Source organism: Equus caballus, chromosome 15 (genome assembly GCF_041296265.1).
Source record: "Equus caballus isolate H_3958 breed thoroughbred chromosome 15, TB-T2T, whole genome shotgun sequence".
In the NCBI taxonomy this organism is placed as follows: domain Eukaryota; kingdom Metazoa; phylum Chordata; class Mammalia; order Perissodactyla; family Equidae; genus Equus; species Equus caballus.
Window position 1 is genome coordinate 77,628,967 of NC_091698.1, and position 72,089 is coordinate 77,701,055.

The window sequence follows — 72,089 nt, forward strand, 5'->3', positions numbered from 1 at the left end:
ATCGCTTTGCTCTTCTTCGAGGCTATCTTAGCTGTTCTTGGTCTTTATCTTTCAGTGCAAAGTTTAGGATCACTTTTAAGATTCATGAAATCAATAGAATTTCATAGAAAAGATATTACTAAGATAGCATGTCTTCCTATCCAAGATTATTGTGTACCTATCCACTTATTTAAATTTTTCAGTATCTTGAAATAGTTTTAAATCATTTGATGATTAACTTTGATGTACATTATATACCTTACTGCTATGGTGAATATATTTTAACTAAATTTTCTGTGTCTGTTAGTGTGCAAGAATGCAATTTGTGTATATTCATCTTATATCTAGTATAATTGCTAAAGTGTAGCTTTAACTTGCATAGTTATTAAATAATTTTGTGTCTTTGTATAAGTAATCATATATATTTGAATAACACGATGTATTTCTTCCTTAAATTATATGAATTTTAATTTAATTTTCTTCTTTGTTATATAAGACCTCTAGTAAAATATGGAGCAAAGTTTTGATAATCGGCTTCCTTGTACCATCTCTGATTTAAAGAGAATTCATTTAACATTTTTAAATTAAGCCTATTGTTTTCTGTAAGTTTTTATAGATAGCTTTTATTTAAATACGTAAGGTTATTTTCTATTTCTAGCGTGGATTTTTTACTGCAAATATTTGTTGGAATTAGCAAAATATTTTTCTTCTATTGAAATAAACATATTTTACTTAGCTTATTATATTAGTATATTTCCTAATAATAAACCAAACTAGCTTCTCTCATATAAGTCCATTTTGGTTAGTTCATTTTATACTTTGCTGAGTTTGGTTGTATTTTGTTTATATTTTCACACGTATATTCCCTTAGATTGATATGTAGTTATATTAATGTCACTGCTGTATTTTGTTTTGCTTTGATATCAAGGATATAGTAACCTCATATATAAGTTGCAGAGTGTTCCCTCTTTTCTATCCTCTGAAATATTAGAATAAAATCAGAACTATCATTTTCAGATTTGTTTGTTGGCTCATGATGTCAACTTATCTGAGCCTGGTATTTTCTTTGTGAGAACATTTTGAACTACTGGTTCAATTTCCTGACTGGTTAAAGGATCAGTTCTGAGAATTTTTATTCTTCTAGGAATAAGCCATTTTACCATATTACTATCTTATTCTTAAAAATTTCCTCTACACTTACTCTAATAATATCCTTTCCTTGGTATATCAGCCAACTATCTGCTGAAAAGTGGTTTACACTGAATCTCTTATATGAGGGGAGATGCAGAAATGTTTTTTCATTAGAATGGCTGTTTACTCTGTATATGGATTGACCTTTCCTGGTGAACCATAATATGGCACTATTACTCTCCTTGGTTTTAACGAGCCTGATATAAACATTGTTTCTGACCACGGAATTTCTTTCCTAGTAAAAGAAGTAATGCAGTGGGCTCAAGTCTATGTAATTCACAGATCTTACCACACACTCCATCGTCCAGAAATAGCTTGATTTCTAAGCCAATACAATGATATACTAAAAATAAAATGACAATTCTAGGTGGGAGAAAAACCATGTGAGTTTGTTGTTCAGTTGTAAAGGAGGTGGTCTATCATCTGAACTCTTTCTCCTAGGAAAGGTCTAGAAATCAGGAGAGGAAGTTGGAATCAAGGAGATAAAGTTAGAAACTAATAACCCATTCTCAAATTCTTATTTCCCATCATCAAGATTTTGATTTGTACCGGCTTGGACTTCTATTAGGGGACTCAAACAATGGCTCCATTGGCTTGGAAATTAAGATGCCACTTGGCCATTGAATCCTCATGTCACTGACTTTACAGGCAGTAGAGAGGATTACAGTGTTGCCTGCAGACATTAATTCTGATTATTAAATGGAAATAGAGCTGCTGCTGGCGTGGTAGCATAGAACACCAGGGATCCTCTGAGACACCTCCTACTACTTCTAGATACACTGGAAACAGTTTATGAACATTGCAGGTATGTGCACTAAGGGCTCATTTGTTTTTCCCCCAAGAATGTAGTTTTGGGTCACAACACAGAGTAAAAAAAAAAATCCTAACCAGTGTAAATATGGGCTGAAGGGAAATGGAACTTGAATTGGGTAGTAAAGAAAGGAAATAAGATCTGTAATAGCTTCCTATATTTTGTTATTCTATCTGTAATAAGAACGTATGCATATATCACTATATCTCTAGCCCAATTTCCTCTGTTTTTCTCTCCTATATTTTATAAGGTGTGTTGATGATAATTAACCTTTAAGTTGTTCTTTAAGTTACAGGATATCAAGTTAGGATTGTGATGGGACCAGAAGAGAAATTACCACCACCCAAAACCTATTCAACAACTTCAGGGACATTGAGCCCCACTTTGTCCCCAATACAATGTATTGTGGAATTGCAAATAATTCTGAAATGTGTTATTAAATTAAAAAAATTCGAGTATTTTTGAAAGCTCATTTTTCTCAATCATATGTGTAAATATATTTTCATAAGAAACTAAAGCAATATATACTTAATTGTTAGCAGGGTTAGAATTTGACAGGATTTATGCTAATTTTTTTATAGTTTACAGTCTTTTCTAATTGGTCTGTAAGAAACATGAATTATTCATATAATAAAATACAATAAAGAGAAAAATTAACATAATAATATAACTATAGAATTAAATTTTGCAGCCATTGATTATGCTATCTTAGCATTTGAAATAAGCATAAAATATTAATAAGGAAAATAGGTTTATATTGGTATTTCTATCATAAATTTAAAGTGTTTTAAATTACGCCAATTTAATAAACTAGAAAGATATATATAAAAATGTTAAAAGTTAACTTTAGTTTTGAGCAATGCAAATGCACTGGATTTGTGTGTGTGTGTGCTTTTGTGTGTTTTACAGATATCTGATGGAGATTATATGTTACTTTGTAATAGCAGAACAAATTATTACTATTAATAGGGTTTTCTTAGAAATAAGTTCTTACATTGGGTTGTATGAGTAAGGTATTGAATTCAAACTAGATATCTTTATTGGTAATAATGCCTCCTTAGCTATACATATTTGTAAAATGAGCAAACACTATTGCTTGTTCCTTTCTTATGACAAGAATTATTAAAATGTATATGAAACATATTCTGCACAGCATGAGCTCCAAATTAATTATAATTATGGTCATATTTCTGTCATTATATTAATTATAGTGAGAGACTTAAGTATTAGTGTGTTTTACTATTCCACGTACAATTGGAAGTAATAAGTAACACATTTCAGTTTTGCTTCTTTGCAGCACTAATTGGTCTATTTGGCTTGCCTATTATAGCAACTATTTTCACAAATATTCCTAGCGATTTCCAAACATTGTTACGTTTTTAGAAATGAATAATTTGTGGCCATCTACACTTCAAATTGAAGTATAATTTCAATCTTTTAATATTGATGACTATTGTGACACATTTTGTTTAGTACTTATTTTCAATTTAATTTCATGAATATTTTATAGAAGAAAGTTTAACACATACTAAACTAGAATATATTAGCAATATCTTAAGACACAAGATTTGGTAAAAGATTGCTGACAAAAGTATAATAATTTATACATCTTGAATATGAAGTATGTGTATGTACCTTTCTATCTATCTGTCTACCCATTGAACTATCCGTTCATCTTTCTGTCTATATTCAAAATCATTTTCTTCAATGGTTTTCAATAAAACACTTTACAGTTTCAAAATATATTGACGTCTGGCAACCATATTTGTTTAACTATCTAATTCTAGGGTAAATTGGTAACTGAGTGTTAGTAATGTCATATTGTCTTTCGTCATTGGGAGCTAGGGAAGGTTAAAGTCCATTTAATTCTTTCTAATATTTGAAGAAACTCTTATTTGGAAACATAAAATAAAAATGCTCCATTCGTCATTATATTCAGCTAGGCAAGGAACAATGAAATAGGTCTGTGTCACTTTAGCCTTGATGTTACAGAGAACTTCTAAGTAGCTTTAAAATATATTAAGATCACTGTGAACAAATGCTCTCTCTTCATAGATTTTAAAAAGCGAGATCTAACTGATGATGATGAATCTAACTGACTAACTGATGAATACTTTGGGGTAGAAAGGGAGCAATCTGTGCAACAGGGGATTCGGAATTTTTCACTTTTTTCTATGTGAACAATCAAGCAGTTGATCACAGTAAATTCCAACTCTATTGGCTCAAACCCGAAAGGCTGTGTTATCTCAAATAACAGAAAGCCTATGCAGAGGATAAGTTTCCATTTTGATGTAACTGGGCTGTGGCCACGATCTGCAGCAATTCTCTTGGCTCTGCGCTCCTGCCATGTATTGGCTTCGTCTTTAAACTGGAAACAGAACAAGTCCAACAGGAAAACAAGAACCATCTCTGCTTTGTGTACTTTTAATTGAATACGTAATATTATTGCATCACTTTGCAAGACACATAGTGTCAGTCTGAATGCTGGTAATGCTTCTGTTGGTAACGCTAAGTGTTCTCTCTCTTGCTAGTGCTCAGTGTAATCACCTATATGATGATCATCAAACGGTTACAGTGTAAAACAATATTTTTACTTTGTGATAAGTATTCAGTTAGCACCTACATTGAGAACCTACATTTTCTACCCCAACAGCCTTTAGGATCCACTGATGATTCTTACTTGTTTCAGTTATTACATTGGTGATTGAAAAACAGTGATTTCTAATTCTACCATTTCTTCTATATTTGATAGCTAAGTATTGTTTTGTAAAAAAATGATTTACGCCCTGTTACCTTGCTTTTCTCTCTCACATCCTTTCTCTTTCCCGCTTTCTTTTTCTTTCTTTATCTCTTTCTCCCTCTCATCTTTTTCTTTTCTCTTTTTAAAAAATGATGTTATACCATGGACCCATAAATCTTTTCGTTGTAGTTAACATGTCATAATTCTTTAGTGTTTTACTTGAAGTTCAAATTGTCCCAAATTTGGCCAATGGAAAGCCTTCAAGTTTCTTTGTATAACATTGACATAACCTGTTTATTCTTAAACGCTTTTAGGCTTACCATGTACTTTTCCTACTGTAGAACTGAGATCAGCCATTTGTCAGTGTCCTTTTTTGGGGAAATGTCACTTGGAAATCAAGATCACAGCACTCTGGGCACTCACTGTTAACTGAGGCGTCATTGTCTCTAAGTGCTTTCTATGGGTTGAACTCAGACTGATTTTTTCCATTCAAATCCAGCATCATAGGACTTTTATTTTTCTCTATTGCATATTGATCTTCTTTCTCTTTTATAGGCAGATTAATATGCATGGCTACAAAAATGTTTGCATGGCAAAATATCCTTCTGCTTATGATATTTTGAGCTAGTAGAGGTTAATCATTTGGCTAAAATTCTAGAAAAGGACTTGTTGGGACAAAGAGAAATGCACACATAGTTTTGTTCAATATTGCCAAGTTCCTCTCCGTAAACCTATAAGGTTTTATTATATTGCACCCTCACCAGGAATGTATGAGACTTCCTGTTTACCAACCCTCACCAACAGACTCTTATCAAGTTTATGAATTTCTGCCACTCTAACAGGTGAGAAATGGTACCACAGTACATTTTAAGTTGCATTTAAAGAAGATTAGTTTTTTATCTGTAATATAAATTGGATAATTTTATTCCAGTTTACTGCTTATCTTTTGTCTTTGCTTATCGTGCATTTTGCCATGAAACTTTTTTGTAACCAAATTTATTAATCTAGGCTTTTCTGGATCCTGAAGTCATACTTTGAAAGACTTTCTCCAAATCCAGTTTATAAAGGAATTCACTTAAGCTTTTCTTCAGAATTTGTATGGTTTCCTTTTTTTTAACATTTACATTTTTGATCTATTTGAAGTTTATTCTAGTGCATAATATAAAGTATGGATCCATTTTACCTTTTCACGAAGAGCTGTTCCAAAGGATCAGTATCTGTACCTGTAAATGCACAGGCAGAACAAATTTAAGTCAAGCAATAACTATAAAAATATTTGCAGTTGGTTCATTCATTTGGTTGTATCATGCTGTTAATTAGAACTAAATTACGATCTAGTAATGTGTATTGAGGAAGTTTGTTGTTCAAAGTTTATACCTCTAACTTACCCAACTTTTTCCTTTATATCTTTGACTATAAGTAACAGTATATAGATTTTTCCATCTTGGTGAATTCCCCATCCCTTCCTCCAAAGCCAGAACTGCTCTGTTATCTAGGTGGGCAGACTGTTGTGGTAAATAGCTCAGCTGGCCAGAGTAAGATTCTGAGTGCCCTAAGTATGCTAGAACTTTGAAAATAAGCAAGTACAAACTTAAATAAGCAAATACTATAAAAATTCTGTATAGTGCATGCATTAAAATTATTATTCTACAGACACAACCAAATATTCCAATGTTTGCAATTTATAAAAGAATAGACACAGAAAGAGAAATAATCTTTTCTCAATGTGAATAAAAAGAGGAAATAAATAATCCTTTATGCCTTTCTTCTTCAAAGATATATATATACACACACATATGTATATGAATTTTAGAGTTATTATGAAGGATTTCTCTGATCTAAAAAGGATAATTTCTATTTATTTAGCAATTCAGTTTGTTCTTTTGGTTTTTCTTAGTATTATTAAACTTCTATCACAACTGAATAAGATTTCTTTCTGAAACAATCTGTGTTTGTTATCGAGTATTTATTGTTTTAAATTGTTTTCTAAGGAAATTAGTAATAACAAATAATTCAGGAACTGAATAAACTTTATATTTTACAATTTTAAAAAGTAACCAATGCATATTGAAATAAAATTAACATCACTTTTCGGTTTAAGCATCTTCTTGGCTTTTATAAAAGAATGGAATTATGGTCAAATTGTTATATCATCTTTATTATTTTTGAGCAGTTATATTATTATAAATACATAACACTTTTTTCAAATTTCTTTACCTAGACAATGATATTCACTCATATTCCATTCAAGCACTTTTGATATTTTCAAGTTGCTCTGCTTCCTAACGTTAACAACTGTTCTCAGGCATGGTACACAAAACAAAAATTAAAAGGTTAAGGAAGTAGCTTATTTTTGCAGCTTTAGCATTATGAAGTAATATGGCTTTAAATATTAAACTGCCAATCCTTGAGTCTCAGTATTATAATCTGCAAAATGGTTATCTTACATATCTACCTTAATAAAGTTGCTTTAATGAATAAGTGAAGTATTAATCATGAAACTTCTGTTACTGTTATGTGATATTGGATTTATTTTTTTATTGTTCATGCTCTTACTATATTTAATAATTCTAAATTTGATATGTTTTCCAGATTCACGTGGATATTGTGTGCTTTGTGTAAAGCAGTCAGTTGAGGGAAGTAGGAGCTCATTAGCTGGTGTCCTTAGGATCTGCTTAATACTTAGGACAACCTCACCTTATAATTTTAGACTGTGTCAATATTGTGTAAATTGTTTCAGTTAGTAGCTGAAACTGTCACTCTGTATTTAATCTCTTTCCTTCCAGGTGAAACCATTTCCTCTCTGCACTTGCAGACTTGATCCCATTCACATATCCTGAGATGAGATCTTGCTTAGTAATGGAATATGTTTATGGAAGGCCCCTGAATGAAGAAGCCTTTACCTAATAATGATGTTCACTGCCCAAATTGCTTATGCTTTCACCTGGCTTACCTATGTACTTTAATGACCTTTCCCCTAATTGCACCCACCTGAGTCTTCTACCATGGATTGGGTTGGTAGTTTCCACCAGGAAAAGGCTTGGCAGCTGAGTTGATAAGTAATCCTCTGAGTGTGTTGGGTTGAAGTGTGGAACATGAGCTTCGGAAAAACAGCAAGTCTTCTCTGCCCCTCCCTGACCTTCCCTCACCACCACTGTGAGTAAGAATCTTTTTCAATCTGAATCTAGCAGCTCAAGTCAGACAGATGGCCACAGTGTGTGGATCTCCCAGATAATCCAAATATAAGTAATTAGGAGTGCACTATATTTTAATAACTTAGATTATAAGTAAAATAATTTAAAATAATGTTTATATTTTGGGGGCTAGGAGAAGAATTTGGTAGTATCAAATACACGTTTATTTATGAGCATGAACAACAAAATTTTACTTGAGAATTTGCATAAACTGAAACATTACAATTTATACCCTTAGATACTGGTACCATTATATATGCAGATTTTTCTTTTCAGATATTAAAGTAATATAATATAATTACAGCCTTATGAGGATTTAAGTGCTTTACTATTGCCCTAAGATTAAACCTCACATTTTTCGTATTATGTTGGGAAAAAAATTACATAGTTATTTTCTAGTAGGGCATTTCCATTTTTATTTATAAATATTATTAGCCTACTATATGGTGCAAATAAAGGACAATTACTCCCTCAACTTTTGCATATATAAGAATCAAAATAATTATTTTTATTTTAGAGCTTGTTTATTTTATGATCCTAAAGGTTTTGCTAAATAGTGAAAGCTATTTTCTATCTACTTGATATTGATAAATAAGTGGCAAGCAATAGTATATATTGGAGTATATGAGGAAGCCATTTGGTGTGAAACTAATTCAGCCTGACTATGTTTTTCCCAAAGAGGCTGACGTCACCGTTGAAGATGCATTGTATATCTGCTTTAAGGATTTGCTATGTCCCAAAGACAAGAATGATGCCCTTTAAGATAAAGATGTAACCTCCCTCACATGGGCATTTCCTTAAGGATAAGCATCTCTTCCTAGGCTAGGGATTGATGGCTGACCTGCCGTGAGACCCAGCTTGAGAACACAGACCTGCCACCTGCTGTGTTTATCAATTGCTTTGTGAATCACTGTGCCAGCTAGGTAATCTTGTGACTGTTGTAAAGGGGACATTCCAACCATTTCTGATACATACTCTTTGATGGCATACAGCCACTCTGTGCACCCCACTTCTTTGGAGTGCTCCATTCCTTTGTGAAAGGAGTCTCCCAGGCTATGTAGTCCTCATATCTGGCCCATAATAAACTCACCCCAATTTTGATTTATAGATTTGTTGTGGATTATTCGCATTGACAACATCTTGAAAGTAATTTTGCAAAGTGCTAAAAGGAATCACACAAGGTATTAGCTCTACTACATTCTGCATTCTTAAATAGACCAATGACCTAGAATGCTAAAAATTTTCCTGTACTCAACACAAGTTAACTAGCAACAATGCCATTTTACTTAATTTTCATACTTATCTTTTTTCCCTTTTCTTTGTTTCAAATTATGAAATCATATCTACACTCTTCAGCCTAGAGTCAGTCATTTCTTCTTTGATGTCCCAAACTTTATTTTCAAATTAGTCCCCACACTCAAACTCATGTTGTGAATCTGCTTTTAGCTATGCGATGTTTTAAGATCTCCTTTCTCTAAAATATTAACTCCACCCTTTAGCATTCCACCATTAATTCCTCTGTTGTTGTTGTTACTACACTTCTTAACATCCTACCGAGCCATTCTCCTATAAAACGCAGTATAGGCAATGCTAGTAAACCCTCCTGGAAAGGGTCATACTGTAAATTCTTATTAGCAAACATTTTTTGCCATTTAATGCTTTAATAGAGATCAGTAGACGTAGCAGGTAGCCCTTCAGGAGAGGAGGCTTTAGGAAACTGATAGTTCCTACTTATTATTATAACATTCTAGAGTACAGAGCTTGCGTTATGCTCTGCTCTGTACCTTCACATACTACGTAATATCATGAAGCAGAGGAGAGTGTCAAGAGCAAGTGTGCTAAAGACAACTACCTTGGTTTGTATCTTAGCCCTAGTAATTTCTAGCTTATTATCTAGGTGAATTACTTAACCTTTCTCTGAATCAGTTACCTCACCTGTGAAAGGGAATAATAGTGCCTAATTCACATGGCTGTGGTGAGAATTAAATTAGTTAATATATGTAAAATGTTTAGAACAGTGCCTGGCATGTATTAACATTCACTTATATTTTGCTATTATGATTTGCACATAAAAGGTGCTAAGTAAGCATTAGGCATCAGTAATTGGCTATACTGTGATGACGCTTATATTGTTTTCACCTTTATTGAAAACTTTTAGCAACTGCAGAAACAGAGAATGAATTTCCTGCAATTAGTATAAAGAAGACTGAAATAAGAGAATGGCTTCCTTGACAGGATTCATGAGAGATGTGAACAGCACAGGACACAGAGAGGGTCCATACAAGAGAGGAAAGACAAGTAAAAAGAGGCACCAGTAGAAGTCTCCTTAGGTGCAGCTACCCAAGAATTTCTATAAGACTTTAGTACAAACAGATTTCTGCTTAAATCCTATTTGGGAGAAGAGAGTGATAAACAAATAAACAGTATAAAATGCTGTGAAGTTATTGAAATTTCGTATTGAAACTCACTGATTTTTATCTGTAGCTTATCTTTGTAATTATAATTAATCACAGAGATTACATTGTTCAGTATATATATGTATATCTATTCTGTTTAGCTATACTTTATGGATTGGTTTCATTCATTCTAAATTTAATTTGTAAGGTATTTTTATTGTCTTTAGTGAAAGCATTTTTTAGCGTGATTGGATCTGAGACCACTGACTGAGCACGTGCATCTCATTCCTGCTCCATATCTCCAGGAAAGACAGAAAAAAAATTACATGACAGCTCTGGAACACAAGAAGATGTACACTGCATAGACCCAAAGTCTGAGGATATCTTGAAAGATAAAAGGGACTAGTGACCAACATTTCCACAGGGGAGGGTTTGTGTGAAAGGTGACAGCAGCTACTTGCTTAGAAGCAGCAGATGAAAGAGCCAGGGAGATTTCTCAGGCAGCCGTCAGGGTTATGGCCTGGGTACCTGTAAGAGGAACGACCTGACAGGTTACTGTCTCTCAAATCAGCAGGCAGCAGACAGGTGGATGCCCAGGAGGAGACAGAAAGAATGAGCACCTCATCCCACACCCGGAAGATTAGCTACAAATGCATCTTTCATCCCATCCCCATGATCACTGGAGATGCGCGGCAACACACTGAAACAGTATTTATGGAAAGCTCTAAAACAAAGATGAACATACAAAAAAGAATCCCCAAACATTTGAGAAAATCCAATATTTGGCCCAATAAGAGAGGCACCAAAGTCAAGAAATATTTTTTAAAGCAAAAGTTTAATTTGAAATAAAATAATATGTAATCTCCTCAATTGGAAGATAAACTTCAAGTTCATGTAGTGAGAAGATGCTGTGATATGTGCACACATATGGATATTTTTCCCCCAGATTTCTGCTTCCCCCAGATTCTCCCAGAGACCTCATTCCCTTTGTTCCATTAGGTTTTTTTTTTATTGTTAGACTATACAGAAGAAGTTTTTTGAACCACTCCATGTAACTAGTATTTCTCTGCAATGCCTCCAACACACACACAAACCTGGATGACCTTCTATCCTCTTCATCTGCTACTTCCTCACCCAGCTTTATTTTTCATTCATAGAACTTATGACCACTTGATCTATTATAGGTGTAATTTTTTTGTTTATTTTCTGTTTTCCTCTACAAGAGTATAATCTCCACGAGGGCAAAGAAGTTGTCTATTTTGTCTTTCTTCAGGACCTCAGTGCTAGCAAAATTCCTGGAATGCAGTAGGCACCTAATAAATAGTTGTTAAAATATTAACACATTTTTGCAAAACAAGTCATACAAAGGGAAGAGGATGTCCTTTAAACTTGGCTGTCGATGTTCTACGTCACTTACATACATCAACTAGAATTGAACATTTTATCCAAAATTGTGAGATTCAAATATTCTTTGGAGATTTAAAATTATTAATGAATATTTCAAATACTAGATGTTTCTGATAAACAGGTAAAAAATAAGTGCTTCCATTATTCAACTGCTCTTAGGAATGAAGAGTGGTTTTACGGAATGATTTTACGTGAGTAGAGGACGGAGGATTGGCCTGGATGTACTTCTTACAAGTCTGTCTTTCTGGTCATAGTGTGAGTTCCATGAAGGTTAGTGGCTAGGGTTCATTCTCCTTCACATTCCAACCTCCTGGCTTAGTGTCCAGCCTGGGAAAGGCCATCAATAAATGTTTGCTGAATTAATGGTCGAATGAATGAGTAATTTTACTTTCTAAAAAGTGAAAATTCAGGTTAAGTCATTCTCTCTTTTTTGCCTTCACACTTTTTTGCTTCTTACTTGTTTATATATTCCAAGCTCTAACTACTTAGGCATTCAGACTTTTTAGCATATATATTATCTCTTTGAGCAGAAATTAGCTGGAGGGTAAAATGTCTCTGCTTTTGCATGATATTTGTTATCTGCTTTCTAAATATCGTCAATGAGCTTGCAGCTAAGGGAGACAAACAAGTTATCAAATACCTGCAATACTATTTTGTACTGAGTGATGGAAATCTGCATCGGATTCTAAGGAAGGCAAAGGAGCAGCAGAAATGCTTTAGGAAGGTGTTGATGCTGACTAGATATTTGTAAAGCTGAAAAATAGTGAAAGAAAAGTCCAGTGAGCAGGAGCAGCCAGGCTTCCTTAGGGTTTCTGGGAACAGGGTGTAGTATTCAGAGTCACAGGCAGGACAAAAGAAGGGGTCGTAGAAACAAACTGAGTTAGATGACTGGAGCGTTTTAGTTATTCAGTTATAAATAGACCCAACACACATTTATGAAGAGTCTATTATATTCTAGACTCTGGCTATAAAGCTGTGAAGACAAATCATGGCCCTTATGGGTGTATACTCTAGTGCTAAAGACAGGCCTTAAAAAAGAGAAAACAGGAGTTGGCCTGGTGGCATAGTGGTTAAGTTCACATCCTCCACTTTGGGGACCCAGGGTTAATGAATTTGGATCCTGGGTGCAGACCTAGCTCCACTCATCAAGCCATGCTGTGGCAGCATCCCATATAAAATAGAGGAAGGTTGGCACAGATGTTGACTCAGCAACAATCTTCCTCAAGCAAAAAGAGGAAGATTGGCAACAGATGTTAGCTCAGGGCCAATCTTCCTCACCAAAAAAAAAAAAAAAAGAAAGAAAGAAAAGAAAAAATGTAGAGTGTGGTAAAAAGTAAGCACTAAGAGAAAAATAAAGCAAGTGAGAAGAATAGGAAATACCAAAGAACAGTCAGGGAAAATAACATTTATATAAGGTCATAAAGAAGAGAGAAATGAGCCATGTGCATATAATTGAATGTGTTGGTGGTGGGAGAGGAAACATTCCAGGCATAAGGAACACTGAATGCAAAGACATAGAGGCAGGAGTGTGCATGGACAATGTGGTGGGAGAGACAGTGTAGACTGGGTCAGAGAGACAATGATGCCCCACAGCTCAGGGGGACTTGTAGTGTGTAATGATAACATGGTTTTCACAACGTCTGAGAGGGATCACAGTGAAGGGTGTTGAGGAGGGGGACAATGTGACTTACATTTTGACCGGGTTATATGCTTGTCCAGAGGGGAAGGAGGAGCTCCAAGAAAGTCCTGTGTCCTGAAGCCAACTGAAGCAAATGCTGTAAAGAAGGTGGTGTGGTCAGTTGTGCTTAAAGTTTTCATCAGGTCATGTAAGCGTCACCTGAAAACTGATCACTAGATAAAGCAAGAGTGATGACATTGCTAAATCCACTAAAACTGCAGATTTTTTCATGGAAACTTGGGGCAAATGTTTAAATGGAGAAGGCATAAGACAGAAAAAAAGGGAAATCTTCACAAACTTGCTGTGAACAGTAGTAGGGATGTAATCTTGAAGGGATCAGGGGCCACAAAACAATTATTTGCAGGAAAATATAATGGTTTGTTTTAACTCTTTTTCAGATGTCTTACAAGCCAAGTGGCTTGCAGGTTGGAAGGGGTGATGCACGGCGCAGAGCCCCAGAGAGAGGCTTTCCCAATGACAGTCATGCAAGAGGTAAGTATACGGATCAGGATGCTTTGAAAGTGCAAACTAATTTGCCCAGAGAACATTTCAAGTCAATTTTTATATCGTGTCCCTTTTAAAAATTAAAAAAATTAAATTTTTATTGGCTGTTTTAACTCTGGCCGGCTTGTTGTATATGAGATGATGCTCACCAGCGAGGTGAGCTAGGTTTCTTATAGTGGAGATGATTGGCTGATGGTGCCTTGTTTCAGGACCTGGTCTCCTTCCTGAGCAATGGCAGATATTTATAGGCTGATGCATTGAGGTTAAGGGTTCAGATAGAGATTGTTAAATTGCATCTTTCTTTGTGCAAAGCTAATAAACTCACACAGGAATGGTGGCAGTGCCCTTGGCCTCATTAGCACTGTTTTCTAGCTTTCCCATGTATTCTTCTCTTTAGAATAAATACATCCAGGGTTGCCAACTGCTTTTAGTGCTTTTATTCCTTCCAATGTTTTATCTTTCATCTCCTTTCAATCAAATCTTATGTTTTTCTATTTTTTTTAAAAAAAACAGAACTTCACAAAGCAGTTGCCAAAAGGGTTCAGAAAACCCTGACCAAGCGCCCCAGGCAGACTTGTCATAGTGTGAAAAATTACTGGTCAGCCTGAGCCTTTGCTCTGCCCTGAAAACTTCCCTTTGCTGAAAAACTACAAGAGTTTCCCTTGATTCTTGTCTTCTGAGTTTTCCCATGAATGGTAGAACATTTTCCTCTTAAACTAGAGTTTGAGTAAACAGTTTGTGGGCCCATTATGAAAATGGGCAATCCTTTATGAAATAGTTTAAGGGTAAACAGATTTTCAGAATAAATAAGTTTTGTGCGAGAGTTTTGCTTCACAGATTTGAGGCTTAAGTCTGTACAATAAGCTTTCTTATATGACAGGAGGCAGAGACCCAAATATTTTCAGGGATCAGGCAGATATATAAATGAATGAAACTGTATGGTATGTGTCAATAAGGATTGGTGGAGGTGGAAAAAACAGAGAGTACTCTGCCCAATGGCCTAGGAGGTGGGGGTAGAAACAGGGAGCTAGAATGAAGGAATAGAAACATTATACTTGAGAATGCATAGAGAGGAAGCTGGCCTTTCATTGTTGGAGCTAAGAGTAGAATACAACACAGGAATGATAGGAGCATAAAATGGGGAATGTAGCACACAAGGTAGAACCAGGTCAGTAGCCACAGCTGGGAAATAAGAGTTTAGGAGACGGTCGGCAGGATAATTCACTTGGCATGGGATTCATCTTTATAAAACGTTTGGGAGTCTGAGCCCCACCTCCTATGGACATACTTGTGCCTTTCTTATAGATCAGAAGTTGACAAACATTTTTGTAAAGAGACAGATAGTAAATATTTAGGCTATGTGGATTGTACAGTCTCTGTCAAAGCTACTCAATTTTACCATAGTCATGTGCAGAAGCAACTAGTAAAAAATGTGTATACAAATGAGTGTGGCTATGTTCCAATGAAGTCTTAGTTGTCAAAATGGGTGGTGAATCGGATTTGGCTAGGGGCTATAGTTGGTCAACCCCTGTTATAGATGATGAAGTTGCTACTATTTCAAGAGATGCTGACAATCACTTGATGCTTAATTTAGAGTAGTTTTTCTCTCTGTTTAAAACCACTATTTCTGCATGCTTAATTGGATATTTCTGGACAATTCTTAAGGTAGTTCACAACTACAAATAAATCTTCAAATTTTCTAGTATTTTTTGTCATATATATCTATTTATTCACCCAACACATATTTATTGGGTTCCTATTTTTCACCAAGCCTAATATTTGGCACTAGAAATATAGGAACAAACAAGACAGATACAGTTGCTGATGTCAAGGATGTTTACAGTTTATTAACATTGGGACTTACTCGGTGAACATGAAAGATGGCATTTTGGGTCGATTTTGTTAGAAAGTGTGGAAATTCTCTGGAAACTTTCTCCCTGGCACTCAGGAAAGAACATATGTTGAGCAAAATAAAGAACTGAAAGAAAGGAGTCTGAGTGGAGAGCATCTCTGTCTGCATTCCTCCCACTGACTCTTGCGAGGTGTAACTGTGGGGTCAGCCCCTGCGCAACAGGAAATGATCATTTTTGTCACCTGCTCTTCAGCTGGTGCTGGTACAGCACAGAGGAGGGAGGGACTCTTTCCATCAAGAACATTTTCACTTTCTTTTTGGTTGTTTCATTCTCATAGAAAATTCCATTAGGATAGAATGGGGAGAGATATGCTAAAATGTGATTAAAATAAGGATTTTTTCTTGGGATGTGATGGCCAAATCTTCTTTTTTTAAAGCCGTGATAATGGTTTCTCGTCATGGTCTGAAAGCAAAGAATAAACTGGTTAAAATGCTTGATAGATCCCACACTATCAGTACAAGTGCTTAGCAAAAGAGCTGAGGGCTAAAGCGCCCCGTAAAGCAGTCGATAGTAAAAGCGGTGATAGTTCTAGTCAAATAAAATAGGATGGTAGCCAAAGTGAAGATTTACTGCAACTTCTCAAACAATATAATAACAAAAAGAGTGGGATGGATTTTTTTTCTCTATATGATGGTTCAGCAGCCCACAATTCTTCCTTCTGTTATTTTCAAAAATAAATCTTTCACAGTTCTTAAACGTGCCACTTCCTCATTGTAACTCTGCAGCATTATAGTTCGAGATAATCAAGAACCCTGAAGGCAAATACTTTTCAAAGTTTTTAGATCAAGCATGAAAAAATAATCCTTGTGAATGTCATTTATGCTATATTTCTATCATGCTATCAATTATTTATGTACAGCCTCTGATCTTGATGCATTCTGCACTGACAAAATAGTTGTACAACGGGTGTGCGTGGAGGATGAGGGAAGACGTATAATGGGCTGGAAATAGAGTGGTGGCATGAAGAAAGAGAAAACTGGAAATATTTTAAAAAGTACAATGAAAGCTTAGAATAACTCAATTCAGTAGGTAATTTTTATACTGTAATTTTTACATTTAGATCTAAAAAGATTGTTAAAGACATAGATGAAAGAAATCTTCCTTTCCAGTTGGTTTGCTATCTGACAACTGAGGACACGGCCTGGGTGATTTAATATGACGCTTAAAGTGGAATAAGATAAAATCTGATTACTTAACTTTGTTTAATGAAACATCAATTTAGTTATTTGATCATTGCTAATCTGTTTTCTTTTCAGCTTCTTTAAATGATTATTTAACTATGTGATGAGATTTTTCAATCTGCTCCATCGTATGGCAGTTTCATAACCCTGTTTTAAGCTACTTGCATGGGTAAATATGATTGTGCATTTTTATATATAACATATATTTCTCCTAGTATGTTTAAGGCAATGTATATTAGTATATCAATTAATATTATATAATATGTAGTATAATTAATTAATATTAAGGTTTTATATATATTGCCTTAACATAGTAGGAGTTTAACAATTTACTTTTTGAAACAACAAATCAAAAGAGATGAAAATTTAAACTCTGATTTAACATGAATGCAAGTAGCATTTTGGAGTAGATCATTGTCATTGTCATTGTCATTCCATTACCTTTCCTGAGAAAAGGCTATATTTCATGTTAGCAACAGTTCAACCACAGAATTTTTCATGAGACTTGAACAGTGGAAATTTATCTGTGTTAAATATTATGAAGTTCCACTTTGGATGAGTTCCTAATGTATAAGGGTTAGCCTTCAGCCTTTTTGTAACCTTGTTTGATGACCTCACATATACTTTTAAGGTAGGATTTGCTGATTCATTTTGTTGCTAATAATATGACACTCTCAGGCAGTAAAAGTGTATGTAGCTGATTGTAAGAGGTTTTGATGACATGTGTGTACTTTTTTTCTGATAAGCAAGATTTGAAGGAACACCATGATCTTTATCATATAACTAATTCTAAATGCAGTTTTTAAAACAGTTTCATTTTTTTCACTTCAATGCTGTGAATATATTCTAGATTTCATCACCAGAAATACATATGGAGATGACTAATAGGTCAAGTATCCAAATTCCTAATTAGTTTCCCTTCTGCAAATATTTTTTGGACACCTATTTTCCTTGAAGTATTATGCCTGACATTTTAGTGAACATCTGAGGTGTTATTTGTTTCTTGTGGAAGAAACGCAGCAAATGAATGAATAGTGACATTATAGGGTAAAAAATAAATGCTCTGGAAGAGGAATAATTCAGTGCTATGGAAATTCACAAGAGTAAGCACTTATAATTTTCTTAGGTGGGAGATAGATCAAAAGTGTATTATAAGGAGTGTGGCATTTGAGAATGATCTTGAAAATGAATAAGATTTTAAAAAACAAACAATAGGCAAGAGACTCCTAGCGGCAGGGAATACCATAACTAAGGAAGGGACAGAAAAGCGTGGGCTGTGTTCAGAAAATGCATATGACATGTAACTTATTGGTGATGTACAAGTGGGAGGGCAGAGGAAGATAAGGCTTAAGATGTAGGCAGGGGCCACTGTGGATATACCTTGATCTATGAGTCTACACTTAATCCTTTATCAATTAAAGCAAGAAGGAATTTTAGTATTTGTTTTAGTAGTGGATTGGCATAATTAGAGCTATGACTTTGCAGAAGTGCTTTGCCTGGTGTGTTTAGGAAACGTTTAGGGCATCTTTGGAAAGGAGAGGTTGGAAAGCTCACTTCACAGAGGGTATTTGAGGAACTAAGCTGGCTTCAAGGTGGGTAGCATTTAATATTGTGAATTCATCACTGTCTGGTGTCTGGATCTTTGTCTTGTAATCTTAGGGAAAATAGGTGTTTCAAAGTGTCAAAGTTGATTTTTTAAATATGCAATCAAGAACATGTCACTCCCCTTCAATGGACATTTATTGCTTTTAGGGGGGAAAATCAAAATATCTCACATGGCTGATAAAGTACTAAATAGTTAGGCTTCTATTAATTTTCAGACCCTCATCTCAGAATATATAGCTCCTTTCTGTTTCTATTTTAGTCACATCAGGGTTTGAGTTTCTCAAATGTGCCAGGGGACCCTCCTTGGAACAACTTCTCCCCTCAATCCATTTTCCTTGGTGAGTTTCTACTCTTCTGAGACTTCAGCTCCATAATGACTTTGTCAATGAAGACTTCTCCCAACTCTGTGTCGTTTCCCTATTAAGAATTCTCTTAGGTCTCTGTGCTTCTCATTGGTGATGCTCATTCTGGTCATAATTATACATTTAATTTTCCAGCTTTTGATTGATATTTCCCTTTCAATAGACTGTACACTCCACATGGCATTTTCAGCCACCACTGTGCCTGAAGTAGAGTTTTCAAATATATTTGTTGAATAACGAAAAAAAAAAGAATGAATTTTCTGTTTATTCTAGACAAAATAAAATATGGCTATAAAAATGTAGATTAAAAGGTAATCAAGTCAACTGGCCATTTATATTGAATTGACCAGAGCATTCTCTCATCTATTAAAGCCACATGAAAAGGATGTGTAGCATTGCATTGTATGAACATACCATAATTTATTTCTCAATGCTATTCTTGACAAAACATTGGGTTGTTTCCCATTTTTGTATTACAAACAATGCTATTTTATCATTCTTGGACCTGTCTATAGGCATACATTTTTACAATAACTTATTCAGCAAACTTGCTAAATACAAGTATTTAATACTGTCTATTTATTATTTTTACATATAAACTCATTTTCTGCAAATAATGGAAGTTTTATCCTTATAATAAATTTTATTATCTATTTATGTAAATCCTTCCTTTCTGTTCTTCTTCTTCAACATTTTCTAACCAATTGTTGGTCTTTTGTATTCCCATACAAATTTTAGAGACATCTTGTGAGTTTCTATGAAAATACAGCTGAGTTATTGATTGTAATTTCATTGAATCTATAGACAGGCTATAGACTTGGCAGTTATGTAGGGCATCAAGTAAATTTAGATTAGGTAAACAGAAGAGCATTTGAAAAAAATCTATAATTAGCATACTTGGAGAGATTTGCAAATATATTCTAGTCATTAAAAAGAACAAAATGCCATGAAAAGTGAATAGTGAAAAAGAAATAATTGGGAGTTAAAATATAGTTTTTTGGAAAGAATTAATAGAAGTCTGGAAAGTTAAGACTGTTTCTCAGAACTATAGAGCAAGAAGTCTCAGATAATAACATACAGGAAAAGATAAGATCTATAGAAAATGAGTTCAGAAAGTTTAACACGTCAGGTCTAGGAACTTTGCAAGGAAAATAACCAAAAGTATGAGGGCAGGGAAATTATATAGATTAAAAAAAAATAGAAATAATTTCCCTTAGTTGAATACCAGAAGACAACGTATATTTTGTTCTTGTTTGTTTGTTTGTTTGTTTAAGCAATCTGGTTTCTCCAAAATTAACAACATCAAATTGGCAATGAACTTCTCATTAATAACATTGGATGTTAGAAGACAAAGGAAGAACGCCTTGAATATTCTGTGAGAAACAAATTCCAATGTCAAATTCTGTTCACTGTCAACTTACCAATAATATATGAGGACATATTATATGAGGATATACTACACACATTTTGAACCATGCTGCAAATCAGAAAAATTGCTTTGTATATTGACGTTTATGAGGAAGTTACTTGAGGAGATGTTTCTCCAAAATTATAAAATATATAAAAATCAAGAAAGAAGAAAGACAGACCATATGGAACAGATAATTCAACTCAAGAGAGCAAAGATCAAAAGTCTTAGGAGGAAATCTATCTTACAAACCTAGATAACAAGTTCAGATTGTTGTAGGAAAACCGAGGGTCCTGGAAAAAAAATTATTAACAAATAAGACACGTAAAACAAAATCAAAACAAAGTGATCAATAGATATAATATAAATGAAACTTGGAATACAAGTTGAGGATATGTAAAGATATAAAAACATAAGACAAAGGGAGGTAATTCAAAATTCCAGGAATTATATAATTCTTACAAGAAAATCATAGGAAGCAGACTAAATATGATATAAATTTAGATAATTGTTTTGGTATAAGAGAAGAGAATCTATTTGATCCGACATGGACTATTCCCTTTGAGAGGCCTAGGAGTTATGACATTGAAGTCAGAGTGCTTCACACAGAGTGCTGAAGGCAGAGTGAAGTCAGAGTGAAAACACAGTGGTGGAAAACTGTCTAATCTGGCATTGGACAATGCTTCTCCGAGTTCAGAATGAAAATGTTACTTATGGATTTCCAGTTTTAAAACTCAACCAGTGAACCGAATACTAAAGGTGATTGTTGGATCAGGGGATGCCATTTGCCTCACAATTTTATTATCTTCTATTATTTGCTAATTAATTACTTACTAATAGAACCTATTTTGCTAGAAAAATAGGCTGCCCACCACAGACTACAATTGCCTGAATGTGGCCATCTGACCAAGAAGTAAGATGAAAGTCAAAATGATGCGATGAATCTTCAGGAAGTCTCCTTGAAAAGAAAAGGCTCACAGCTCTTTCTCCTTCTGACTCCTTTTTGGTTTCTGCCTGCCATGCTTCCCTATAGCCAGAGCTATATTAGTTACCTCGGGCCATGTTTGGTCCTGAATATGGCATCTGTGCACCAGAATGGTGGAGCAGAATAATAGAAAAGCCCGAGACCTTGGTTGAGAAGGGATCTGGCATTGATCCCAGGACTACCTACCTCTAGACTTCTTTTACAAAGAAAAGCAGTTGGGCCAGCCCCGTGGCCTAGTGATTAAGTTTGGGACAATGTGCTTTGGCAGCCCAGGCCTGGTTCCAGGCACGGATCTGTACCATTCTTTAGCAGCCATGCTGTAGTGGCAACCCACATACAAAAGGAAGATTGGCACAGATGTTAGCTCAGGGTAAATCTTCCTTAAGCAAAAAAAAGAGGAAGATTGGCAACAGATGTTAGCTCAGGGTGAATCTTCCTCAGGAAAAAAAAAAGAGAAAAAAAAGAAAAACAGATACACCATATTTTCTTTAACACAATATAATTTCTCTCTTTTGTATGTGGCTGAAACCAATCTAACTGATAGATTTGTGCTTAAATGACAAGAATAATTTATTAATAATTATCACAATGTTGGTAATAGTGAGATGGAAGAATTAGAAAATGAGGGGATTTAGGAAAATGAGAGTAGTACCAATAATAGCCTTATCTTTAGAGTAGAAAGTAAAGATTAAAAAGACAATGAACGGAGAAATAGAGATTTAGCAATATTATCTAAAGTTATAAGTGTTGGAGAGCATATGAAGCAAAACATTAATATATCAATAAGACACTGAAAGAAAGGAATGGGTAGGAAAAATATAGTGTAAATAAGCTAACTTTTTTTTACTTTTATTGTAGGGAGTAAATGACATACGAAAAGACATGTTGAGAATTTTATGTTTTGTCTTTCTGAAGAACCCAAAATTGCAAATATAAATAACTAGAGGAATATTGCAATATATGTTGAATGAAAAATTAAATGGATTAATAACTGAAATAAGGGAAGAAGTTAGAAGATCTTTTTATTTCTAAGTAAGGCCAGAAATAATATTGCAGTCAACTTTTCTCCAGTCCTCAGAATTTATCCTCATCAAACGTTAAACACACTTTTCCTTACTTTTATGTATTGGCTGTTTATTCCTACACAAACAGTACCAGAATGTTTCTGAGAAATTTTTAATCTCAAACAGGCATGTTTGATCATTATAGTCTGTCTCTATGATAGTGCTATTTGATAACATATAAATTATTTGATCATTTACCTACCTACATGAGTGTTTTGTTTCTCTGATTTTCTTCTATACATATATGCAGGTATAACCAAGGATATATATTGAAGAATTTGGTAGAACTCACATTGAGCTAGAAATATTGTCTGCTCTGTGTACCTGTATTGAAATCTCATTCTAAGTTCTGTTTCACACAAATCTTTCAACCTGATTGTAGTCTTTAAATATTTAGTGTTTAATATAAATATTTAAGCATTTAATATAGGTAGCTGACCTCTGAAAAACTGATGCTGAAGCAATCTCTCCGTATCTTTCTTTTTTTCTTTGTAGTTTGCCGAAAGCTTTTCAACACATAAACTATTTCCATGGCAAAGATTATTATGCAATGCATGAGATGCATGTAAAATCAAATGTGAGCTGAATAAATGGATAGAATACTAGACTTAGAGAGGTATAACGAATCGATATTTACATTTTCCCAATATTAAATAAAATTCCTTGTGTGAGTAATAATGTTTACTCTTCTATTAAACTGTAAAATCCTCGAAGGTACACTCAGTGAGCTACTTGTTATATCACTTGATCCTTGTATAGTGTCTGAACATACACTATCATGAGTGCAGTAAATACTTAATGAAAACTGAATGTGTGGTAAACATGAATCTTGAGACACAAATTCTATATGCTAGTAATATAAAACTTATTTCCTGATAATGACAATCAAACCTAATAATCATTTCGGTCTCTCATTCTGCCTGGAAAAAATGAAATCTCAATCAACTCAAGGTCGTTTCTACTCTTTGCTCAAGGTGAATCTGAGTTACAGTGGAGCTTTCAAAACATCAAGTAATTTGGTGAAAATGAGATCCATCTGGTCTTCTCTGTCATGATATGTTCATGCTGGAATCCATATTGACATTTGCAATCCAATCTTGCATTCATTTATGGGCCTGTGTCCCCTTTTAAAGCCTTCTTTACAATTGCAAGTCATTCCTGTGTCCCATATTAGCATATAGGAATCCTGTCATCTACTCATTGCAGATTACTGGGTCAGAAAGGAAATACTTTGAGGTTGCCTAGTGTCTCTCCACCCAGACAGAACCACCGTATTCACCACACGCTTCTCCCTGTCATGTACTAAGAGAAACGAGTTCTAGGTTCTTAGTGCTTTTCCCAGAATTATTCAGAACAGCTCGGATTAATCACATATTCTTTCAAGTCTTCTGTCTCATGCCCAGGACCTTTGAATTTTTTCGTTATTTGGCTGTCTTATATCTTTCCTAGGACAAGAAGAGTAGAATATTGGATGGCTTAAATTGGGGAGTAATGGGAAGCTTATAGATAACAGGCTAATAGCAAACAAATGATTGAATTCAAATAGTGCTTTTTTTCTGTAATGCTTTCCCATACAATGCATTAGATTTACACACCAACCTGTGAGATATCAGTTGTAAGTATTTTACTTTCATAGATCAATAAATTGGCTCGAAGAAGTTAATTGACTTTCCTAGATCTAATCTGTTATTGATCCATTTATTGACTTTTCAGTGTCAATCATTTTAATTTCTAAAAGGTTTATTACTCTATTGGTTTTATATATATGTAAATAATTCCTCACTTTATTTATTTCTACGTTGAATAAATGTTTTTATTTTATATTCTGTGCCTAAGGGAATTCATTTTTGTTTATATTTCCTGCTTAGTCTCACTTGTGATTTGTTTCTTTGCTCTTTTTCCCCCCCATCGTTAAACTCATTATTTGGGGTTTCAAATGAGGCATAATTTGAGGTTCCTGTTGAAGGTGTGTTATTCCATAAACGTTTGCATTATTTTTCTACCGGGTACCCAAGAACACAAGAAATTGTTCTTCTTGAAGCCAAATTCTTGGCTTGACCTTTTTTAGACCACCTAAGTAGTATGAATTTGGGACGAGAAACTGCATGAGAAAGATTTCTTTCTCTTTCTATTCAAGAGCAAAACGCAGGGGTCTTGTTCAGAGCATTTTCTTTTTGTTTGTTTGTTTATTTCCTCTTCTAAGAATATATTGTATGTGGGTGTGAAGATTGATGGGGATTTTTGCTTCACCCATAAACTGAGAGATTAGGCCATTATGATCCCAGTTCTATGAGGATCATTTTCTACTAGATTCCTCTATATCTTATGTCCCGTGGGCTGCAAAGCCATGAAAATCACAGTTAATGTTGCTTGGAATTGAAAAATGCCCACAGGGCAAACACAGCTTCACTGCTCTGCTGATGCGTCTGGAGTCTAACTTTCACTTAGTATTTGGCCTCTGAGGATTGTTTCCTTGCTTGCCAGTTCGATGATGTGTTTAAAAGTATAGTTAAAAATACTTCCAGCATTTTTAATTGTTTTAATCAAGAGAGACATTCAACATATCCAATCTTCTAAACTACCTGAGACAAAAATCGAATCCTCTATTGTTGGAATACTAATTTATTTTCTATTGCAGATGCTACTAAATCTTTGTGCACATCTTTAAAAAGATTTATAAGAATAATTCAGCAAGTGAAATTCATTGGTCAAATAGCACGTATATATTTAAGACCCTTGATTTTATACCAACATATTGACCATCAACAAGGTTTAATGCTATACAGAGCCAGCAAAACAGGATAGGAGACTAGATATAATTATTATTCCACCAATAAATTCCACATATCTACTAATATGATATTAGTAGCAGAAATCTAATTTTAACTAACTTAATAAATTAAAAAAAAATTCTAGGTGAAAAAGAGAGAATACTGGCTTGCATAACCAAACCATGAAAAGGTGATATACTGGGCTGGATGGTGGTCCCTAAATAGACATGCCCATGTCTTGACCCTTGGAACCTTTGAATGTTACTTGGAAAAAGGGCTATTTTCAGATGTGATTGAGTTAAGGATCTTGAGAGGAAGAGTTTATCCAGGATTTTCTGGGTGGGCCCTAAATGCAATCACATGTAACATTATAAAAGATAGTGAGAGATATCTTTTTTGGAGGGGGTGAGGAAGATTGACCCTGAGCTAACACATGTTGCCAATCTTCCTCTTTTTGCTTGAGGAAGTTTATTGTCTAGCTAATGTCTATGAAATCTTCTTGTATTTTGTACGTGGGATGTCACCACAGCATGGCTTGATGAGCAGTATGTAGGTCCGTGCCTGGGATCCTAACACGTGAACCCCAGGCCGCCGAAGTGGAATGTGTGAAACTTAACCACTACGCCACCAGGCTTGCCCAGAGGGATATCTTTATATAAGAGATAGAAAGATCAAGAAACAAAGAAGGAGGCAGACACACAGAAGAGGAGGAGGCAATGTGACCACAGAGGCAGAGATTGGAATAATGTGGGCACTGGTTAAGGAAGGCCAACGGCCATCAGAAGCTGGAAGAGGCAAGGGAACAGATTTTCCTGTAGAGCCTCCGGAGAGTGTGACTTCGTTGACATTTGTGTTTGGACTTCTGGGTTCCAGACTGTGAGAGACTAAATTTGTCTTGTTTTAAGCCACCAGTTTGTGGCAGCTCTGGGAAACTAACACTGGAGGTTTTAAGAAAAATCTGTATTTCTCTCTATTTTTCTGTCTTTTTTCCTTATCCTTTCTCAATTCTATAGGTGAACTTCATTCCATAGGTCAGTATGTTTGTATGCTACCTGACAAAAGATCTAGTAAAAAAGATGGACATTCAAACTTGAGTGTTTAAACCCGAGGGAAAAGCTCTTTTTTCACCAATTTTGGTTCCCGGTCCTTGAACAAGTCACCATTACCATGGGGTGAGACACCAGGATGAGTTCAACATGAATTACATAACTATTCTTTTGAATAAAGAAGAAGCATTTATGACTATCAGACACTAATAATACTGCCTGAATAGTTCACAAAAGAAGGAAGAAGATTTCTGAACAGGTACAATTAAATAAATTAATAAATGTCCGCTCCAGCTCATCGCTTTATTCTGCACAATACACACAAACACACACACACACACAATAATAACTTCAATACCTGGAAAATGTTGGACTTTCCTTTCAGGAACACCCTTTTTGTAACACCTGCATCTCTTTCAATGAGAAAACACCAAAAGTTCTATAGCCAATGGATAAGTCTGGCCCAATGTCTGGCCTCTGTTGTAGATGATGAGGATGACAAAGGTGGCTTGTTTTAAGAGCTGCCGTAGTTTCATCTCATTGACAACAATGACAAACCTACTGTGCCAGACTCTCAATGTGCTTCAGTGAGTGTCCACAGAACTCTCCTAAACAAATATGCAAACTTGAATTATTTTCTGCAGTTGTCTTCTATGTCATGTTAAATTTTTAGTCTTAGTGAAAAGAGTGATGTCAAATTTTTAGATCTAATTGTTTCAAATAATGTTCTTGTGATTGATCAATTGATATTGTCTAAATAGTTTATTTTCCTCAGAGGGAGATTATGATGTGGTTCTTCCAGCCTCTACCAAACATACATGGAGTTATTTTACATTGCTGAATATGAAAAAAAAAAAAAAAAACCCCTGTAAAGTACCGTAAGAAAGATGGACTATAGGTAAATAATTTCTGGAATTTAAGTCAAATAAAATCCCAAGAGATCTAGGTATAATGCACAAATACATAGTTGAGGATAAGAACTCTGTCAATCATTACTCTTAATTATGTTAAGTGTCATACCTGGCATTCTCTAGTCATGCTGTGGAGAGTATGCAACATTAGAGAGGTAATAATAATTTCAATATATATAACCTATTGTACTTGGAAGCAGAAACAAAGAAAAATATGTAAAGCATAAAGATAGGATGGTTTACACTCTTTACCGTCAAATAAAATTTTGTCTCAGACTTTGCTGTCCAGCAGCAAATTTTACATTCCAGAGGTGAACTAGTCAAAAATGGGTAAATCTCATACTTCACATAAACTACAGTGACGATTTCAGAGATCTAGAAAAAAGTCATATAACATTTTGAGATACACTTAGCAGATGAGAAAAATGATATACTACAGGCATCAATTGAACTGCAAGTTGTGTGTGAAGCAGCATAAAACATTAGCTTGGAATTCAATGTGCCAAAAATATGAAATTAAATATAATAATGAATAAATTTGAGAGCCATTCCATCTCAAAGGCAATCCCCATATTTTTCAACAAGAGAAATGATAGAGCAGCGTGTGACTTCTTTAGAAAGATGTAACAAGATTCTTGAATTCCCAGATCTGATAGGTCTGCCAATCATGTAGAGAAAAAAATCCATGCAAAGCTGATAAGTTATTGCAGGAAATGATTTTTCAAAGTAAAAAATTAGCTCTAAGCTACATTAAACAAATTCATATTTCCAGAAAAATGACCACAAAAGGCAAAAGAAAACAAACTACCCCGGGGAGAGGATAGGATGATGAAAACTGTTTTCTTATCACCTTGATTTTAGATATGCTCAAAAGTAAGTATATAATGATGTGGCATATAGAATCCTACAAAAGTGGGCACCTATATTTTCAGGCCCTTGTCTTTAGAACGTATGTTTTTGTTCAGTGGAATTTACTGCCTAATTTCATGGGAACATGTAGACGGTCAAAAGATTTTGTTTGCCAGCATCCTTCACCCATGGTCTGTGCTGGATTGAGTGACTCTGTGTACACAATGTCAGACAGTTAGATTTAAGCTAAGAATATTCACTCCATTTGTTAAACATTTTCAAGTATCAAAATTTTGGGGTTTCAGTAAACCAAATATTCAATTAGTAGAATGACTCACTTTTCACCTGGCTCTATTCTTTCGCATTGTATAAATTACTAATTGGCAAACTATGGCCTATGGGCGAGCTATGGTCCATGGATCAAATCTGGCCTGCTTCTTCTTTTCGTAAATAAAGTTTTATTGGAACACAGCCATGTCCATTCATTTAGGCATTATCTGAGGCTGCTTTCTTACTATGATAGCAGAATTAGGTCCTTGCACCAGAAACCATATGGCCCACAAAGCTGAAATATTTACTATAGGGCTCTTTACAGAAACAGTTTACAATCCTATGTTCTATATATAGTAAATTGCAGTATTTCGTTGAGGTCTTGTAAGAAATAAAGTAATGCTGAAAGTTGGGTCCTATGTTAAAATTGGAAATTCCTCTGGCCACTGGAACATAGGCAAATAATAGCATTCAAACAGTCATAGAAGACAGTTCAGGAATTGATGTGTTGGTAACGAAGAAAAGTAAATTTTTATTCAGGAAAACACTTCAAATTAGATACTATTGAAAACCCAGAGAAGTGCAAGGAGCTCAGACTAGGTGTGGTCTCGCTTGACCTCTTAGCTAAGAGATGAAAAGAGACAAAACTCAGTTTCTTCTGCTCATTCCTGGGCCTGATCCTGATTAAGCAGTGGTTGTGAATGTTTTGTCATTTTGAGTCGCAAGTAAAAGGGAAGCAGTTGCCTTTCGGGTGGAATACTATCTTGCTCCCTGTGTCCCTCAGAGTAAATGATCGGTATGGGAGTATGGGGATTCTGGGTGATCCATGTTATTTTAATGCATCCAATAACCCAATCAAAGTGATCATGTAGCAATCTAATCAATCATTCATTGATCTGCAATTATAGTTTAAAAAAAGAAACAGGTTGACTAGAAAATGATTGATTTGTTTTCATTATGTCCACAGAGGAGCTAAATAATCTCTTTAGCAGTTGTTTAAACAAAATTCACAGAATTACCTGCCTGCATTCATAATGCAAATATGATAAAATGTTTTACAATCTCAGTTTTTAAAATACACCAAAGAGGAGAACAAAGACAATTGTTTTGTCAAAGGAAATATTGAAAAATATCATTTTAAGTGAAAATTGTGAAATAAAAATTGCATTTGAATAATGATTATAGCTATATATATGTGCCTTTGGACAACAGTTTGAAATTTGTTTTTAACACTATATGTGGAATGGCAATAAAACTTTGTTGTGGTACAAAGCAAAGACTTTAGAGTTAGAAAAAAAAACACAAACAAATTTGGCTTAAAATCTCTGTCCCATCCTGGTGGAGTAACATTTGAAAGTGGCAGGGATGTGGTGCTGGCTCAAATCCTTTTTCAAGATTAAAAGGCTTATCCTCCCTTTCAGCCTCTATGAAAGGAAAGTTGACTGGTGTCAGCTATCAGACCTCTCAAGAAATTGCCCTTGGCTAAAGAGAGCCACCTTTCCTAAAGGCACATCCCCTTTCCAGGGCAGCCTCCATCCAATGACTGACTGGCCTGGCCAATAAATTGTATAAAGGACTGGACCCTTTGTCCCAACTTGAGACAACTCTGAAGGGCTATTCTGGCCTCAGAGTTCCATGTAAGGTTGGCTGAAGCCTTACTGTGACTGCTCCGAAAGCTAAATTATTCATCTGTCAAGTCTTGGTTCTTTCCCTTCCTCAAAGTATTGATCCCAGAGCACTCTTGAATTACCATCCAGCATGCTAATCTCCATCTCAGTTCTGCTTCCTGTAAGAGTTGGTGGTTGCAGTAGTCTAAGAAAGTGCATGTTTAGAAGAGAGTTTGGAGACAGAGCACCCATCCTGCTGGCAATGAAAAATTCATCATAGTGGCAGGTGGAGAACAGATAACCCCTGACTCAAATTAGGTAGCTAATGTGGCCTGGTGGAGATAGAGTGACTGATATCAAGTTATCATGTGACTGTCATGTGATTGGTTCTGTTGTGCCAACCAGGTCATGAAATAAAAGAAGATCAGTAGAATCCATTGTAAGATGGAAGTGCATTTGGGCCTGGGCGTGAGCAGAGCCAGAAACCATAAGCATATCACACAAGCAAGTTGCCCAGACGCCACGTAATACATAGAGTTGAATCAGTATCCCCCCCCCCCCCCACTTCTATGTCCACATGATAGCTTCCCTATGACCAAATGATGGACGCAAAAAACAAGGTCATGCTGTTTCTCTAATCAGGGTGCTTAGTATAAGTGACTGTAAACTGAAAATGTTTTGCGGCTGGTAATCTGCTTTGGGTTAAATAGAAATGACCTGAATCACTATATAGATTCATGGACAGTGGCAAATGGCTTGGAAAGTGGTCAGAGGATGAACAGAGAAGCATAAATAGGTTGGCAAGTTTGTCAGAAGCTGAAAAGAGAAAATTGGAAAATTGATGAGGACATCTGGAATAGCAGCATGGGAAGTGCCTATAGGAGTGGGTACAAAGTGTAAAAATCTTTGTATATCCTGTTAATGCCCACTGGTGAGTATCCACTATGGAAGGGGCACTAAATAGCCGAGTAGAGTATGCCTTGGCTAGTTGACATCACCCAGCTTCTGTTATTCCCCTCTCCCCCAGTTCTGGCACAATGAGTGAATGAACAAAAGAGTCATACTGGCAAGGATGGGCCCAACAGCATGGATTCCCATTTACCAATCTGGTATAGATACTGCAACTGATGGATCCCATCCTGTCAGAAACAAAGTCTAAACCTAAACTCTGATACAATCTCATCCCTCAAGGAAATCAATTGTCCCATTTGTAGCAGACTTACTACGTTAGACTCCTTCCACATGGAAGGGATGGTGATTTGTTTTGATGGGAATTGATACATATTTTAGGTATGGGTTTTATTTCCTGCTTGAAGGGCATCATCCAGGACCACTACCAGGGACTTATAAGTATTTGATACACTTACACAGTATCCCAAAGAGCATTGTTTTCAAGGAACTTGCTCTATAGCATAGGAGGTACATAGCATAGCATCCTATGATCCTATCACATACTATACAACCCAAGAGCGCTCAATCTATAAGAGCAATGGGACAACCTATTGATGGTGCAACTGAAGCCCCAATTCAGAGACAATACCTGTGAAGATGAGAAAAAATACTCTTAGCAGCTCATGTACCCTAAATCAATGACCATTATATTGTTCTGCATCCACAGTAGGTAGAGCAGACGGTTTGGTGAACCTCTGAAAGCAGAGGGCCCTGATTCCTTACTCCAAGTAACTCCAAGTGACTATTTTGGAAAACTGCTTCTTCCATCCCTCTAATTCTGGCTTCTTTAGGCTTAAAAGTCATAGTTTTCAAAGGGAAAACACTTTCACAGGAGACTTAGCAAGAGTTAAACTGAACTTTAAGCTACACTGCCACCTGGGCACTTTGAATCCTCATGCTAAAGGACAAGGAGGCAAGAAGAAAAATGATCATCTTGGTAAAGGTAATTGACTCTGATCATCAGGTGGAGATGAAGCTGGTGCTGTGCAATGGCGGTAGAGAGTAACATGTTTGGCATCTCAGGGATGTCCAATTTCATAGTGGACAAGTGCAGCAGTCTAGACCTGATACGTCATGCTAATTAAGAACTCAGACCCCTTAAGAATGAGGATCTGGATGACCCCACCAGGAAATCTACTTAAACCAGCAGACATGCCAGCCAAAGTTGGGCGGAATCTAAAGTGGACATTTTGAGAAGGCAATTTTAAGTATCAGTTTGTACTGAAGGCTAGCTGCTCTAAGGCCTGCAGTTCAACTCACTACCCCTCCTATTACCAAAAGCTTCCAAGGAGCAGAGTCTCACTGGAATTCAAGAAAGCTACTCTAGAACTTATAAGATTCAAGCCTATCAGAGCATCCAACCTATCTTGGTTGCTTGAGTCTACTGTCCATATTTCTCTTCAGTTCAGCTGCTGGGGAATTTTTCAATTAAAGCTCTCAAAAGTCAGCCCTTTCTAGTAATTTCCCTTGGGTGAAGAGAGGCACCCTGACTAAGGTCACCCTTGTTTTATGTAGCGCCATACATCAAATGATTGGTCAAAGCAGTGGTTAAAGTGTCTGGCTCCATAACCCCAAATTCAGCCGTCTCAAGGGCCATTCAGCTTCCGATTTCATCATAGTTGGCTGAATCCTTGTTGAGACTACATTACAGCTCAGTCTCTCCCTTTGCTCTATTCTTCTCCTTTACCTTCTTCCAAAGACGTTGATCCTGAGACCACTAACTAAGAAACTTTTTGTATGCTAATCTCTGACTCAGAGTCAGTTTCCAAGAGAATCCATTTTACAATAGAAAGTTACTTGACTTCTCTTATTCTCAAATTTTCCTTTTCTAAATTGTGGGTAATAGAGTACACAAGACAGAGTTATCATGGTAGTTGAAACAATGTGCAACAAAGTGCCCAGAAAATTGCTTAGAGCATCTGAATATTTAAGTAACTGCTGGTTCCCTTATTTTCCTTGCTTCCCAAAGTAACAAAGTGATTATTGGCAGAATTGACTACTAAAACAAACGTATTATAAAATTTCTTCTAATTTGCTAACTTCTGCAATTTGCAAGTGTCTTCTTCCTGGTGATGTCATGTATCATAATCATGTAAAAATAGGCAAACAAACAAAAAACTATTTTTATTTTCTTTGACTATCGGATCCCATATGACCAGAATACAGTTCAAGAGAAAACTTCACTTCGACCATTGCTTTAGTCTACTTAGAGAATCTAGTACATCCTTCCAGGTTGAGTAGTCAGCATGGATCAGCAGAGTACATCTCCAGCAAACTTGTGCCTATGGATTGAAATTATAAAATTTTGGACAGAATGTAATTCAATTTGATAATTTTTTGCATCTATTATTAGGTAATGCAAGTTTACCAAGGGAAAGGTAGACCTGAATTGCGATTTAAGGCATGAGTAGGAGTTGATTAGATGGAAAAAGGGAGAAGACATTTAAGTAAAGAGAATAACATATATAAAATCTTAGGGTCATGAAAGTGTGTGTGTAGATGGCTCTGCATGAGTTGGGGGATACTGGACTGTGAACTATAACAGGGACAAATGTAATATATTGAATTTAAATTGAATAAAACATTATTATGTGTATAGAATATGGTTTGCTTTGTTTCTGAAAGACTGTATGAATTACATGAGAATTTTAATTGGCATGGACCTCATGTGACTCTGACATGGATGCTGAAAACAAAACAAACCTGTTGTGCAAGTAGACACATAATATTTTCCACTTATTCCCCATTGAGATCGTTGTGTTCAGATTAGGTTATCACATCGAAAGAAGGGCCTTTTAAAACCAGGAAAGAAAAATCAGTATCCAGAACTATCTGGCAACTACTCTGCTGAGATAACATGTGGTAGTTTCTGTGGCAAAGCCCCTGAAAAAGACAATTCATCCCAATCAAGGATTGAAATTATATTTTTAGTCATTAGCATTATTTTCTAATTAACTGCGTTAGCTCTCTAGTGCTATACAATTTCACAGCTTGTCTGACATAATCTGTCTTCCAAATAGGAAACTTTATAAAGACAAATGAGGTCAGAATAACCAGCTAGACTACAAATAGCTCTGTGGGCCAGATTGTTGGTCAGCCTTCCATTTAAAAAGCCCAGAAATACTGGACAACCAGATTGGTTTGACTTGGATCTGCCTATATGGGTCTCTGCTTCTTTTTCCTGGCCTGACCTTTTGTCTGACTGATCATTACATTGGCTTCCAACTCTATTCGGCTTAAACATTGCTGAGTGTTGTGATTGTCATTCTTGACCTTTTGATAATTATCCTTTCTTTGATTTGGGGACATGTGGGCTAAGAAAGCTGGATAGGAAACATGCATAGCTGGGAATGCTATGGGAATAAGAGACAGTAAATAGGCAAAGTACACCTCTGGCCCGCAACTAAGTGTTTGAATCTTGTGGAAGAGACGGTTTGTTGATATAACTATTCATTCTCTACATATTCGATTTAGGAATAGACCCCTGTCTTCCCCTCTGATGCACCTAGATAGTATTAGCAATTAGGGACTGTCATCTTGCAATATCAGTGCAATCCTGTGCACATGAGCAAAAGTGGATTTATTCATTTATGGATCGCATCTTTAAAGAGGAAGTTACTTGCCCTCCACTTCCTCTTTCCCTTTTCTGATTTCTGGGAAATAAGTAAACCCAGAAAGAGAAACTATGTGTCAGGGATGAGAGTCGTTCCTCAAACGTTCATCTTCCCTCAGTCACCTTATTTTTGGAAATTTGTTATAGCAGCTTAATTTAAACCATATTAATAAATGAATCATATTAATCAATAATAAGTGAAGAGAAAATAGGAGGTACCATGATCAATGTGAGCTGCTCATATCAGCCCTAGGAATTAAGAATAACTAAGAGGGGCTGGCCCGGTGGCGCAGCAGTTAAGTTCGCACGTTGCGCTTCTCGGGGGCCTGGGGTTCGCCGGTTTGGATGCTGGCTGTGGACATGGCACCACTTGGCACGCTATGCTGTGGTAGGCATCCCACACATAAAGTAGAGGAAGATGGGCATGGATGTTAGCTCAGGGCCAGGCTTCCTCAGCAAAAAAGAGGAGGACTGGCAGTAGTTAGCTCAGGGCTAATCTTCCTCAGAAAAACAACAACAACAAAAAGAATAACCAAGAATGTCTTTCAGGAGTGTGGTGAGAGGTGAATAATATAACTAGAGGCAATAACTCAAAGGAAAATCTAAAGTAGGAAAGCTGAGAACAAGGAATGGCAACAGTAAAAATACGCAAAATTGACTCCATGATTTAAATACATGGCCAGTGCTCCTGGCAACTTTATATGAACTCCCAGTTAGATTGGCATGGACACTTCAACCTTAATAGTGATGTTTACTCTTAGATTTCCAGTCCAGGTTCCCTTACTCTTTTCCTGCTGTTCAACTCTGAGCTGTGACATAGAGTCATAGAGAGGAAGGACGCATAGTCCATTATTTGAAAGACTGTGCTATAAAACCACTTAGACTTGATTCTGTTCCTTCACTTATTGTTACTATTGTTTGAATTTCAGCTTATTCTTCCGTAAATGAGAAAAATCATACCCACAAGAGAGAGTAAACATAAGGTTCAAATGAATGAAAATGTCAAAATGGCTTAGATCATTCCTTGGCACATAGGAAAAGATGTATTTAAACAGTTTATTGTTATTAATGTATTATTATTGATAATAAAACCATAACTGATGCCTATTTTCTTCAATGACTGAACCCTATTGATATTAAAATATCTAAATGTGGAAGCGTTGTGATCTCTCTTTTTTTTATTGTGGGATTCCACCTCAGGGAAGAAGAGAGACGCACACAACCAGAAACTCATAGAAACAGTGAGAAGCTTGCATCTATTTTCCTACTTATAGTGATTACTCACCCAAAGACATTTTTAGTGTGGAAACTCTAAAGTCGATTCTCTGGAGTCCTTCATCCATGCAGAGTACTGCGCACTTTCTCTATTTTCAAGTCACAATTGAATATGGGTCAAAGTCCTGGTGTTTAATGATAAATGACAGTGAGAATGGCCGCTTCAAATGACAATAAATTAATGGGCAAAGACCACAGGTCTGCCTGCATTGCTTACTAAGCTTTGAATCCAGCAAATAGCTTCCCGCAAGTATATTAGAATTATTACAGATAGATTTTCCAGTACAAAGGGACCTCATGTTTATAAGTATTCATACGGACCATTTGAAGTTCTAGGAACTTTAAATGAGATAGGTAGAGCTCCTGAAGAAAGCAGTGAATCTCTGGAGCTGAACTTTAACACCCGTTCAACATCTAATTAGTTGAATTAGAGCCACTTTGTAAGAGAGGTAATCAATTCTCTAGCTTTGGCTGGCCCAATGCTTCTGAAATTTGCTGATGTTATCATTACATTGGAAGGAGACAGTCTGCATTTTAATAGGAGCATTTCTTCTAAGACCCTAGTGGTACAACAGAAGCAAGCATTAAAATATGTATATATGTTCTGCAAAATGAGGACTTCACCAGGACAAGATTATACTCTTATCTGCACAATAGAAAGAAATAATATATTAATCAAATGTAACTTCCTGGAGGGCTAGTCGGTAGGTAGACACTGTACCTAATGCAGTATCTGGCATAGACTAGGATTTAAGAAACATTTTCTAACATCATTCATGTTAATGGTAATACAATTATCCATTTGACTAGACACCTAAGTGCAGTGGGTTGCTAACTACATAATATAAGGATCCTCAGAGAAATGTTTCCTTTACCTTTAAGAATATTTTTTCATTAAAATTCTCACATTACCTATTAGTAAAATATCCTGTGAGAAAACGGCAAGAGAGTGTACTCTTTAGTTTAAGTTACATATTTATATTTGGCAACTACATATCAAGCATGAGGCTAAGTACTTTAAATATATTAACTCATTCAATCCTTACAACATGACACATTAGTGTTATTATCATGAGTCATTAATAGTTAATTTTGAATGCATTTGAAAAATTAGTGAATTAATCAATCTAGTAGGGTTCTGAAAATGCTGGGAATTCAATGTTAGGAAACTATTTTAGAAAATTGGATGTATTTAGATATTAAGAATTCAAGTAAGTAACAATAATTTATATTTTACCTAATTATGGCTTAGCAGTTTAAAAACATATAGTGCTCTCCCAAGTTTGAAGTTGTTACACTCAAGATATATGGGGATAGTAATATGCAAGGCAGAAAATGCAATTTACTATATGTAGTATATTCAAGAGGGAATGAGAAAAAATGCCTTAGGGTAAAATACGTTGAGTTTATATAAATGCCTCCAGCTTTACTGACTGTCTACTTTAAACTATCATTTCCCTTCATCAGTTCGTATTCTATACCCAACATGAGCATCATAAAATGCTGTCAGGGAACCTTGAGTCAGGCCATAACTCTTGAAGCCCTATGTTAGAATTCCTGCCATCGTGTATTTCAAAAATTTAATACCATTGTGTATTTGTATGATTTAATATCTCTTCTCTGTGCTATATTGTTGATCATCTCCAAACATTATGTACCAGAGGTCTGCCAATGCCCAACATGGTCTTTATTGATTTTTAATTGTACTTTTTCACATTATTTTGAGATTACTAAAATTTTCAAATAGGAAATAGGTAAATTAATTCTCTAGTAACAATGCTATAGAACCAATATATTTTTCATATGCCAAATAGTACTAAGCAAAGAAACTTGAGCTGTATTGGTATCTAGTATTTAAGATATTAAACAGGGCAAGCCTGAGGCCTAAACTTGGATATAAGGATACTTCTTGTCACATACCATCCCTGCTGTCACCTTCCCAATGGACTCAACAGGAGAATGAACATGATCCCCTTTATTCCATAAGTACAGCTTTTTGAGACTCATATATAATGATTACTCATTCTTCCCTCTACCCCAAACCCTGCAGTTCCAGTAATACTCTCCATTCCACATCTATTCTAAAAGTGGAGTGTCAGTAAATGAAAGAACAGGCAATTAGGGAAGAAATGAGGGGGTGGTGATTTATTGTATTATGTATGTTAAAGAAATAAAAGCAGAAGTGGAGATTGAAAGGTTTTCATAGGCAATGCCCACTTGAGATTGTAATTTTTAATATTATTTAGTGTTTCCAGCCAAATTTACCCTGTTTTGACGTAGGACAGCCACAGGAGACAAATGTTTGCTAGGCACAAGAAATTACACTAGAACCAGTGTACATCCACTAGCCCTGCAGGTGTTGATCAAGTAAGAGACATCAACAAAATCCAAATCATCAGTAAGTATAGACAAGGGAGAACTATACATCCTGACTAATCATGAGTCCCGGATAATTTGGCAGGAATAAAAATATTGTGGGACCTATAGAAAGAAAATACTGCAGGATGAAGGAAATATAATATCATTCCAACAGCTTGGTAGAATAGCAGAACATGAAAATTATTTATTTCAGTTATGAGCAAAAAAATATATAGGAAATATTTTGGTATCTTCAAAAGAATGCCAGAAGACAATATTTTTATGAAACAGGAGAAGAACATCAAAAAAGAGAAAAAGGAATATGGGTGAGAAAATGACAAATTGCAATGAAATACAAAATGCAGAAATATGGTTAATATCCACATTGGAGAGGTAAAGGAATGGAATTAACCTTGTGGAAAATGGAAATAGTGGTTTATATGATACGTTAGAGAAGCTATCCTACGATTAAAAAATATGGAATGAAAATGGTGATAGACATGAAGTAGACATGTTGTTAATAATAGCTAATGTTTAATGAAGGCTTACAGTGTGCCAAGAACTCTCCTTTGTGCTTCACATACGTGAAGTCATTTATTCCTATAATTCATCTACAGGTTTAGTACTTTTAATAGCCTATTTCACAGATAAGGTAGCGTCAGAAAGTAAGGAAGTGTTCAAAAAGAGGAAAAGGATGAGAGCATGTTAAAGAGATCCAAGAGTCAACCTGGAAGAGCTCCTAGTGGCCAAAGCTGAACAATTTGAGCAAGAAGATACTATTGAATTATAACCTAAAGTATAAAATAAAGATATGCTTGTCCATATATGTAAGTAATTGATTGAATAGATACGGTAATGGAGAAAAAGAAACAAATCTTTATGGAAAAACTTCTAAATAATTTTTGCAGATTCCCACCCACCTTGCTCCCCAAGGTGAAGCCTAATTTCCCTTTCTCTCTTTCCTTCTTGAGTGGGGGCTGCGCTGAGGTGGATAAAGGGAAAACTTTTAACTTTACAGTGTAGAAACCTTGGCCAGGTGATCAAAGATAGCATCATCAGTGATAACCCATGTCAATGGCATGTACCTTAATATAATATGATGAAAAGGACACTTTTACTTATGTGATATTCTTCCCCTAAACCCATAACTCCAGTATGATGACAAGGGAAACAGCATCAAAATCCAGATTGAGGGGCCGTCTACAAAATACTTGACCACTAATCCTCAAAATTGTCAAGAGAATGAAAATAAGGAAAAACTGAGAAACTGTTAAAGATTGGCAAGAACTAAGGAGACATATGACTAAATGCAATGTGGGATCCTGAACTGAATACTGGAAGAGAAAAAAAATGTGTCAGTTGAACAAGAAGTGAAATACGAATAAATCCCAGAGTGTAGTTAATAGTGCTGTACCAGTGTTGGTTTCTTCATTATGACAAACACATTTTAATATAAAAAGTTAAAAATAGGTGAAGCTGGGATTGGGTATATGGGAACTCTCTGTAGTCTCTTTGCAACTTTTCTGTAGATCTAAAACTATTCTAAAATAAAAGGATATTTAAAAATATATATTAATAGAGGCTGTTTCCAGTGTGATTGATACTCCCCTAAATAACTATATACTTGCACGAAATTAACAAGAAGTAAAAACTACATGAAGGCACTGGAGAGTGAGCACATACAAGCAGATTTTAGAGGGGTGTGACACTCGGAGAAGGGGATGACTCAGAGTGTTGTTCATGTTTACAGTTTTCAGCCGGAGGACACACCCCAGATACAATACAGGGTGGCTGACACTCCAGTAGAAAATCTCCAATCACGTCTTTCTGGCCTTAAAGAACCAAAGGACAGAGTTCAGGAAACCACAGTTTCTAGAATTTAATGGAGGGAGGGAGGGTCTTGAAAAGGAAAGCGCCAGAGGGAAAGCTGAAAATTCTGTGTATAAACTCTGCCCAAATCTCTGGAGGAACCCTGAACCATACACACATGGTTGGACTCCCCACAGCCTAGCGAAGGATAAAACAACTGAACTGAGATTTGAGTGGACCCCAAAGAACAGAGTTTACAGTTCAAGTCCAGCTGAGTTAATTGCCTGCTAAAGTGACAAAGTATACATTTTTCTCAAGAATAATAGAGAATTAACCTCCCGGAAGGGGAGGTATCTATATATATTATTTTTAGTTGTAAGGAAGATTGCTCTCTTCTCTCCCATTTAATTATTTATTGATCGTTTCATTTATTTCTATCTGGATAGGCTCATATACATTTATTTTATACTTTGAGTATAATCCAGTACTAGTTATTTATTTTCTGGCTCAAATTTTTCCAGCTTTGTCCATTGAGACCTCTTTCAGGTTGACTCATAATCCCATTGACATGCCCTCATTCTTTTGTTTCTTACTTTCTGGCACAACAAGATCTCCCTTGCTGGTCTTGTGTCTTGCCTGCCCCCAACTCTTTCAGTGTGGGCTGTATTCCACAAGAATCCAAAAACATTTGCCTGTAACCTGAAAGTACATATGGAAAAATAGATATGCAAGTATAGCTAGAAAACTTTGGGAAAACGGTGGGAAGAGCAATTGCATGGGTTCATCAGAAACAGGAGACTTATCGTACCCAGTAACTAAGTACATTGTAAATCTATAGCAAGTAAAGTTGTCCCATTAGCATTTATATTCATAAATAAACAACTATAGCAATTTAAAACAATATATAACATGGAGCTTAGAAGTTTATAAACATAAGGGAATTTAATATAAACACCGCTTGTAATGTTAGTATGGAAAAGACGAATTAGTCTAAAATCATGTTAGGAAAATTGTCTTTCCATTAGAAAAGGTCAAGTTAGCTTATTACCTTACACTTTCAGACAAATAAATTCCAGATATATAAACAACTTTAAAAGATAATGATAAAAACAAACAAAATATTAATATGAAAACTCTAAATAGAACATATTTATTTAAGAAAAGGCCAAATGAATACATAGGAGAATATGTTCATGGCCTTTATGGGAGGAAAGAACTTATGAAGATAAAAAGGTAAAACGTATGATGGACAAGAATAGGTAATTTTACCTCAATATTTAAAACATCTGTATGCTGATATAAAAGAGGACATAGTTAAAGAAAATACCTGAAACATGTATCAGACAAGTTACTAGTGTTCAAAATTTGACTAAAGGCAAATAATTCAATTTAAAAATGGGCAAAGTGTATAATAAACAATTCAGACAAGAAAATGCAAATGGATGATGAAACTGTGATTGAAACTTAGTAGTGATCAGAATCATGCTAATCATTGTATCAGTGAGATGTCATTTTTCAATCCAGCTGACTAGCAAACATTTTAAAGTCTCAAAACATCAGTTTAGACAAGAATGTGGTATAGCAGTGCTCTCATTCACAGCTGGTGATGCAGCAAATATGGAGACAATTTGGAAGATTTTAATAACTTAAAAAATTAATATATCCAGGGCTGGCCCGGCAGTGCAGTGGTTAAATGTGCACGTTGCACTTCGGTGGCCCGGGGTTCACTGGTTTGGATCCCAGGTGTGGACATGGCGTCACTTGGCAAGCCGTGCTGTGGTAGGCATCCCATATATAAAGTAGAGGAAGATGAGCATGGATGTTTAGCTCAGGGCCAGTCTTCCTCAGCAAAAAGAGGAGGATTGGCCGTGGATGTTAGCCCAGGGCTAGTCTTCCTCAAAAAAAATGAATATATCCTATGACCCAGTAAAGCCATTTCTTAATATCTATTCTAGATCCCATGCACAGCAGAGTAGGAACAAGGAAGTTAATTTGTTAGTATCATGGTAATATACTATGTATATGTAATATGGTAAAATATTCAAACAGTCTAAGTAGGGGAATGGCTCAATAAATTCTTGTGTGATTAACACTATGGAATACTGTGCCATGCAGCAATTAAAAAGAACAAAGAAGGTTTACACATACTATCAAGGAAAGATTTCCAAAACACATATTTCTGGATGAAAAGAAAGTTTCCGGAAAAAACATATATGATATAATTTATGTAAAATCTAAACAATCACAGTGATAAAAATATATTCTATGGCTATATGTGTAAAGACATAGAAAGAAAACATATATAAGCTTACATAGCTAATTAAGGATTCCAGGGAGAAATTTGGGAGAAAGTGAAGATTTGAGTCTTATCTGACATAGCTTAGATTTTTATAAGGAAAACATATTAACATACTCCTTATAAAATCAAAACTAATTTGAAATGACTGAAGAAGAATAAACATTGTGTAATTCATACAATTGGCATATTAAATGGCATAATGTGGTTATTGTATATAGCATTGGGCCTGATTGACAACAGTATGTGATAGTTGCATATGGCATGTGTATAATAGTATAGGTATATGATATATGATAGTATATGATAGTATAGGTATATGATGTATGATAGTATACGAGAGTAGGCATATAATAATTGAAGGATATGTTGCAAAGACATTAACAGCAGTGCAGCCTTTATTTCAGAAAAACAAAGCAAAGCCCTTAGATATCTAAGACTAGAAAGATACACCTCTAATGATGAAAATAAAAGTTTCTCTAAAGCAAAATGATTACATCATTCTTAAAATCATCTCTACTAAAATCAAAACAAGATAAATATCCCCCAGAATCACTACAATTATATAATATTGTTCAAAAATATTGGCCAATGCAACGAGAGAGAAATCAAATTGAAACAATAAAACAAACGATTATAATCACATAATCACTGGAGAAGAAGAGGTCTACATTTTGTCTTTATCATTCAGTGCGATTTTTTTTTTTTTGAAGTGGGAGACAAATGGGTAGAATTAACTCATGTTGCTCTAAAAATTGGGTCTAACCCTGGCCACTCCCATCCTAATTTGTTAAGTATGTAAATACCATCAATGATAACTTCTATACTGGAAAACAAAGTTTAAAAGATTTAAGAGCCATTGAATTAAAGAATCCCATAAATGTCAAGCCTTCATATAATTACAAAAAAATCTGTAAACATCACACTGTGATCTAAAACGTCTTATATGTTCCCGCCTCAGATACCACTTGGATCGCACTGACTGTTGACAGTTCACCTGAAATCTTTGTGTGTGTTTTCTTTCGACCTCTTAAAGGATAACGCATAACCAGAAAAGAGCACACCTGTCTTGACATCTTTTGACACCGCCCAAAGCCTAACCTGATTTCTGTCTCAATCCTGACTCCTTTGCAGACCATATTTGCGTAAACGGGGGTAAGTCCAAGGTCTCTCACCTCGGTCCTACAATTTCTCTTTCTGTAGTAGGAATGGATTCAGGTTTTACAGGCTCTGATGTTTATACTCGTTGCAGGGTCTTCTTCAAGAAAAAGAATTTAAAACTACAGATGTCAAATTTAATAGGTAAATACATGTGTATTTGGAATGAGAAAAGAAACGAAACAAATTACAAATGTTGAAAAGCTGACAAATACCACAAACATCACAAAGTAAAACAAAGTTATCATTATTATTAATTAACTGCCTGGTACACTTCTATATTTTTTCTGTATTTTGGGGTGTATTCTAATGATCATGTTCTCGTACGGCAAAGATTTTGTAAACTTTTCTCTAGAGAAAACAGTAAATTCAGTCTTCTCTTTAGGTTGGCAAATAAATTTATTTTTTATTACTACTGGTTTAAAAAAGAGTTTTTCAGCTTCACCTCTTGTTATTGGTAAGGCTGCGTGCATTACTTTCTTGGTAGTATTTTGCTTAGGTAGTACTTTTTTAGAGGTCAAGGAAGTTTCCAGTAATTGTAGCCCTTTGCCAGTCTGACACGATCCCATAGCCCATAATGCAGCAGCTGGTCCAGCTTGGCCAAGAAGCTTGGGTTGGAGTTGGACCCCCTTCCAGCAGGGGGCAGAGCAGAGCCTTCTTCAGTTTCTGTTTTACATCATTGCCGGGTTGTAGCTGTTTCTTCCCTTGGGAGATGGGAGTGAAGTAGAAATCTCAAATCTGCTTTAGGCTTTGGTCTTATCAGCATTGATTTAATTTAAAAAGTGTTGGTGTAAATAAATGCGTGCTCATTATACCAAAAATGAGAAGTATAGAAAATATAAAGAAATAGGGTGGTACTTGGGCCTGCCCAGTGGTGTAGAAGTTAATTTCACACACTCCACTTTGGTGGCCTGGGGTTGGTAGGCTCTGATGCCAGGCGCGGACCTGGCACCACTTATCAAGCCACGCTGTGATGGTGTCCCACATAAACTAGAGGAATATTGGCATAGATCTTAGCTCAGTGGCAATCTTCCTCAAGCAAAAAGAGGCAGATTGGCAATGGATGTTAGCTCAGGGCCAATATTCCTCACAAACAAACAAACAAACAAACAGGATACTGTTGCCTAGTGGCAAAGGGAATATTTTCATTTATTTCCTTCCAGTTTTCTTTCTAACCATTTTACATAGTCATGAACATTCTGAACAAATATTTATTATTTGGCTTTATCACTTGCCATTTTCTTATGAATTTGTCCCAAGGCATTAAAATTCCCTAGCGAATATTTATTAGTCTCATAATATTTTATTAACTGAGTGCATCATAATTTACCATTTCTCTATTACTGGATATTTAAATCATTTTGTCACTGATATAAATAATGTTAGCCTATCATCTTTGTGCTTGAACATTTGTCTATAGCTCTGATTATTTTTGTTGCATAGACTTTTAAAAATAGAATTGCAGGTTTTAGAAATGGCTCTGTTTCTAAGGTTCTAGGTGTGTATTGTCATGAGTCTTTCCAATAATTTTTCACTCCCACCTGCAGTGCATAAGATTATTTATTTCACAGCGCCCTTTCCAGCCCTATTTATTAATTAAAACACTTGTCAATTTGAGAAACACAAAGTGACGCCTTTTCAAAGGTATAATATTTGATGATTTTTTCATGCTTTCCTATGTTTTACTTGCAACTGCATGTACTTCTTCACTTTAATACTTTATTTTGTGATCAGCTGGTCATGCAGAGTAGATGTCATCAAACTGTGCCCTTTACTATCAGGCATCCATTACATAGATGAGTATTACATCTATCCACTCTTCCTTACTTGTATTTTCCATTTCAAAAAACGTGCCCACTTCAGCTAGTCTAATATTAATTAAAATATCATTACTATAACTGACAAACACTCTTTATATTGATGTCATTTTGAATCTTAGGTTTAGAAATAACTAAGAAATGCAGTGCCAGCAAAGCAGTGGGAAATTAAATGTAGAGATAGGGTCTATCTCTCTACCTATCTATTTGTATATCAATCTCTCTATCATCTATCATCTTTACATATATCAATGCAAAGCACAAGCTTCAAATGAATCACGCACCACTGTGGGTTTGGAAGGAGGAAGTGGTCATTAAAGGGCTTCTACGTCTTCATTCAATTTCACAGAGGAGGAGAGTTGTTAGTCTTGGAGAAAGAGTAGGTCAGAGAGGAAGGGAGAGGATTAAAAAAAAGAATAAGAGGAATTACTTGAGCAAAAGTTTTCAAGTGGCTAAGTGCCTGGCATCTATGCATAAGAAGAGGGAGGACTGATTTGACTAGCGCTGTAACTTCAGTTGTTTTTAAATTCTGCTCCACAGACGTTGTACAGCACACTCTGCCTACCCTCCTGGCCTACTGTGGTGGCAACGAGGGCTATAAGTCAGAGAGAGACTTTGAAGGGTGCATCCTACCAACACTTTCCCGTACCTCATACTCCACCTTATTTACAGCAATTGTTTTCATCTGTTTGCCTGTAGGAATTCCATGTAAGATTTCATGTGAACGCAGATGTGCTTTCTTTTAAAAGAAGTTCAAAAATCTCTGTTGAAGAGGCAGGAATATGGAAAGAAGCCTGTAGAATAAGTTTGGAGGAATACGTTGGTAAGAGAAGTCCAGCAGAACAGCACAGGATAGATTTAATTGAAAGGAGCTTGTTCTAAAAAAGATGAACTTGAAGATTATTGCAAATGTTCAACATTTATCAATCGCTGATTGTTGGCAAGATATCATTAGTCCAAGAGTGAAATGACAAACTCACTCGAGGGCAACAGCACTTGGAATTAAAGGAAGGAGACTATATAAGAGACAGTAACATAGAAAAATCCAGATTTGATGATAGAAAAGGAAAATTTAAAAAGGACCTCAAATTTTTCAGGTTGGAAAATTAAGGGTAAAAGTGGTAAGAAAAGAAAAGAAAGAGAAAAAAAAAAGGAAGACTACTGATAGGACTCTCTTGTATAACTACAACACTGTATTTGTATTTCCCCGTTAGGAACATGTGAGTTTGAAGGAATGTCAAAATATTAGAATGGAGTTGTTCTCCTGCAGCTAGAGATGTAGGGTCTACTGTTCATCTTTTATCCAGGAAAGAGGTTTTTGCAAATCTATGTAAAGATAATAATAGAAGCCTTTGTGAATATGACTTCTGATAAAGAGAATTTAAAATAAAAAAGGGAGAATATAATATATTGACCTTGAGATGCGTCCTTGCTTAACTCTGGAAGTAAATAGATCCATTCAGGTAGAGGACGGTATGATGGAGTCAACAACAACCATCCCTCTGCTGCCGTCTCCCCTGCCCGCATGTCTAGGCTTTCTTCTTCAACAGCTTGAGTTTTTGTTTTTTTGTGTGTGTTTCAGGGTGGAGGAGGAGAAGCTAATTGCATCAAATCCTAACTCCTTTGCCTGACCTTCAAGTTATTGCATAACATGCTCATCACTCTATTGAAATATTTCCCACCTAGTCCCAGGAGGTTTGAATCCTCCCTATCTCTTCAGCAGTGTGGAATTGTTCTTATGTTCTACTTTAGGTGAGGACAATGACTTTTAACTTCCCCTGTTTGATTTGTGTCAGAGTAGATCCTCCTTAAGTGGCAGCTAGGCAGTGGTGAGCTTCCTGCTTCACCATTCCCTTTGCATCACTCTTTTGAAGAAGATAACCCTCCAGACAGAGGAAGACCCTTCCTTACTCAGAGTCACGTCTATGAACCATCAAAGAATCTCACAAAGATCATTTGTAACATAATATGGGACAGTAATGTTTACATGTTCCATTTTTACTAGAATGCTGTTTTGTATGCATTCATCCTTCTCTTTGACTTGCTTTCACTTTATTGCCAGCTAATCCTCATTAAGTCCCAGGTCCAAATCAGGCGGGAAAACTATTATACCCAAAACAAATCAGATTTCTCTATTATTTCCTGCTGCATTTCATAATCAGTATCATCACATAGTTGAGGTCTTATTTTCCAAAGTCTGTGGGTCTCTAACAGCAGGAAATTTATCTTAATCCCTTTTTATAGTCATCATAATGCCTATTGTGGTTTTATGCATGTAGGACATTATTCACAAACACTTTTTCATTTGTGCATTTATTTAAAGTGGGTGGAAATAGATAATTCTGAAAAAGTTCAATACAAAGACTATTAATAAAATGGAAACTGCTGGTTTCTAAAAATCTTTGGAAATGTAAATATGAAAAATTACTGATACTGATGTTATTGTTTCTTTTGTCTCTTTTTATTAAAAAAAAACCTCTTACCTAAGTCCAAGTTTCCTAGCAGTTAGATATTAACCAGCAGTTTAGGGGATGAAAGTCGTGTGGGAACTGCTAGAGTTTTAAGCCACCAGACGCTGCTCCTGACAATCCCTCTCCCTGTTCTCACCTCTTCATGCTGCTTTCCTCACTCCTTTCCATCTCTAGACTTCAGCGACCCTGACTCTCTTTGTTCCCTTTCTGCCACACTGGGCTCTCGGGCTCCTTGTTTCAGACTCTCATTTTGGCTCCTCCATTTGTTCCATGATTTTACACCAGTTTTTCTGATTCTGGACTATGTCTTGACTTGAATTAATCCTGCCATACTGTCTTTGAGTTAATCCAACCCAAGCTCCTTTTATTGATATATTTATATGTATCGTTGGGACTGATTTTGTGACATTGCAAAGTTGTGGGATTGAGTTGTCACAGAGTTAATCTGTTTTTCTCTGCAAGGCAAATGAAAAAAAAAAAGGCCCCATGCAGTTATTTTAGCCCTACTATTTTCTAAGTTTGATTGGCAGAATGTTGATAGCAGCAAGAAAAACATCAAATGAAAAATTGATGATCTGATGCCATATACAGATATAGCATAAGATACCACAGCTAAATTGATTCAGGGTGAAAAAAATCCTAGTGAACCACCTAATGTTTCTCTTCATATCTTAAACTCAGCAGGATGAGACAGACCTTTAACTCTCTGAACAGACTTGTTAAGCTATTCAGTACTGTGTAGAAGAAAGGGAAAGAGCTTAGGCCTCAAAGACCCAAACTGATCTGCACTCTGTCACATACCAGCTGAATGACCTTAGATAAGTCATTCATCTCTTTGAGTTTCAAGGTATTCTACAAAATTCATGCAATAAGTAATAGGACCAGATATTATTTAAGTAGATTCAGTTTATTTGAGAGACGCTCAGAAGCGACAGAGATGAAAACCAGTCAAACCATATTCAGGTACTTTGTTTTTTCTGGAATGTATAACTCCAGCCATAGGGCAGCCATCTTTTCTCCTCTCCCTGTCACCCCTCATCCTCATCTCCATCCCCTACAGACACATGAACCACCATAAAACACGGAGATAATACTTTTTAAAATGCAAATAAAAGTGTTAAGACACCTAACACACTGCTCCCAAAGGTATTTAGATGTAGCTAAAGCTTTTCTGTCTCCAATTTCACAAAATCAACATAATCTCACTCTTTTTCTTCCTTTTCTGAAGCACAGACTCCCTGTCCTGCTCTACATTAAAATGATCTTTGCAACTAAATTTGCTTATTTCTTGAAATCAGACAAATTAGTGGGGTTTTTTTTGTTTTTGGAGACGGGGTGAAAGGATAGGCTTGAAAATGCCATATATCGCTTTTATCTATATTTCATTGGCCAAATCAATGACAACAAGGGAAATGGAAATATGGTCTAGCTGTGTATCCAGATGGAAAACACACGCACTCATCTCCCTCGAAGTCTCACCCAAAGTCAATAAGTCCATTTCAAAGGGCAGGACCTCCAGGTAGGGAGTGACTTCTCCATTTAAGATTCTGAAGTGCCTCTTAGTGGCCCTAAGACCACTCCAACATACAATCAGTTCACGGTGTTGGAGCGTGGACGTGAAACAAATAATATCAGCTCTCAATAAACAGAGAAAGAATCTGAGACATAGCAGCCATCAGTCTATAGTAAGTCTGAAATCTTGCCAGGCATCTTTTGTAAAGACTCCTTCACTCTTCATGCAATTCTGCTCTCTAGGAAGAATTCTCCTGGCCATTGTTTCTTGCGGTCTTTGACTGCATCCACCCTCTGAATGTTCTCCCCCATCCATTATTTTTACTGGTCAAATTTGATATGAGGAAAGTCAGGAACTTTTTGAGGATACCTTCTTAAGTATGTACTTTAATCCTAAAACCAATATCTTATTTAATGGGGAAGTATTACTGGGAAACTAAGGAACATGCGAGAACTCCTACTTTCTCCACTGCTATTCACCATTGTACAAGAGGTTTCAGTCAATTCAATTAGATAAGAGAAGTCAATTAAAGACTTAAGAATGGTTTTGAGGATTGTACAATAGTATACTTGGAAAACACTGAAGGAATAATCATAAAACAAACTGAAACAATAAAAGAATTCAGTGAAGTGACAGGAAATAAAATTAACACACAAAAGTCTATAGCCTTCATATACCCAAATAATAAACAATTAGAAAACACAATAGTAACAAAAACCTCATCTGTAACAGCAACAAAAAATGTTTAAATGTTAAGCAGTAAATTATTGTTTTTTAAAGCTGTACTGAGATATTAAGAACAAATTTTAAAAGAAATACGAAAAATCTCCATGAGGAAAATTTTAAAGTAGTCCTGAAAAGCACAAAATTAGACTTCAACAAATATTGATAATTACTTGTATCAAGAGTAATAAAGAAAGTGAAGCAGATTTATCAAAGCTTAAATACGGATATTAGCATGTAACCCATCTGAGGTCCATAGTAATGGTATATAGATTGAGCCACCTGATTCTCTAGTGACTTCTTTCCTTCCTTCCTTTCTCTCTGTTTTTCTTTTTTATTGTGACGTATTTTCTTTAGATTTTGATGAGTTGCCAGGAAGAATTAGCACCCCAATAGTACAAAGAAATTCTCTAGCCCGGAACATTTTAGTTCTTTCCTCAACCTACAGATTTGTCTCATGTCTATCCAGTTTTAAGATGCTATTTTCATGCTGCATCTAGATCTCTGTTAGGCCATGTGCTCTGCTTTGTGACTCAGCCTAGTGTTGTCATGTACTAGGCTCTCTCGGAAAATAAAAGGACTGTTGAAAGAGTAATTTTTTTGCTGAATCACAGAGCATAGTCAAAAGTTTACAGGATGCTGTCCTCCACAAAGTGCCCATCTGTGCTTGCTGATTTGTGAACTAAGTATAGGGCACAAGAACACTTCAGTTGATGCTAACATGGAGTTAAATAATGCAGCTGTTCAGAAATCTCTGTGGTTCCAATTGCTTAGTAAATTATTGTTCAATCTATAATAACAAAAGCACAGGAGACTACCCAGTGTTCTCAGACTAAATGATATATGCTCACATGCACACACACACGTACACGTACACTTGCATACACACTGGATTAAAAATGAAAGAAAACTTTACATTGTTAATAATTACTTATAGAACTTCAAAGTCCAAGATTTAATGTTTTAAACTTGTCGACAGGTGCTCTGTGAATGCTGAACTGAACAATATTCTACAGAATCTTGCTGTGCCTTTGGAAAAAAACTAACAACAAAAAAGGAAAGGAAAATCAACTATTAAGAAACCTTGCACATATATACGTACTTTAGGACCTGAATTTAGCATTTTCTGTTTTCTTTCCCTTGCCAAAGATTACGCTTTGTACCAAGGAAAGGACTGACTGAGAAAGTAGTTAAGTGGCATGTATTTATTTAAGGCTCCCCTAGGATTTTGCTCAGCTCTTAAAATGAGGATTTAAAGCCAAAATGCTGTGCTTAATACAATAATATTACCCACTTTTTAAAAAGTAAAACACATTGAAAGTTAAAGTTTGAATTCCATAGTCTGTTATCATGTCAAGTACAATATTACTATCCTCAAATAAGTGACCTTTTTCTTTCATTTTTCTGTTCTTTCTGAAAGTTCTTTTCCTTAAGCAGTATGAGGTGGTTTTTATTCATTTTAGTTAGGATGCAGACAAAAGCAGTTTTCAAGGAAAATTCCCTCTAGAAATATTAGCTGTTGTCGAAGCACCTTTGTTTGTCCGTTTCCGCAATACTTTAGGATTACTGGCAAGGAGAATGCTATCCACTGAAAAAGCAAATTGATTCTTTCTATGGGAGATTTTCTTTAAAGCAATTCCTAATTTATTGTCTTTGAAATTGAGAATTCTTCACTGGAAATGTTGTCAAATTAAATGCAAATAAAATGAGATAAGTGGAAGTTTATTGTGGCATGCTCATTTTGATGTCTTAGAGGATAGATGGAGCAGAATAAAAAATAAGTTACCACCTTATTTTGGCTGGTTGCCACATTCACCTCCACCCAAACGGTATGTATTGTGAAGGCATCATTTTGAAAACAATAGACTTTAATGCTTAACTTAGCACATAAGAACTGAAAGACTTATAAAACGCTCACAAAAGGGATGAATCTTACCCTTTGTGACATAGGTACCTTCATCATTTCCACTGAGTGGTGATTCATTTCCTCATCATGATGCCTCATAGGCAGCAGATTTAGCTGTGACTGGATGAGCTTGTGTGTACTAAATACAGAACTCTGTATAACTCTCAAGTCTATTTAGTGTTTCTCCCTGAATTATGTTGTGTGAGGGGTTGAGAGAGTAGGACGCAAGGTAGGAGGAGTGCATTTAGAAATGACTGCAGTGTGTTTCAAATTTTTTTGTCAGTAGGAGATGAAACCTCGGATATGGGTGACAGCTTGATGATACTCTTTTTCAAAGAGAGAGTAGAGAGGGAAAAGAATCCTGTTTTTTTATTTGATAGCTTACATTGAGAACAAAACTCAGAAGAAGGATTTGGTAATTGGACTCATTCTCCCCATTCAGTTCTCCCCTAGACAAGCATTTTTGCATTTAAATTACCTCTTCTCTTGGTTGAAGCAATACTTGTAGCAGCTCTCTGAGCATGGGATAAGCAAAAGTGGAAGAAGAAGTTCTATTTTCTATTTTCATGGATGTTTGTGGAGTGGGAAATAAGAGCACCTATGTAGTGTGATTATGAAAGATATAGAAAAGTTGTTGAAGTGTCATCAAGATCTGGAATAAGAATGGAAGAATAGTAGGACTTCCCAGCATTATGCTGGGAATTATGCTAACAATTCCAGTAGCTGCTAGCAATTCTCCAGGTGCAGGGAGAAAGAGGGGCAGGGCACAGAAAAATGGTAAAGCGTATTTCATGACTGGATAATGGGAAAAGCTGTTCAATGACACAATCTTACCTAATGATGTGTTTAATAAACGAAAATCATATTACTGGAATTTAAACTATTTTATTGACTAATCCCTATATATAAGCCCCATAATAAATACATCAAAATAAAATTTAATTTGTCATTAAAACCCAAGGAATAATTTAAGAATTTTTTTTATCAATAAAAGACAAAAATCTACTTATTACTTGCTTGACTTTATGCTTAATCTTAACTGTCTCAAGTATTTTTTAGAATATCTTCCTCAATTCTTTCTGTTTATTAGTTTGTTTATTCTCGATAGCGTAAAGGAAGTTTTCACTGCTTTATCTTTTCATTTTACTTTCTTAGTCAAATCTCCTAAATTAGAGATTATCCTTAGAGATCCTTTTACTCTGATGGAAGGGTCAAGAAATCAAAGAACGCATACCGTAACAAAAACTTTCTTTCTTTCTTTCTCTCTTTCTTTCTTTACTTACTTTCTCTACTTACCTATAGATTTGGAATACAGTCATGAGTCACTTAATGACAGGGATACATTCTGAGAAATGCATTGTTAGGCAATTTTGTCATTGTGCGAATATCATAGAGTGTACTTACACAAACCTAGATGGTATAGCCTACTACACACCTAAGCTGTATTGTACTAATCTTGTGGGATCACTGTGGTATATGTGGTCCGTCATTGACCAAAAAGTCATTATGTGGCACATGACTCTAAAACCAAACAATATTAAATATGTCTTCAATTTTATATTTTTATTTGACCAAACATTCAACATTGAAACTCATATTTCATGACTGGATAATGAGAATAGCAGTTGAATAACACTTCAGGCAGAGAGAACACAGCCATAAATAAGACTGATACATCCTTACCAACAGGAAGCTTACACTCTAATTTCAGGTTCTAGATAATGAACACACAACTACATTAACAAAATAATTTCCAATAGTTATAATTGCCGGCAGAAAAATAAACAAATGACATATAATAATGAGTACTAGGTGTTTGGGGTAGATTTCCTTTAAATAAGCTAGGCGGAGAAACTTATCTGAGGAAGTAATATTTGAACTGAAACATGAAACATGGTAAAGAGCCATAAAGCAGCCAAGATAGGGTTTTGCAGAGAGAGAAAACTCGTATAAGAAGGTGGAGAGACTATGGTGCTAATCAAACAAAGAGAAGGAGGCAAGTGTGGCAGGTAAAGTCTGGGGAAGGTAGCAGCATGCATGCGATGAAATTGAAGCACTAGGCGAAAAATAAATCATGTGAGGAAATAAATCATGTAAATTGTTAGGCTGGTCTTTCTAACAAGTTTGGTTACAATTCCAAGTAGAATTGGAAGCCATCAAAAGGCCTTATAAAGGGAAGTCACACAATTTATGTCTAAATATTCTTGTTCAGTGGGGGAGTAGATAGTGGGTAGAAAGAGTGAGAGCAGAGAGCTGGTGGTGGGCAACTACAACAATCCAAGTGGGAGATAACAGTGGTGTGTAGACTAGGGAAGCAGCAATGAAGAAAGTTAATACTTTTGATTAAACTATAAATTATATGAGATTATACAGTGGCTAAAAGCTTGGAATCTGGAATGAAACTGGCTGGGTTTAAATACTAGCTTTAATCATACTAAAATTTTGTCTTGGGCAAATCACTTACTATTTGTTTTTTCATCCTTATAACAGGGATAAATAATAGTTTATACCTGTTTTTATGAAGAGTAATAATATATTCCATATGAAGCACCTGGAACAGAGTCTGAAACACAGTAGTTAGTCAATATATTAGCTACGAATGCCTCTATGTTAGAATCAATAGTGGAGGGGACCAGAATTTGTCACCCCAAAATATGTCTTTTTGGCATAAGGATTATTTTAGGCTGATTATTGTTAAGAAACAGCAGACATAGGAGAAACTCTGAAAACCAAGTAGAAGTTAACCTTTTGTAAGAGAAATTTATATTTATAAGGAAAATCTCCATTTATAACCATGTCTTCCTCTTGTACCAGGAAGAGGACGATGACTGAATCTCCAGAAATTTATAGCTGGAGAAGGCACTGACTTAAATCTGTGTAACAACCTTGCCCTTGTTTACCATTCTTTTCCTAGTAATCTCCTATAACTGGCTCCCTGGACCTGCAACATTTTCTTTCCTCTCTAGGTTGAGATGGTACTTAAGGTAGTGGCTTGGGCCATTTGGGGAAGTTATTCAGTTTTCCTGGGTATCTCCCATGTATACAGGAGGTAGACATGTCATTAAACTTCTGTTAGTTTTTCTCCTGTTACTCTGTCTTTTATTACAGGGGTGATCTCAGTCAAGAATCTAGAAGGGTAAAAGGAAGATTATTTTTCCTCCCCCACAAATGAATCACTGTCTAGGTGTGGAGGAAAAGGAGAAGACGTTGAAAAGCTTTGGCTCGCTATTGGATGAACACTCAATATACATATAATTTGATGGTATGAGGAAGGAGTATGAGGATGGTGATGAGGGATAGCGTGGGCATAAAGAGTTCTTTCCTGGAAATATTTTATTTGATATCCCTGTTAGATATCCAAGTGTAGTTGTTAAGAAGTAAGTTAGATATATGAGTGTGAGACTTATGACAGATATTATAACTACAGATATTATTATGGAAATTATCTACAGATAAATAAATAATATGTAGTGGATTCAATTATGGAGATTGCTTTGAGAAATTCTTGAGGAAGAGATAGAAACCTAAGATAGAGTCTTGGTACACTGCCATATTTTGAGGTCAATAAGGGAGGTTGACACTGCAAGAAGACTGACAAGCACATAGTTACCATGGAGTAAATTTATATTAATTTTAAAGTTAAAAGAAGGAAAATTAAAAGACAACCCTTGGAGATAAATGCTCTTGCTTCGAAACTTTTAGGGGTGTTGTTGTGAAAATATTTAAGAAATGGCTTACTTTCTCTAAGAAAAACTACTTTATATTTTTTACAACAAAAGTCAACAATGACCTTCAGATCACTGCCATCATAAGGTTATCCAAATCACAAGAATGGAAAGGTTTCTCAAATAGAGAGATGAAAAGGACGCTGCATTTTACATATTGTGATTCCCACCCCCCCAGCTATTGCTTCTTCATCTATTTCACTACTAACCTCTTCTATAGATTTCTTGTTGGAAACCAGAATTCTGTCTTTGAAAATTTCAGAATGTTAAAGAAAACAAAATTTTTAATATTTATAAAATTAATTAATATTAATTATTTAATTTAATAAATTAAAAAGAAAATATTGAGATCATATTGTCTCAAGATACTATATGCACTGTTCTATTTCTGTTATTAGAAACCGGTTTCTCATTAAAATACTGATGCTCCCTATTAAAACATAATAATTCTAACAAATCACATTTATTGAGTACTTAGTAATGCTAACATTGTAACAACAGCTTTATAGACTTTATCTTTCAGATAATTAACATTAACCCTCAAACAGATATATGAGCCTAAGAAGATGGCATTTGATGAAAGAAAGCAAGATCAGGAGAACACAGGTAGCAGGATGTCCAGGCAGCAGGGGTGGCACACAGAGCTTGGAAGTTGCCCCAGACATTGATAGCAGAACCAGAAACAAGACAGACAACAATGGAGACCAGCTTCCCAAACTCCACAGTGATAATTTAGGTCTTTGTGCTAATATTGTTTTAAAGAAACACCACAGTCCAGCAGTAAAGTAATGCACTGGGTCCATACAGATCCAAATTTTTATTCTGACTGCTCACTTTGTAACCATGGGACTTTGGACAAGTCACTTACTTTCCTTGAGCTTAAGTTTCTCCCATTTGTAAAAGAGTGATAAGTATCTATCTGACTTTATTCCTGGGAGGATAAAATAAGATATGAAATGAGCAGAAGCCTTAGCATATAGTAAACTGTCAATAAATGCTCAATATTATTACTGTTCAGAAAAGGACAGGACAGTCTGATTATCTCCTATTACTTTCATTTGAATAACAATAGAGCCAACTGTTAATCAACCTTGTAAGGGGAAGCAATGGTAAATGTTTTCGAAGTAATGAGTGATCTCTTCATAGGTGATCAGAGATAACCCTGATAACATATCAAGAGGAATTGGAAGTAAGCTGGGCATCACAAAGAAGGCAACTATAGACAGAAAATTGCTCATAGCCAAACTCCACTATGATTAGCTTGGTTGCATTTGTTTTAGCTTTCCAGATGTTATTTAAGACTAAAGGTATTCCTCAGTAGTGACACATCTGATGAAATACTGTGAATGTGCCCACCTTACGAAGAATGAAGTTCAACTATTTAATATGTATTATAGCACCTTCCGTTAGAACAGCAAAAAAATGGGCGATTCTGAACTTCTCGGGGAACCTCCTATAGGGATGAGTAATGTTTTAATAATGAGTAATGTTTTACTCATCCCTGTAGGAGGACCCCTACAGGCAAGAAAGAGTTCTCCACGGGAGATGAAAGAACTCTCCCAGAAACCAGACTACAATTTAAAATGAGGAGCTGCATTTATTCAAAGTTAATCTAAAACTCTAGCATTTTTTTAGGTGGATGGCCATATTAAAAACAACAACAGGGCCTGGCCCCGTGGCCGAGTGGTTAAGTTCACGCGCTCCACTGCAGGCGGCCCGGTGTTTCGTTGGTTCGAATCCTGGGCGCGGACATGGCACTACTCATCAAACCACGCTGAGGCAGCATCCCGCATGCCACAACTAGAAGGACCCACAACGAAGAATATACAACTATGTACTGGGGGGCTTTGGGGAGAAAAAGGGAAAAAAAATAATAAAATCTTTAAAAAAAAACCCAAAAAACAACAACAAATGCAAAAGCAAAACTATTTCATTTTCCTACCAAAAAACCCCTGAATTTTGTAAGTTATCCAAGTTTAAACATTTAAACAATCTCACGGGCTGACTTTATCAATTTAAGTCTCCTGAATACGCACTCACACTCACTCCCCACCAACATCAGCCAAAACACACACACACACACACACACACACACACACACACACACACACCTGTCCTTGCAAGAATTTCATAAATCACCAAGACTAACAATCGCTTTTGAGAATATTCCAAAGGGTGTGGTCTTCCTGAGTCTTGTTGGCTTCTTTAACATCCACAAGTTTTCATCCCAGCAAGGGAACACTCAGATTATTTGTGCATTGTTTAGTGCTCAGTGTATTAATCTCATAAAACTACTGAAAGAATAAGATTTCTTTAAACATTAAATGAATGATTCTCTTCTAAATATTAAAATGCTTTTTTACATGTGATAAATCAAGACAAATGCAAGAACTTCATATTTCCCCAAATGTTAGACAAAATTTACAGTTTTATCTAATTTCTCTTGAAAACTGAACTGAAATTACAAGTCTAATACATCTGAAAAAAAACCCACCAAAACACATTCACTTACCATAATGATTACAAACCATATTACTACATTCTTACTGAAAGCTATAATAATGGAAAAGGTTACTATAATTTCAAATTCACTACTTTCTATCATCATCATTATATCACAAAATAATCATCATCATTTTTTTTATTCTTTTTATCTTTGTATGTCTTCCTGAGGTTTTGGTAAGCTTAACACAAGAATACAGAATAAGAGAGTTGTATCTTCTCCCTTCCCAAAGGAAAACTAGGCTACAACGTTTGTTCCTAAGGAACATGTTTAGACAGATACCAAGAGAATGATTTTCTCCTTTTCAACTTGGGATTCAGTTTCAGTAATATAATGGGCTAAATGGACTTTCCCATAGACATCAACTAAAATCTAGGAGGCAAATTTTTAAAAATATTTTCAATGTGTTAATGAGCTAGCGATTCTCAGATCAAAAGATTAAGTGAAGGTAGGAACCTTGCTAGGTAAGTTGGCCTAAAGACATTTGCTAACCAATATGACACTGAGTTTTGGTTTGCGCAGTCTCAGAGTACATACAGGAGGGCGAACTAAGTTGGATTGGGTGTTAAGAGAGTCTTGATCTGTGAAGCTGGGAATACAAAGCCTACAAAATTAATATAACACATCACAAATGGAAACACAAATGAAATATATTACTTCAAATCAAGTTATTACGAAGACTAAGAGGAGAAGGGGGGAAAAAGAGTCCCTGAGAAGTTGGAACAAGTGAGTCTTCAACTAGTTTTGAGGGCCAGATACATATCATATGATGGTCTAAAAACACTCAAGGGAAGAGATTAGTTTAAATGATTCACCACTAGCATCCTGTGTCTCCTGGAAGAAACAATGCAAATCTCTGGAGGACACCAACTTTTTCCCAGACCTCAAAGATTTTCCATAAGTAAAGTTTTATGGAAAATAAGCAGCTCACAGTAAAAAATAAATAAGTAAATAAATGGGAAAAGGAGAGCATGTGACAGAATGAGCAGTGTCTTGTGTTCCTAACCTCGTTTGGAGGCTCTGCTTCTTTCCACCTTCCTAGGTAAGGGGGTTTATATAAACCATAGCCTGAGACTACAGTTAATCACAGCCTTTTCCCAACCTTTCTACTACAGATGTTTGGGAAGAAGTTCCAGGATGAGACATTCCAGACCAACCCCTGGTTTCAAGTAGTGGCAAAAACTCCATTATCCTCTGTCTATGAGGCTCTTCAAACCCCTGGTCTCCCTTCTAGAGACTAGACTACAGCCCCCTCTGTCTAATTCTGGTCTAGAGCTTAGCAAGATCATCTTTAGTCATCTTTCCTCCTTGTCTTTGTATCCTATTATCATTGATGAACTTTTTCATTTTTTTACTTTGTCCTTTTACATATTGTTATGGACTTAATGTTTGTGCTCCCACAAAATTCATATGTTGAAGTCCTAATATTCAATGTATGGTATTTAGATAAGGTCTTTGGGAAATAATTAGGATGAGAGTAGCTCATGATGGTGGGCCCTCATAATGTGATAAGTGGCCTTATACAAAGAGGAAGAGAGAGAGAGAACTCTCTCCCTCTCCACATGCACATGCTGAAGAAAGGCCATGGTGAGGACACAGTGAGAAGGTGGCCATCTGCAAGCCAGGAAGAAGGTTCTTACCAGGAACTGGACCAGCTGGGACCCTGACCTTGGACTTCACAGCATTCAGAACTGTGAGAAATAAATTTCTGTTTGTCAACAAAGGTATCTGGAATACAAGAATTTAGTTAGGAAATCTTTAATGCTCATACAGTTTGCAAACTGGGGAGATGCAGCCTCTGAAACAAATTGAAATGCTCTGGGGAGCATGTGGGAGGGCAGAGCTTACAAAGGCAAAAATCATAGATCACAGGGGTTGTTTTGAAAGCCTTCTGATTCGTTGGTTCCCCTATAGATACTGGTGTTTTAAAATCAGCTATATCAGGCTTCTGGCCATCTGTCAGGAAGGAATGCAAGTTTTTGGTACAAGGTTGGTTTTTCTGTCAGAGTACATGACTGCACCTTGGTCCTGGCATGGCCACTTGACTCTGTTTTGTTCTAAGCCCCAGTTAGCCACACAGAGTCCGTTTTGTCTTTTCTTTTAAGGGTCCTCTATCTTTTGTTTTAATTCCACCTTTTGATCAAAACTTGCCGCAGGGAGCGTTGATGTTCAATTTGATGTTTGTCAAATTGCAGTGCCGAGGTGGCCTCTGCCTGCCTCAAGTCCATCTAGTCCCATGAAGGGACTCATGGGCTTAGTGGGACTCAGTTATCCAATTGAATACTTGGGCCATGCAACATAGGGGCCCAGCCAGGTACCTTTAATAGGTCAATTAAGGTCTCAGAGTGGAAGTTCATGGAGGTTCTAGTGATGGTTGCGTGGAAGGTCTGAAGGTATATTGAGTCATCGTGATTCAGGTAGGAATTTCCCAGAAGCAAGCCAGAATTATTTTAAAGAACAAACAGAGGCTTAGTCCTAAACTCAACAATAATGTAAGGACCTAGAGACCCAATCTTAAAAGTGAACTCAGACCTGAGGGTAACCAACTAAAAAGATCTGGAAAGCATGAAAGGAGGAAATAGGAATGAAGTTATAGGTAGATTGGTAAAACAAAAACAGTATCAGAAAAATCTTAAATGATATTTGAACAATATGACAATGATAATATTAAATAGTCATGGAAGTTGATATACAGGCCTGGTCTGGGGTATTGGGATAGCTGCCTATAATAGATGTCAGCTACTTCTCTTCCTGAAAGTTATTATTTTGAGTTGGTTTTATTTTGATGTCTGAGAGTAGCCTGGATTTCTAGTCATCTGAAGGAGTTGGTAAGGCCCTTTCCAATGGGACTCAAGGGCTGTCTTCTTTTAATTATGTTTTCAGATACACAGTCACCAGGCTTTAGACTGTGATCAACAGGATCCTTTAAGTTGGAATCTGGGGAAACTTCTTTAACCTACTGATGATAGGCTCAAGCATAAGACAATAGAGATTTATAGTAGCCGGGCATGCTAGTATAAGACAACGAGGGACCAGCAGAAGGTCGCACATTAACAGACATTGATCTGCCATTGATCCTCTTATGTGGAGTCAGTTTATGTTTTCCAAAGAGGGCATTGCAAACAGTTGACGAGACCAAAGGTGATGCCTTAGTCCAGGGGATTCCAGTCTATAGGTATACAACAAAAGCTCAAAGACAATTAACAGGGTTAGAATCCAAGATTTACAAAGGTGTAATATAATTTTTCTCTCCACAGTTACCCTCAATTTTTTTTTACCAAAGATAATTACAGTAAAACTAATTTGGTTTTATTAAAAATTTGGCCTAATTATTTATATAGGTAAAAATAAGAATACTCACTGAGAGTTTCTGAATTCTGGATGGATCAGGCAAATTTTTCCTTCTTGTTTACAAAGGTATTTCTTACTCAATAGTTGATAGCCTAAGAGAAAGATTTCTTTAAATCTGGAAAAACAAAACATTAGAGCATTCTCCTTGGTTCATGAAGTCCCATTTAATTAATACTTGTTCTTGATCTTTTGTTAGCAATTTTTTTTAAGCTATCAGTTTCCCTGTCAGAATTCTGCAAGTTTTTATCAAGTTCGGTTTTATGATCTGAAAGTTTATCAGAAACCTGTATTCTAGAGTAAGTAACAGAGTCCTTTCCATGAATCTCTCTGAATATAAAACATTTTTGAAGAAGCATCAGAGTAAACAACTGGCGTAGATGACAAAAGACAACATTATAATGCAATTGACAAGGAAATTTGGCTATTTACGTGATATACAACATTTTAAGATAACTAGAATTACAAGTGATAACATTATGCAAGAACATGTTAGAAATTTTTAAAATCTCATATAATTTTTAAAACATTTATATTAATAACATAAATGTATGTAAGGATATCTGTAAAGGAGGTTTATCATCACTTATCTGACAATGCTTCCAATGCAGTTTAACATACCAAATAAACCTAAATAGTTTAATATTTCCATTTTTATAAGAAGAGACAACAAATTCTTTGAGAAGTCAAAGAGGTCTGTGGGAAATCCTCAAAGTTACTTTCAGGTCAAAAGAAAAACGTTGGGGCCAGCCCTGCGACTGAGTGGTTAAGTTCATGTGCTCTGCTTTGGTGGCCCAGGGTTTGTGGGTTCGGATCCTGGACACAGATCTATACACTGCTCATCAAGCCATGCTGTGGCAGCATCCCACTTTGAAGAACTAGAACAACTTATGGCTAGGATATCCAACTATATACTGGGGCTTTGGGGAGAAAAAAGGAAAAAGAAAAAGAAAAGAGGAGGATTGGCAACAGATGTTAGCTCAGGGACAATCTTTTTCACTAAAACAAAACCAAAAAAAGAAGGAGTTTATTTTGAATTTCAATTTTGGGAATTTTGTCAAAAATATCAAAAAAGGTACTAGAACACTTGGTCAAAATAGACCAGATGTCGCTGTGAAACAATGCTTAGTTATCTGTTTAACCATGGTGACAATTAAAGATTTTCAGGCAAATATAGAGATGTAAATAGTTGTAAGAAAAACCTTAACTCTTGTGATTAAAGACCTGATAAAAACAATTCAGGAAATTTATTTTGATAAAACATAAAATCCCTGCACTTTTGGTAGAGTACTCAAAGGTAAAAAAGAGAAAAAAATCTTGTATAATTTCTTTATCAAAAGCAGACTATAACTTTAAGAAAATTATCCTTTTAAGAAAGAGAAAACCAAATTCTAATTTTGTACCAGCTTGTTTTTGACATTAAAACTTATTTACTTAATTAAATTCATTTTAATCTTAGACAACTTGACCATACATAAAACAGTTTTATTAAGGTGCTTCTTCCACTTACCTTTTATAATTTTCTTTTTTATATTCAGAGTTTGTCCCATGCCTTCCTGCCTTCTTTCCTACTATTTTAGGGCAAATTTACTTTGTTAACAAAACAAACAAACAAAAATATATCCATTCTTTATTCCTTCATTACTGAAAAGATACATCTTACTTTTCTTGAGTACAGAGATGTTTCCCTTGTTAATTTTTAGTAGCTTTAATCACATACAATAATTAGAACTCTTAATCCTAGAAACCTTAATTTTTAGTGAAAACTAAGAAGTAGGTAATTACAAACTGTCTTTTCCATTAGCATTCTGTGGATTGGCAGACTTATAAAACACTGTCTAGAAACACATTCTTTCTCATAGAAAATTTCTCAGTGTGGCACAAAATAAGTTTATTAATAAACCCAAATGTTTCAACTTTTTCTGTAACAAGAAGCCAAAAGTAGATAAATCTATGTGTAGTAATTAATGTCTAATATTTTTTCTTATTTGGAAATAATCTAGATACTCAATAAGTTTCAATCATTTAATTTAACTTAGCAAAACTCTAAGGTTTCAAGTTACCAAAAGATTTTGAAGCTATTTTTAAGTACACATACTATAATGCCATAAGACATAATTATTGTTAAAAAGTTCACCTAGAAATACTTTAATCTTATTTACATTTATTTAGTTTACTTGTTCCTAGTAATTATATACAAAATATTTAAGGAGACATTAGACAAGGTCAGCCATAAATTTTTGCTGCCAAATTTTGTGACACAGATAACATGAATGTGTTTGTTTTTTGGTAAACCTAGGCAGAACAAAAATTTTATATATAATGTTTATAACTCTAAAGATAACAAATTAGCATTAATATTGAGTATTTACCCAGATCACATGGTCTTGGAATTCATTTGGGTTAATTTTTATTATATTTAAAAATAATTTATGTAAACACTTTAAGCAAATTAAGTAGAGCTCTTTTAGAAATTATACCATCTGGAGGTAGAAAAATATCATATATACATATAACATACATATGTAGACAGACATAGAGACCCCGTAGCTATTATTTTAAAATTACCACTTTGAATAATCAAGTACAGTAATATAAAGCTCACTAGTATTGAAAGAATAGTTGAATCCAAATTTTGTGTCTGGCAGATGGAATGTAGCAGTTTACCAGAAAATCTCTTACAGTCTTGTTAACTCTTGAAGGAGCCCATGCGGGGGCTCTCTTTCAAAGCTAGATATGGGAGTGTCTGTAAAGCCATTAACTTAACAGACTTTTGTATAGTCTTTTCTTTTAGGTACCTTTTATATCTTAGTTTTTCATTGGCTTTTTTGAAACAAAATTTACAATAAGGCCCTTTCGGAATTTTGAAGTCTTTGCTTTTAAGTGCACTTCTTAAATGATCTCATCTAATTGGAACGTTTCTTCTAATGGATAATGTAATTTTAAATTATCCCTGGTGATCTTAGCCCCAAGAACAAGATATTTACAGGACCCTGGGCCGTGATTCTTAAATATAAACCCAGCTGTGGTACTGGAGGGCAGTTGATCAGCACAAGCTGTCTTTGAGCATAGATTCCCCATGTTGAGCTTGAGAGGACTTTATCTTTCTGAATGGGAATGTCTGAAAAATCTTATCTAGCTGTGACAAGAAAAAGGAACTAGTGGTGTGTGTCCAGATGACCAGATTGGAGTCCCTTTTCTCACTTCTCTGAACCTTTAGTGAGGAACTCCTCAGGCAAAAAGCTTTCTGAGTCCTCTACTTGAGAGTGTGGGAGATCTTGGATCCAAGAGTTCTTACCTGGATGTTTCTCAACACTGTCAAGGAGCAACTGGGCTCAAGGGGCTATTGCAGTACTGATGTGTTGGTCCCAGATGGTGTGGGGAAAGGTCTTAGGATAGCTTCATATCCCACTTCTGACACCAAAGAATGTCAACAAAAATATCTGGAAAACAAGAATTTAGTTGGGAAAGCTTTATTGCTCATATAGTTTTCAAACCAGGGAGATGCAGCCTCCAAAACAAATTGAAAGTATGCTCTGGGGAGAATGTGGGAGGGCAGAGCTTATAAAGGCAAAAATCATAGACCACAGGGATGTTTTGAAAGCCCTCTGATTCGTTGGTTCCCCTATAGATACCGGTGTTCTAAAATCAGCTATATCAGGCTTCTGATATATTCCATCAGGAAGGAATGCTCAGTTTCTGGTACAAGTTGTGGTTTTTCTGAGAACATAGCACGTGATGGCACCTTGGTCTTGGCATAGCTGCTTGACTGTTTTGTTTAGGTCCATGTTAGCCACACAGATCCTATTTGTCTTTTTCTTTTAGGGGTCCTCTATCTTTTGTTTTAATTCCATATGTCATTTAAGTCATTCATTTGATGGTATTTTGTTATGACAGCCTGAGATGACTAAGACATAATATTATCCACATTTATGTGTGGTAAAGGAAGTGTCCTCATCACTTATTGCCTTAATGAATATATTTTCCTTGTGATTTAGAGATTAATGAGCAAAAGCAATAAATAAAACTGAGTCCTGGCAAAGGTGCAGATAGAATTTGAATACTCCCCTGGTGCGAATATAAACTGATATTTCTTCTGTGAAAATCATACTGGCAGTGTGCTTCAGAACACTTTTATTTGTTAATCTCATCTCTCAGAATGTATCCTAAGGCTAGAATAAGAGATGTAAAATATTCACTTCCTGCTCATGGTCCAGACAGATTCTCCATTATATTTTGTTAAAACAAACTCTTGGCCAGTATTTAAAAACAAAAAGCCAGCAGCAGTAACTTGGCACATAGCTATGTTATTATTTACTATCCACTTTTGGATAAGTTACTACAGAATTAACTTATTTCTATATGGATATTCACACGCTGACTCAGTAAACATATGTGAAATCTGGCTATGTGCCAAATTTACATCTACAGTCAAACCACTTGCCTCAAATCCTGGCTTGTATGGCTTCTGCCTGTCGGACCTTTCAGTTTGAAAGTCTAATAATTATCTCAACTTAATATGCTCTGAACGGATACCTTCTCTGCCTACAACTTTGCATTGCTCAGGCTAAAATATTGGATCATCTTTCATTCCCATCATTCTCTCACACTCTAGATTCAATACATTGGCAAATTCTGTCAACTCCACCCACACTTTTTAACCACCTCTGCTGCTACCAGACTTTTAGAAGCTACCAATATATCTCATCCGTATTAATGCAAAAGCCTAACTGGACTCCCTTATCCATGCTTAGCCCCTATATAGTTTATTTTCATCACAGTCTACAGAGTGATAGTCTTAAAACTAGTCAGCAGAGGTTACTTGTTATGTCAAAACCCTTCAATAGCTCCTCATCCTCGATATAAAAGCCTCGTGCTTTCAGTGGCCTATAAGCCCTGCATGATCTGGCTCAATACTGCTTCTGGCTTCATCTTCAACTCTCCCCCATACTTACTACATTCAAAGTTACTTGCTTCCTTGCTATTACTTTACTGTACCAAACACAGACCTGCCTCAGGGCCTTTTATTCTTACTTTCCTTCTAGCCAGAATCCTCTCTGCTTGACATCTACAAGACTTACTCCTTCAGATCTTCAAGTGTCTGCTTGAATATCATCTTTTCTGTGAGGGCTTCCTTCCCTGTGTATATCGTTGGCTCTCTGTATCTGCAGGTTCCAAATTTGTGGATTCAAACAGTCTTGAACCAAAAGGCCTATGATGTTTGTGCCTGAACTGAACATGTACAGAGTTTTTTTCTGGTCATTATCCCCTAAACAACACAGTCTAACAACTATTTACATAAAATTTATATTTTATTAGATGTTATAAGTCATCTAGAGATGATTTAAAGTATATAGGTGGAAGTGGGTAGGTTATATGTAAATACTATGCCATTTTGTATAAGAGATTTGAGTATGCGTGGATTTTGGTATTTGCAGAGTTCCTGGAACCAAGAGACGACTGTGTTTGGCTACAGTCCCAGCTCTCCTTTTCTCCTTATTTTTCCTTATATTTCTTCATAATTTATATACCTTTTTCATACACTGTATATTTTCTTATGTAATTGTTTATTAGTTAGTTCTACTTCTACTGACTAAACAAAAAAATCCACTTGTGCAAGGATGTTTTTTTTTGCCTGCAACAAAACAAGTGTGCACTAATTATTGGTTAGTGAATAACCGCCATGCATCAAGTAAAATACTGGTTTATTTGTGGCATTTAGTTTTTTATAGTGTAAGGCATCATATCCTACTGAAAAACTCATTGACTTAAGAGGAACATACTCTGATGTTCTAAAGAAATCAAAAGTTTTTTCATTACAAATTTCCCTGTCCACACGTGATATGAAAGTATCATAGACTCCTGCCTCAAAGAGATGATACTGACTTTGGCAATGAAAACATCACCTGAAGGTTGGTATGGCCCAATTGCTTGAAAAGCATGGGACAATATTCTCTGTCCAAGACCCAAAAAGCCTTTGCATGACCAAGTGGTAGTGATGGAGGAAATCCCAATAGTGACTGAGAGTCACTTGCCACCCTTTTGTAAAGAATGGAACTCGGATTTATATTTTGACTGATTTAGAAAAACGCTGTGACAGATCTTGGACTGAATTTTGTCACATGTTTATATTGTTTATTATATTATTATATATTTATAGCAATATAAATGCTATATATTTATATTAGGATCTAAATTAACAATTTTATTAGGCACAAAAGGAACCTATCTATCTAGCTATTTGCATTTCTTGAACTTCCAGACGTCTAGAAGAGCTGTGATTCTGGAAGCAGCCCTTCTTAATCATCACACTCATGCCTATTCTCTTAAAACCCTCTTACTCTTGATGGATATTGTTCAAAAACAGAATAGCTAGTCATAATCACTAATGAATCTCTAAATTTAACCAACACTCTGTATACATTTAGGAGAAAAATAATGCTTTGTTTGGTGGTAGGTGTCTATAAAGTTGAGTCATCTCTCAGGTGAAAGGATTCTGAGGTAAAATTTTTTTTAAAGAGTCAATATTATTTCCCAAACTGAGCCTTTAGAAAGAAAACATAAAGACAAATCTTCACATCACCCACATATATAATTTTTGTCAGAATTAAAAGTTTTAAGAATAGAGATCCTTTGTGGGGGGTTTGCTGATATATTTTCAGTACCTAATGTAGTATTTGGCCTAGAAAAAGATTTAATATATGTTTATTAAATGAATGAATGAGCCTCAGATGCTCTTTTATTCTGCTAGATGCTGCCAAGAAACTGAATTCTCATGGCCCTTATATGCAGTGCTGAAAACATTGCTTTGGTTTCTTTGCTATCTTTTTTATAATCATTTCCATTTATTGATTAGCTTCAACTTGTACTAGAAGAGTCAACTTTTGAGGGCTGTGACATTCATTATTTGTCATGTCCAAACTCTGTCATCCCTTTTTGTTTATTCTCCCATAATTGTTTTCCAGTAAGATTTTGAAATTCAGATTCTCATTGAAAATAATCTATTTGTAGACTACATTTTCCTTCCAGTCACGGCCTGAAGTTATCTTTGCATCTGTTTATTGATGAGTCTTCAGTGTATGGTAACTACATAATCATCCCTTGAGGTTGTGTTTTGCTGATTGTGTTATTCAAGGTGTCAACCAAGAGGGTGGGAATAGAGGGTTCAGGAAAAAGAATATCTGACATGCTAATCTTGAAACTCATGCGAACGTCAGTTCACTGAGATGAAGTCTTATTAAGCAGCATCATTTTACAGAACCAAGGGTTGATTTGCTTTAGCAAAACTCACTAAAATAAGCTAACAAACTACATCTTTTTGTTTTGTTACATTTAGACAACATTTAAAATATTTCCCATAAAAATATGGATATATAGTACATCTTCAGATGTCATATGTGAGAAAACTGGGCCCATATTTCTTATGGCAGCTCTTGAGAGGAGCTACGGAGAAGCTACCTCCCTTCAAATGAGTCAAAAATCTCCAAATTATCTAGTTAAAACAAAGAGAGAGATTTAATCATGGACATTACCTACTTAGACTTTGTCGGTACTTGAGTCTGCAGCCTATATTACTGAAATCTATAATCTCAGATAAATCTATAGTTTAATACAGTTATTTGTGAATATGAATATTGATAGGTTAATTAAGAAAAGTTTTATTGAACACCTGCTAAAATGAAATAAACTGGAACAAAATGCCTCAGTTCTCCAGAAGTTGCATTCCTTGAGAATCCTAGATAAGGAAGCTTTATATTTTATTGGATTTTAGCAGAAGGCAAGCTTGTAGCCTCTAAGTTGAAAGTGGCAGAAACAAAATTTGGAATACCACACAGATTTATACATTGATCTAGAGGAAACTGCAGTCTACTCAGGAGATACTGGTCATAGAATTCTAGCAATCATAAAATACTGAAAATTCTTTTACAGCTACTTTTATGGTAGCCTAAATTGATTTAATAGAGCACTGTCAAATCAATTCATTCTCGTAACTCTTGGACTGCATTATCTTAATTTGAATTGTTGGTGAACCAGGCTGTCCAGCAATTATAGGGATGCATGGCACATGATATATTCTCCATAAGGCGAGCCATCTGAAGAATGAAAGCAGAGGTATAAAAGAAATTGTGAACTGAGCTCTCCATAAATTGAACACCACTGAATGATGTTTCTATATTTGCAGGCACACTAAATGCATATCTTTATACCAAGGAAAGAATTATCACACACATTTATATGCATGAATGGTTGGAAATGTAAGAATTATAGCTCATATAGAAGTAGCTGAACTGAATATACTGTTTTAAGCAATAATTTAATATTTATGAGGCAATCTTTAGCATCATGCATATACCTTCTATTCTCTTCAAGTTGAAATATTCTATTGCAAGTGAGTAAGTATGTGATGGGAAAGGCCATGTGTTTTATCAGATACACAAAATATCTTGTTAATGGCTAATTATAGCAGCTAATGTATACTAAGTGTTTTCCATGTCCTAGATAGTTTTCAGGGACTTTGCATGTATTATCTTATATAGCATTATGAGTAAGTTCTTGTCATAGGTGAGATTAATGAGGATTAGAGAAGAGATAGCGCTTGCCCAAAGCCACAAAACTAATAACCATCCGAACTGGCATTGGATTCTGGCAGGCTGCATTGGCTGTGTTGTAGATCACTATACATAATTCCTCTTCAGTATGTCATTACTGTAGAGTCAGAGACCACGATCCTGGAACCCAAATATTCCTTGCTTTTTTTTGTGTGTATGTTACCAAATGAGTGATAAATACTCGCAAAAATCAGGAGGATGATGAACTGAAAAACTTCAAGTGTGGCTTTCTGTTTCCCATCAGAATTTCAAAATTTTGTGGGCTTTTTTGTCAAAATAATTTTTAAAATGTTTTTTTTAATTCTCCAGTGTGTGAACTCCTTGCTAAAATATGCACCAAAAAAATTTTAATAATTTTATTTCTTGCAGTCCCTGAATATATTGAAGCATCTTCTTGGTTTGTTCACAGTCTAGATAATAAGAATACAAAACTAAACATAATACACATCGATTTTAACTTTTCTACAATAAAATACCATACAATAAAATAAAAGCTATAGAATAAAAAAGAATTTGCAATGGTCTGAGTGAGGATAGAAGTTTTCAATTTTTAGTTTATTAACAATCTCAATGACCAAAACAAGTCATTCATCAAATTGGAAATTTTAAATGGCTACAGGCATGCTTTTTTTTTTTTAAAGAAGTACATTTTACATTGATAATCAGTCAGGATATATTAGAGTTAAACTAAGTCAGTCTGCTGCTTCACCAAACATTTTAAATCCAGAAACATCATTGATTTACTATTATTGCACACTTAACATTACATATTGGATGTTGAAATATTAAGAAGAATAAGGAGGAGAGAAGAAAAAACTATAGAGGAGCAGACGAAATATGGATAGGGTTTTGACAGATATATCCAATTAACTTCCAAGTCTTTGTAACATTCTGACCAATGCCTATCTATTACAGACCATCCATGTACCTTTTCTCATTTCCCTGAAAAGGGAAATAATCCCTTTAAACTTCGATTTTACTTCAGGTATATATCTTATATGGTATTTCTTAAAGTCAGCTTCATATTATAATTATCTATGCACCTGTTTTATTTACTTTCTTTGACTCTAAGTACTTCAAAGCCAGATCTGTGTTTTTGCATAATTAAATACTTTTTTAATACATGGCATATTTCAGTAAGCAGTTGTTCCATTAACTTCACCTAATATGATTTATCAAGGGCTGTTAGAATAATCAAAAAGGCATTAAAGTACATTTTTTAGAGTAAAATTCATATAAAGTTCAGCAAGGATCTGAAGCCTTCCACATGAGTGAGCTTCCCGGGTCAGAGACAGAGAGTAGTTTGTTATTCATTAATAGTAAAGACCAGAAGAATTCATTGTTTGTAAGTTTCCTGACCTCCAGTTCCCTAGGGTGAGGCAAAGAGGAACAGGTGACACCTGCATATGCAATGGGTTACATTTATGTACACCTTAAACCTATGCAATGTTATCAATTATATTTCAATAAAACTGGAAAAGAAAAAGGAATCTTTACAGGCCCAAATAATGGGGTATTCAGCGAGAAAAGTAAATATTTAGTGAATTTAAGTAGTTTTACCTCAGTAGGACCAATGACTGTCACACAAGGATGCTAGAGGAGACTACCATTTTGCCATTTGAGAAACTGCAGAGAAGAAGAGAGAAACCAGAATAATACAGGCATGTAGTTCTTTGCTTTTTTTCCTAAAAGAGAAAATCATGTATTCTAAACACTATACAAAACTCTAGTAGGATGGATTTTCAAACAAATATTTTATCATCATTTAGCATTAAATAATGTCAACATTGAGGCCAACAGATTTCAATAGGGACAAATCATTTCAAAGTAACCTCATTTTCCTTTCACGATAGGGTTATTGACCTTCTAAGTGAAGAGAATGAATTAAAAATATTGTATCTTAACTTCAGTAGAAATATTTTACATGACGTATTTACAGAGAAGATGATAAAAAGTGGATAGTGATACTGTGTGAGGGATTTGTTGCTTGTGTGACAGCCACATCTGAAGACTATCAATTTATTTATTTGTTATTCCTGAGAGAGTTCTTGATTGGCATACCTCAGGGAAATTTCCTCTCCCTAATCATGTCTCAATTCCTTTTGTCAAGGACATGAATATAGATTTCATATTTGTCAGTGC